Source organism: Vitis vinifera, chromosome 1, assembly GCF_030704535.1.
Source record: "Vitis vinifera cultivar Pinot Noir 40024 chromosome 1, ASM3070453v1".
In the NCBI taxonomy this organism is placed as follows: domain Eukaryota; kingdom Viridiplantae; phylum Streptophyta; class Magnoliopsida; order Vitales; family Vitaceae; genus Vitis; species Vitis vinifera.
The window spans coordinates 12,373,235-12,431,960 of NC_081805.1; the positions used below are offsets into that span (position 1 = coordinate 12,373,235).

The window sequence follows — 58,726 nt, forward strand, 5'->3', positions numbered from 1 at the left end:
TGCTCTTCTGCCATGGTATGGAAATACTATAGTAACATTCTCCTGCTCTGAGACTTCTGTGTCTGTTGAAACAAACAGAATATTAATTGCATCAGGTTTCTTGCTGAATTCACTCCTAAATTAAAGTTTAGTTCCTCCTTGCAATCTGTGACTAGTTTTTCTGGCAGACTAGCATCTTTTCTTTCTGGGGTTTTTACATACTATTAACTATCCTTGCCACAAATTGCAAAAAAATATGGAGAAGTTGGGCACCTATTGTTTTGTCCTCTTTCTTCCTTTGTCATCCTTTGGCTGATCCCTTCCACTAATCTGCAAGAAACTAGTTAGAAAAAAGGGCTGACCCTGCTTCAATGATCAATTCAGCCATGATTATGAACTTAGAGGACATAACACATAAGAAAGTGATAGTTTACCGGCTTTGCTTCCTTCTATTACGTTTTCGAGGAGGAATATTTGCCTTTTTAGGAGTGCCCATTACTAGGAGAGCAGTAATGGTGAAGGACATCATTTTTATGGGAAGCCATTGAGCCTTTAGGGTGGCATCCATTACTAGTTGGGGATATTCACTGGGTATTAATTGAATTGGCCATTTCATTATTAATGAGGGGCCGTTCGTTGGGGATTTTGATGATGGGTCATCCTCTTATGGGGATGACCTTTGCTAGATGGATGTGTACTACAGATTGCTGTGGCGAATGTCTTATCAATGTAACGATTGTGGTGGTCAACTTATAATTAATATGTTGTAATGAAGTGGTCAATGGGTATCTCAGATTAATGCGCTGCCCTAGCTTGTTCCATATGTCAATGGATTATCTTGCCCCTATACGTATTATTCATTGCATCTAACCTAGATGAATGATATCATCCAGATAGCTAATTCAATTTTTGGGCCAGTTGCTCATAGGGGGTTCTCCAAGTTATGCCATTAGAATTGGGAGAGTACGGAAGAAGTAGATTGTATAGCTTCGATTGACATCATGCTTTGGGATAGTTAGTTCTCTTGTTAAATTTTGGGGTTGAGGTAGACTGAATCAGCAAATTACTTAACTTACAGTATTTTAGTACTACTCAGTTTGAAGCTTAATATTACACTATCCAGAAACTTTTCAATGGATCTTGCTTCCTTTAGCTTCTACCGCTCTGCCCTGCTCCCCTCCTTCAATCTGATATCTTACTTTCCGAAAATATGCCTTCAGAATAACCTTATTATTTAATTTGCTAAAGATGTTATCTTTATCTTGCTCCTATCATTTCCGTACAGTTATGTATCTTCTGATTTTATTCATGTTTCATTCAGGAGACATTTACTGAGAGTTTTATGGTTTTGTGACAGAGAAAAGGATGTTTACTTTTTAGTGGAAGCTTCTGTTGGAAAACATTTGAAAGGGATGTTTTGCCCAATCATGCATGAATACTTCTGGAAACAACTCCTGAAGATCACTTTTTTCATGCCAACAGGGGCCACTGACCCTGTGATGCTCAACAATGGAATTGAACTTCCATCAAGGATATGTTGGTCTGCTTCTATTCTATGTCTTTCTACATGGCTTTGTTCCAGAAATTAGACTACATGGAAGAGATTATTCATGACAACTATACCAAAACTGAGAAAGATTACAGATATTCAGCATCAATTTGCATCCATATCCATCTGGTGCATTGGTTGAGGTAATCTGGTAAGCTAGTTTCTTTTCAAGCATCTTCCATATGCTGTCTGCTCAGTGGAAAAGGATTTTCTAATCCCAGCTCTTGAGAAAGAGCAAAATGACAGATAGTTACACACATCCACCACCAAAAACAAAAGAATGTTACCACCCAAAAGAATACACACATGTATAGATAATTTAGGTATAAGGCATTTAGTATATGCATTTTGAATGACAATAATGACACATTGTTTGGATTTGAATCTTTTAGCATACATTTGTTCATGTTTGTTGAGGGAAAAGAATAAGTTCTCTTTTTTTAAGTTAGAGGAAATTGAAGTATGTTAATTGGCTCTTTTATGTGTTAAAAGAAAAATAAAATTAAGTAGGCTCCCTTACATAGGACAAACTCTTATTAGAGATGGAGGGATACAAAAGAATTTCCTATGACCTGCAAGAAACTATAATAAGAAATCCAAGCATAGAAATTTTTCTTCAAAGAAAACTTAAGAGTCACAACTATGTATATGTCATTTTTTTTCTTTTTTCTTTTCTTTGTTTTTTTTTTTTTTTTTGAGAGAGAGAGCCAATATCATCATCCATACTGTACTTTGTCCTTGGTCATTGATAATGATCTCAACTTACAACATAGAGATGATGCTGGCTTACTGAATACCTTCAAGCACTATCCTCTAAGTAGCTTGGCTATACATATCTCTCTATAAAAAACCTCTTAAAACAAAATAGGGAAAATGAACCAAGTCAACCAACCAAACCTTATAAAAACTCCTAAAGAAAGCTAAATAACCCACCACCTTCTAGTTTTCACTGTATTGCTACAAGGCATTTCTCTCCTTTATGTCACCTTCTTTGCTGTTCACTTGGTTGAGGAGATTTCAAGATCTATTGTGGATAGGATCTGATCCTCTTCGAACTCTTCTTTTGCTTGATTGATTCAGGTCAAATTTCTTGTTCACAGGTGCTGCATTTTCCTCTCTGTTCAGGTCCTCCACGACGACTGCCTTAAGAATACGTTGATTCTTTGGTGCTAGCATATGATCTTCTTGGCTCTGTCTGAGGACAAGATCTATACTTCTCAGTCCAGAGACTTTATCTGGTTCTACTGCTAAGACCCCAATGCAAATAAGAAAGACAAGCACTCTTTGAGCACTAAAAACCATGGTTTCTACACCAAAGAAACAAGAAGATAGAAGTATTTTCTTTCTCTTTAGAGTAATAAGAGAATAAGAAGGTCTGAGATTGTGATCCTTCTATTCTTATAAAACATTCCTGTAGATATATGCATGTAATTTCTCTTATGGGATCTGGAGGAGGCTTTAAAGCATAAAGCAGGGAGGGCCCCAAAACACCTAGAGGAGTTTTAGATTCATCCCAATCATAAGCCTGCAATCTAAGCAAATTAAGGCTGTTATAGAAGAATCTTGTAATGATGGATAAAGGGGTTGGAACAAGACCCTTGAGAAGCTAAGTATCTTTTTCATCAGTTCCCTACGTCCCTATCATATGTGCTGCTTTTGTCTATTTAACACTTGCCCAATCCAGTTCTTGTAATCCTAACCATCTTGCCATGTCACCAGACCATGCTTATGTGTGCATGCAGGGGAGAATGATGTATATTTGCCTAGGGAATATTATGGGTAACTTGAAATTATTTGTTTTAGTTTTCTTTTGGTTTTATAAAACTAAAATTCTTCATGCTTCTTTGTGCATATGTGATTTATTTTATTACAAATATCATCTGTGGTCACATGTGTGAAAAAAACCAATATGAAGTCACAAACATCCCAAAACCCTTGACAAATTGAAGTCTTAGATATGTTGTCACATGTGAAAAAAAACCAATTTAGTCACAAAAATCCTAAAACCCTTGACAAATTGAAGTCTCATAAAAAAAAAAACTATGAAGATTCAATTATATAGGAATGCTTCATGAAAAATTGTGCTCAACATGTAGTTAAAAACACTGTTTAATTATTATGCTCACTATAAGTTCAACTAATGGTCATTAAATTACTCATTTAGCTTAATATTCATTATAACAAAACCAAGAGACTTTATACAAATTTATTTTAGTGAAGTGGATACGAGTTTAATTTATACTCAAATAAGCTGGGGTATCTTGGTAAATTACTATTCCTTTGCTATTAAGGAAAGGAAGTTTTTCTTTCTCTTGGGGGTGACTCACCAGACACAAGCCATGAGGCAGCCAAAGCTACAGTGGCTAGCAAGTCATATAAAGAATGCAAGGGAGGGAAAGTATGGGGAATACAACACCCCCTATAAAAACCAAACACTTGCTTTATACCATTCTAAGATCTCCTCCTCACTTTAGACTTCCAAGCTCTCTTCTCTATGCAATAAAAAACAGTTCTTGGTTTCTTGTGCTAAATGTGTTTCTTTATGCTTTTCTTTGCTCTTTCTTTGGGTACCCAAGCTCTGAATCATCCATTCAATGATTCAAAAAAGACCCCCTTCTCTCTCTCTCTCTCTCTCATATACACATAATTGCTAGTTTGTTTTCTTGCCCCGTTTATCCATGTAGACCATCTTTACCTTTATTTCCCTCTCTTTCTCGCTCTCATATTGCATACAAAATCACATGTATCTAGGAATATTCTAAAGCATAAGTTCTTATACTTTATCAAACTTGGGTGATGAGTTTCTATAGTATGTTATGAATTGGGTGGAGTGGTCTTTGTCCAGCCAATACAACTCCAGCTTAGATATGCTATTGATGGGCTCATTCTCTGCTTTTTATCTTCCAATTAAAGTAAAAGAATGATTGATTTATTGCTTTATACTCATAATCCTTCTCCACAAGGTTCATAATCTCTTTTAGGGAGCTTGCTGTAGCATGCAAGATAGATAATAACTTGTTTCATGGGTTAATTGACCCATTGATATAATCATACATCCCAATTTCTTTGCATAGAAACTCAAATCTGCATGAACAGGGACCAGACCTTAGACCCAAAAGATTGAAGGATCCGTTTTGATACATGCATGCATGAGTGACATGTAGAGAACTATTCACTTAATATTTCATTGCTAGGCATCTTTAAATGTACATTTCTTAAAAATGCCTACGAAAATTCACTGGCATGGTAGGTACAATAATGTTAACGTGCATTTGGGAATAGGATTGATTAAGCTGTTTTGAATACCAAGTTTTTAACAACTCATTTAGTATGTTCTTAAACATTTTGCATATGTAACTGTTGGTTAACTCTCAGCACCATTTCAGTGTGCTCATGGAATGTTGGGTCAACTTCACTAGACTATGAAGATAAAATAGGGTAGAAACACAAGGATTGTAGTAAAAATAGATTCAGTCTTATTTTTCCAAATGCTAGCGGCAATGGCATCCATAAAAGAAAATGGGAATGTCCCGCCTGAGATTAAAAGTTTATGCTGTGTATGTTGTGAATAAACGAGAGAATAACGGCCATGTGCTTAGTGTAGATTGTTAGTTTGTTTTAGCATCGCTTCTATTGGTTTTGGATAAATGAAAAGCACAAAGATGGTCCTACAGTTGAAGCCAATGCCAAATAAGGAAATAGAAAGTGGTGGATGGGACCTTTTACTTTGATTGTGTGGTACTTGGTAGGTACTTACTACCATATTATATATTTGTTTAAAGGTTAATCTACTGCTTATTAGATACTCACTCTTGCATTAAAGTTTGTTACTAGTGGAATCTCAAGAGAACAGTACCTGGAAAAGAATAGTGAAATTTACAAATAGTTCATAGATTTATTAAGAAGAAAAGAAGTGTTGTTGGGTGTAACTTTGTAGATTCTCGAGGTTGGTCTCAAAGCTATAGCTTTCTATAACTTTTTCTTTTAAGCGCCATTAGGATTCAGCCTCCAGCCTTAACAGTCATTAACTCTGTACTGATAGTGGAATTGCTGCATGACCTGCCTCCATTCTCCCAACTGAGGCACCCCACTGAAACAAAATTTAAAAAATAAAAAGCAAGCGTTACACAAAGAAAAGAAAAAAATAAAGCAAAGAGGAGTTGGTTTCAGTATCTTTGAACCATTCTCCATTATTGCCCTTTTTCTTTCCTCCCACTTTATGTTATATGATACTCGAGATGTAAAAATTATGATAATATTTAAAACTGTACCAATCTGCAGCTTGTGTTCAAATTGCAGGAATCAAAATCTTCAGAAGGGTTGTTTGTTGGTACTATTATGTGGGTGGCATGCTGAAGGTTCAACCAATTATTAAAGGGATTCAATGACCTAGACTGGCAGCAGGTAAGTTTCTCTATCAACTTGTTGCTTTGGCGCAAGTTGATCTAAAGGGAAGACAAAACTGTGAGCTACAATCAGAATGTCCCCAAAACATATGTTTGAAAGGAGATGCTTCCTTGTTCTGCTTTAAGGTTGTTCTCTTAGATCATACTCTTAATTAAAAAGAAAAAGATCAAAGAATAAATCATACCATGTGTACTGAGAATATATGCTTCTTACTTTATCAGATATCTTAAATTACTCAACTTGATTCACTCCCACCATTCTTACGGATTATTAAAAAAAATTTAGGAATGGGGAACTTAAAATTTTGAGGAGAGATAGCATGTGTCAGATCGAATTTAAGTTTAATAAAAAAAAAATTTATGGCTGCAGGGATTTAATGAACATACACCTTGTATACACGTTGGAGAAAGCTGACGTTACTTTTCTTTTTCCATATTCTAAATACAACATGTAGTTATCAAATTCTAAATCTTTACATTTCATTTCATTTTTCATGAAACAAAACTCGAGAAACCGAAGTGACGTAAAGTGTAGTAAATAAAATAAAAAAATAAAAAAAATGGAAGCTTAAACAAGGGAACAGTACTATTCCAGTGGTAGAAGTGAAATACTTATTGAGGTGAAACATAAGAGCTTCATTTTTAAAACGAGAAAACTGTTTTTTACATTCCAAAATGTGTCTGATAATTTTTTTAATAGAAAATAGTTTTTTTTAACAGTTTTTTAATGAGATTATAATTTAATAGTTTTTAGTTGTTTTATTTTATTTTATGGGATTTGTTTAAAAATTAATTATGCAGACTGGAAGAATAATTAAAAATAAAAAATGATATGTGAAAGTTATTTTAAAAATATTTTAAAATGTATAAAAACAGGTTGAGAATATTTTAAAATTTTAAATATATTTTTTGTTATAAAAAAAATCAAAAAATTAATTTTAAAAATTATTCCTAATTACTTTTTTTATATATATAATTATTTAAAAACCCTTCTCAAACCCTAATATTTACTTTTTCCTGTTCTTTTTTCTTTTTCCTAACTTGCTTCTAATGCATTTTGTGATCAATGGAGGCTTGAAGAAAATTAAATAATTGGAAAAATGGTATTTACTTGTATATTTCCGCTTTTGTAGTTATAACTCAAAGTGAGGTGTGCCAAACGTTCAAGCATTGTTTGGAGGTGGTCATGGTAGAAGTGCCTCTACCCTAGCATTTTTTTTTTTTTAAATATATATATTTTCATGAAAAATTAGGTAGTGTATGGATAATAAATAAAAGGCGTTTTTAATAAATTATCAAAACAAAAATATAATTTTTAGGGAAATAATACTTGCATTTGTTTAGTGGCCAGTTCATTGTGTGAGCATACCATGGCATTTGACTCACTGCTAGTAGATGTTCGTCCGAAAAGTGCTCATTTGTGGATGGGGATTCTGGAATGCAATCTTTTGTGATTCTGGATAGATGATCGGATGCAACATTCTCAACTCCCTTCTTGCCTTTGTCCACCCAAAAAGACATATTGAAGTCCCTTAGGCAGAGGTTTAAGTTCTACTTGCCCTAGCACCAATGCCTACCTTGTACTAGTAACCAGAAAGATGCCTCTTTCTCTACTACTATTTCATGGATTACTTCCTCAATCTAAGTGCTCCTGCATTGAGGCTTCCAATTTACATAATTTCTCCACACCATCCTTGATTGGCTGCTTGATTAGGTTGAAAATGATTAAATCAAGGATCATGTTTCTAAAAGTTAATTGCATTAAATCGTTACTACAATCAATCAAAGCATTGCATGTGGCCAACAATGGTCTTCTAAGGATGCTGGGAATATGGTGTGTCTAGGATCAAAAAGTCTACTGGATGGTAAAACTACCTGCACCAAAGCATCTTCAACCACTTCCCTATGTATCTTAATAGACCTGTTTGCTAAACACAAGATAGTGTATATAGGTTTTAACTCTCTCAAATTCATTTCTTCATAGAAATAATATGATAAAAGGTTCACACTTGCTCCTATGAGACTTATTCTCCTATTATGTACCAAGCAACACAATTATGGTGGGACATTCGAGGTTTTTATATTTGAATGAGAACTTTGTGTTGAATGGTAGTGGAAGATCGTTATGCTAAAAATGTCTTTTTATGTACACTCATTTTCCTTTTGACCATACACATTTGTTTAAGGAATTTGGCTTAAAATGGAACCGTCAAATGGCATCAAGAGAGGCAAATTGATCTTTTCTTTGAATTGGGCTTAAGGATAATAGGGAAAGGTGTAAGGTTCTTTTGGGGTTACCTAATGGATTCCTATCATCCTCAGGTTTTATCTCTTTGACTGATTTAGGTTCCTCATTCTTATCTTTCTTAGGATTTCTTAAAAGTTTTTGAACTCCTCAATTTGATCATCACATTTATGTTCCCTTCCTCTTAACTATTTTCAAATACTAAGAATTATTCTTTACAATTCAATTACGGCTAAGTAGGAAGTTTCCTTTTCTCATGTGTGCTTAAGCTTATGGTTAGTGTTAAGAAATTGAGTCTTGTTTGTATGTTGTAAATTTTGTTCCAAGTTATTTTTTGTCTTAGAAATCTTTTGAGATGGTGACTTACTCTCCATTGAAAACCTAGGGTTATTATTTGTCCAACTAGAAAGTCACAGGTACGTCTAAGAAGATTTCACTTGTGCCAAGTTAGGCTCCTGCAAGGTATAAAGAGGAACGATACATTTTTTTTAGAATTAAAATGAGTTTTTGTTTAATTTTGTAATATGGTAGGGCTGCTTGAGTGGGCAACAATGCTTAAGGGTTGGGACCGCTAAAGAGCTTAACATTGTTCAAGTGCCTAAGGCACTTAAGTGATGGTTAAGTGCACTTATGTTGAAGATTAGCACAATGTTTTCAAAGATTTCATGCAAATCCTATTTAGAACCCTTAAGATATTAAGCCTCTTCGGCCTCTAGCCCTATATATACCCCATTATAACCTTTCTATCATTAAAGAGATTTTTATTATTATTAGGATTGAGAAATAGTCTCCTTAAGAGAAAACTTAACCATAGATCCACATTTTTCACTTGTGTCCTTACTTGATGGTGAGACTCACTTTTTAAGTGAAAAAAACTGTATTTTATAAAAAACCAGGAGTTGCCACTTATTTTTAGTTTTTTAAAGAGAATAAAATAAGAAACTAAACCCTAAGAAAAATGACTCCTTAAACTTTTGGAAAAACAAGTCTTTGAAAAACCTGAATCTAAGTTTGTGGATTAAGTTACCTATTGGGAAAGTGTTCAAGTGTGCCTAGGTGAGCCAAGATATGTATAAATGGGTTAGGGTGTGCCTAAATGACCTAAAAAGGTCAGGACATGCCAAGATGGGTCACGTGTGCCTAAATAGGCCAAGGCGTGCCTAGATGAGCCTAAGGGACCTAAACGGGTCAAGGTGTGTCTAAATGGGCCCAAATGACCTAAATGGGTCAAATTGATGACAAATAAAAAAATAAAAAAAAAATAAAAAAATAAAAAAAGTCCCTAAGTGACCTAGGGTGATGAAAAATGTGCCTAAGTGACCTAAATGAGTCAAGGTATGTCTAAATGGTCTTAGGATGTCTAAATGGGTTAGGTGTGCCTAAATGGGTTAAGGTATGCCTAGATGGGCCTAAATGACCTAAATGAGTTAGGGTGTGTCTAAATGGGCTTAAGTGACCTAAAATGGTCAAGGTGTGCCTAGATGAGTTAGGTGTGCCTAAATGGGGTAAGGCGTACCTAGATGAGCCTAAGTGGTCGAAATGGGCCCTAGTGTGTCTAAATGGACCTAAGTAACCTAAATGGGTCGGATGCGCCTAGATGGGCCAGAACATGTTTAAATGGGTTTGGGAATGTCTAAATGGGTCAAGTGTGCTTAAATGAGTTTAGGTGTGTCTAAATAGGCCAAGTGTGCGTAGATGGGCCAATGTATGTCTAAATGGGTCTGAATGTGTCTAAATGAGTGGGTTAAGTGTGCTAGATGGACCAATGTATGTCTAAATGGGCTTGGATGTGTCTAAATGAGTCAAGTGTGTCTAAATGGGCCTAAGTGACCTAAATGGACTAGGATATGTCTAAATAGGCCAGAGTGTGTCTAAATGGACCAAGGTAAGTCTAAATAGAACAAAGTATGCCTAAATGAGCCAAGGTAAGTCTAAATGGGTTAGGGTATGTCTAATGGGCTAGATGTGCCTAAATGAGCTAGGGCGTGCCTAGATGGGCTAGGTATGCCTAAATAAGGCAAGGTGTGTCGAAATAGGTCAAGTGTGCCTAAATGGGCCAAGTGTGCCTAAATGGGCCAAGTGTCCTAAATGGGCTAGAGTATGCTTAAATGGGCCAAATATGACTAAATGACCTAAGGTGATCATAAAAGTGTCTAAGTAACCTAAGGTAATAAAAAATGTGTCTAAGTGACCTAGGGTGATCAGTAAAGTGCCCAAGTGGCCCAGAAAGTGTCTAAGCCGACAGGTGCTTAGGTGACCTAGGGAAGTGTCTAAGTGAAACTAGGTGATTTAAGATGTGCTTAGGTGACCTAAAAAGTGTACTGAATATGCTTAAGTATGTTGTCTTAAAGGTGTACCTAAATGAGTCATCCTAAAAAAGAATTAAAAAAAAAAAATTCCTAGATCTAACTTGGTGTTATCAAGGGCCACAATAAGGGGCTATATAAATCCCTCAACTAAAGTATCAAAGGTGGCTTAAAAAGGTAGGCTATATAAGTAGTAATGGGCCACCAAGGAATTACTAATATGGAGTACTGAAAGAGTACTTAATAAAGAATGTGCTAAGGGGATAAAATGGAAGGTCTATATTGACATGTCACACCATTCTTGATCTCTCATTCGAAGGATTCATTAAAAAAATCTAGGGTTGAAAACCTGCATCTCTTCAGTGTGGTTGAAGAGTATTCATTAGAGCAATTAGAGATTGTTACATCATGAACATGGATCAAGTTATAGGTATTGGAGAGTAAGTCTTTACGGTAAAACGACTAAGTAAATATGTGTAACTTGTTCTCATATAGTGGATTCAAATTAACGGTCTTAGACCTCATGGTTTTTTATCTTCACGATTAGTATGAGGGTTTTCCACGTAGAAATCTTTGTGTCCATTGCTATATTTTTTATTATCTTGAGTATCTCTTGACTATATTGATTGATTGAATAGTTTGTCCATCTCTACTATCTCGTAGGGAAAAATTAGGTATTACATATATATATATTTTTTAATTACACCCATTCACTTATCTCTAAGTGTCATCCTACTAGACTTTGGTTTTTCAATTAGATTTATGATTTGGGCTTATAGATTTGCCAAGGTTTGTGAAGTTTGGTTGTTGAAAGCTATATTACTTTGCATGAACTAGATAAGGGTGTCCTCCATGCTCTCCCTATGTAGTGGCACTATGGGGTTGAGAGGTTTGGATGGAAATTTGTTATGTTTTTCTTGGTTGACTATAACTAAGGACACAAATATTAGGATTTGTCACTAAAATATCGATGAAAAATTGTGTTTCAGTGGGGCTTATGATATTTAAGGAGGAAAGTTTAGTCCAATCATCAACCTCCATTTTATCACAATTCTTCCTTATTTGTTTTGATTTATTGTTGATATTTTAGTGATTTTTAACACGTTGCATGCTTCTCCTTGCCATGTCTAAACTTGACAAGCATGTTTACTTGACTCTTTCTATTTTTGGATGTAGTGCAAGACCTCTTACCTTTCTTAGTATTCAAAATTTTGTTTTAAAGAAAGTTGGACTCATTCACTAGTCTATTTACACGAGCCTAAAATCTATTGAAAAATTTGCTATAGCACCTACTTTTGTCATGTCCAATCTTATTGCACATAATACAAGAAGAAGTGATGTTAAAAGATGCCTTCATAGAAGGAACACTCTCCTTGGTCTTTACAAATGTTGTTTTCCCATTAATAGGAGTCTTAACTTTGCTAATTTATCCTATGTCACACTTGCCATTAGTATATTTCCCTTTACCAATTAGTACTAGCCATGTCCTTTCCCATATTTTTATTTTCAAGTGTTAATTTTTCAATTACAGAGTTAAGTTCAACCTCAAGAAACTTCACCTTACTGATTGGTGTTTTCAATTTTCAAATTATCACAAAGTTTTTAAATTTATACTGTCTTTCTATTCACTTTAACACTTTGGGCTCTTATTCTTTAAACTTTCCTCATATCGAGCATCATAGGCCATATGGATGTCATCAAACTTAAATTCACTCTCATCATTTTGATTTAATTCAATTGAAGAATCATAGTCAAAGTCAGCCATAAACGTAATAGAGTCAACAAAAGTATTATAATTTTTATTCTCGTAGAGTTCTCAAATTCACAATCATCGGACACAGAATCACTATAAGTCACATGCATAGTTTTCTTGGTATTTTTTTAAACTATGATAATTAACATGTGCCTCATTCCCCCACAATCAAAACATTCTATTTCCTTATTTTTTTTATGAAACTTTTTCTTTTTTCTTTTTCTTAAGTGTAAGATCTTTTTCTCTTTTTAGAGTCTAAATTTTGCAAGTAATCTATTATAAGGTTTCATGTTATTTAAAAAATTTTTAGACAAAAGAGAAAGTTTAGGAAAAATTAAACATAGATCATTAGGTTCTTAGACTCATTACCTTTATTCTAGAAGTTTTGAAAGTTATATCCTAATACATCTAAGAACTAGGAAGGGACATTTTATAGGTTTGAGAAGAATCCACAATTTCATCAACTTTAACAAAGTTAATGTCCTTACTTTTCCTTTGTAGTGGTTATCTTAAATCAAAATATCTCAAAAGGAGATCTAAGGATTTTTCTTGAGTTGACAAATCACTCAAGTATAAAAATTATTAAAAAGAAAACATTCATTTTATTGCACACTAATACTCTCAAAATTGGCAGTTAAAATTTGTATTTTGGGCCATTTCACAATAGAAGTGTCCTTATGAGTAACAATTACAATATCTTTTTAGCACATTTATATGTTGTTACTTATGAAACTCATTAGGATGAACACAATTAAATATACTTTTAGAGGGTCCTGTGTTTACCTCATTGCCTTCATGTTTAGGCTTTTGTTCTCCAATGAATCTACTAGTTCCACCCAAGTTTAATGGAGGTCACGGGCAAATTCAACAACATTTCAAATTTGTTCACCTTGCATTTTCAATAAAAAATTCATACAAGCTTGCCAATAAGGATAGCTATTTCCACCAAAGTATGATAGATTGTTTATCAATGATCTCACTTGTTGCAATTCCATGTATCAAGATTAAGAAGGAATTGAAAAAAAAAATTAAATTCAAAATGTTCTTATGCGAATTGAAAGTTGAATCTTGATTCTTAAAATTACCTAAAGGGGGGGTGAATAAATAGTTCTATTTTTAAGCCTAAAAATTTCATATTTTACTACTATAAATTTTTTTGATTAATAAAAGATTTAGAAATTAAAATAAAATTCAATCTTACAATAGACACATAACGTACACGGAAAACCACTTACAAAATCTATTAAAAATTTGTTAGGTGTAAAAATCATGATTCATTAATCAACTATGAAGTCAATTTACTAAATATGAAAAAACAAGTACATAGTTTTACCTTGACTAGACATTATCATCTTCTAAGTGTCTTACACTACCAACACTTACACTTATCTTTTCTTTGTGATGTAGCACCTAATGCTGTTCAGTTAACCCCACAATAACTTTAGGTATTGTAGTCAATCGCCACAACAAAGATGGAGTTGTTACGAGTGTTGGAAATGCACAAAGAAGAATGGAAATATAGCACTAAGACATAATAGAATCCAACAATATAAGGTGTATTTATAGTCTTAAAAACCCTAGTGGGCTAGGCCTATATCATGAAAAAAATCAAAATAAGAAAATGGACAAAAATGTGCAAATGAGAACTTGAACACTTACAGGAATCACTTGAGCATTTGGAGCACTCAAGCGCTCCTATGGGGTGCTCGAGCATGCCTCACGAAAATCCTTTTTTTTTTTTTTTTGCCTATTGTTATTTTTATATCATCAAATAAAAACCAAAATAAACATTTTAATGTAATTATTCACCTCCACACTTACCTAAATGGCCCCATGTTTGAACTAAGGATGATATTGAACCCTCTAAGACTAGTGTAAATTCTAGAAAGTACATCATTTTAAAGTACATAAAGTTAGATCCAAGCATGTTTGGAACAAAATAGCTATTTCTAGCCTAGCTCAGTAAAATCGCCATTTATGAGAAAACAAACAAAAGAAAATAAATTAGAGTTTTCCCTAGAAACAATGTTTGGTCTTATTTCTTTTTCTTCTATTGATTTTTTCTTTGTTAATTCTTCTAGGGTTATTTGGACAAATGCACTAGAATATACGATAGTGAAATGGAGCACTTTTTAGGGCAATGTGTTTCCTTTCCTATAAGTAAAGGGTATTAAGTAAAAAAGACATCAAGTGGTGGGGGAATTATGCTAAAACAAGGTAATCAAAGACAAGAGAAGTTGATGGGTTTGAATTTTTTAAGAGTTTTATGCAATTTTTTTAGGTTATTTGAGTTAAGGTGTATTTAATCCATAAAAAGTTAATGTATCCCAAGCCTTGAGGATAGGGGTAACCTAGTCAATTTTGTATAATCAACAAAAAGGTAAAACATGCAAAGATGACCAAAGTTACCCTTGGCCTTAGGTCTTAGGGTGTTATAGAGTGGTATATGTGAAACCAAGGTTTGATTAATCTTGGTTTTGATGATAACAAAATAAAGTTTAGAACTAATGATTATATTTCAAGTGTGATTAGGTAAGACGATTTTCAAAGTGGCAATCACAAAGACAAATCAAGTCAAAAAGAAATCACTAAGAAGAAGAAGACCTCAAAGAGAAGTGTTTTTCAAGACCCAAGTTTCATAAGATCTCTTTGTAAGGTTTTTGGTACGCAAGGATTTTCATGCATTACATTATTTACTTATGCACCAAAATCATCCAAGAGTTTTTTTCATTTTAAATCCTTTAAAATTGGATGATTTCATGTTTTCAACTAAAACCTTGTGTCAAATGTTTTCCAAACTTGTTTTAAAGGTTTTAAGTTGAAAAAGTTGGTTGTTGAGCAAACAACAACTCAATTGGTTAAATCGAATAAGGAACCGGTTGACCCCCAACTAAACTGCTCGAGGGATGCAAAAAAACTTTCTTTATCTTCTAGAACGGTTGTTCAACCAGTTAAGGTTGAACCTCAATCGGTCGACCCCCACCTCAACCGGTAGAGGTCCGGTCAAGGGGTGGTCGAGGTCCAATGGTCACTTACCAAGTATTAAATGCTAACGGCTAGTCAACCGGTTGACCCCTACCTCAACCGGTCGAACCCCTAACGGTTAATTTGACCTTTTTCTTTTATAAAAAGACTCTAATCTTCATTGTTTCGAGAGCTTAACCTTCTTAAACATTTCTTGAATATATTGAGCATTGGGAGAGTATTTTTTAGTGCACCATTATTCTAAAACTTGCATATCATTAGTGCATCATTCAATCCTAGTTTTCTTGTATCATTTGAGCCTTAAAGTTTTGTATTAGGATTTTGTGAGATTTTTTATTATCTTCATTTGTAAATCTTTGAGAGGAAGAATCTAAGTGTGAGGTATCACTTAGGGATTCTCAAGTGTGGGGTATCACTTGAGGGGTTATTCAAAAGTAAGGTATTTTTTTGAGGTTAAGGGTGCTTGGAGCCAAAAGTCCAAGAGGGTGGATTGGCACCATAATTCAATTGTATTGCTTAAAGGCTTGGTTTGGAAGTTTTAAATTAGTGGAAGTTCAAGTTTGGGATTGAAGCTAGAGGAGAGTGGATAGGATAGAGGTCGGGTTGCGTCGAATCACTATAAAAATCTTGTGTTTGCATTATTTCTTCCTTACTTTTTTACTTTATATGCAATTGTTTTTATATTATTTTATTATATATTTGCATATAATTGTTTCTTGCATTCATACAATTTAAATTTGCAAAAAGAAACCATCACCCTATTCAACCCTTCCCCCCCCCCCCCCCCCTCCCCCCCCCCCCCCCCTCCCTCTCCCCTCCCCTCCCCTCCCCTCCCTCTAGGGTGATTACCTTAGATTGGATTAACCTAATTTTTCTAACAATATCATTATCAATCTTTAATGGGAAAGCATGTGGAGTCGATTGCACCTCATGAACTATGGGCTGATGAGGATGTTGAGCTGTAAAGGAAGGTGAGTTGTGACATCCCATATTGCTTGGGGAAGAGAGTGGCTATATGGGATGAGGTCTCTAAATAGTACAATTGCATTTTAAAGTCATAAGGGTTGTCATGATAAATGTGAGCCAAAGAAGACAATATTCACACGATGTCAATAGGTCATGATAGATGGTCCCAAAGCCGATTCTTAACTTCTGTGGGACTTTGTTAGACCTATCTATTTGTTTGCCCCCTCAATCCTATATTATACAACAAGGATGTCATAACTGAAAGAGGATGATTGTAATATATCATACCAAATAGGAGGAAAAGTTCATAATATTATATATGTATAAGTTCTTCTTAACCATATAGACATGTATTAAAGTCATGCGGACTCCCTTAGCCCAAAATAAATAATATTTACACAATTGGGAAAAGGTGGTTATAATTTGTCTATGAAGTTTCTATTGGAAGGGGGCTATTTATCTAATTTTGGGATATTTTGCTCCTTTTAACCACATAACCCTTAAGAATATGATACTGGAGCAGTAACTACTCTGGGAATTGTCTGGATTTTGCCATGAATTTAGACGGCATTAGGTTAACATGGCTCATGGAAGACGTACCTCACTTTTTCAATGGTAGCCGCTAATGTTAATAATGGTGATAGATATATTTATATCCTCGCTCTGTTAGCTGTAGTAAGGGCCATATAACAGAAGGGTGGCCGTGAAAAAGAAAGCTAAGTGCAAGTGCTAGTACAGAGAGAATTCCAGATTTAAATGTATTCTTAAATTGAAGACAATGCTGTAAAATAGGTTTTAGAAGAGAAGATCTAAGCATATGTAAGGCTTAACCAGAAGCTGTAAACAGAGTTATCCAATTTCTAATCGTGAAAAGTCGAATTAATGGAAGACTCCAAATAAAATTAAGTTAAAACACAAGGTATGCTTACATTGCATTATAAATTTGTAATACGTGGAGGAAATTTGGTGACTTGTTTCACCGGGTGTGAATGAGCCAAGTTTCACAACATTTATCTATTACTTCATTTTGACTTCGTAAAAATAATTTGAAGAACTTCATGTAATATAAAATATAAATCTAACGAAAGTTTAATAAAATGTCATTAAAAAAAATTAAAAAATAAAAGAGAAAAGAAATCACTTATAAGAAATTTTTGAATTTTTTCCTTCCAAAATAAAAACACGGCATCATAGATTTTGTCCTTTTTCATTACGATATGATAGTCGTATCAAGTAGACCCAACAGACGCATGTCAGCCAAAAAGAAATCATTCAGCATAGAACCCCATCAAACATCCTGATACCAGAAATCCATACGTTGAAAAGTTGGTTACAAAAATACAGGGAATACAGCTGGAGTTTGATGTGCATCTTCAACAAGACTTGTTGATCCGGACATTAACCAGAGTTTTCTCAAGCAGCTCATGCTGAGCTATTTGAAATTGAGATATCCACACACATATCTGAAAGAAATATTTGTTATTGACAGTCGATGCTTTTTGGTCAAATGCAGCACAAGCACAGAGCAAATAAAGATACAAACCTCTTTCGGTTAACATTTACCGCTTGTTTTTGCTGAAAAACTATGACAGAATTTCATCTTGTCTTATCTGAATTAAGCAGGCTCCTGGGGTGGAGCTACTACATGTGCTGGTGCAACTGTGAACTGCAGACCCCTTCGTTGTCCTGATTGCAGCACAAAAGCAACTTGTGTTGCAGCCAATGCTGCAGCCTCCTGTTTCACCAAATCACAAGTTAAAATCTTCATTAGCTTTTGAACTCTTGTATCATCAAGTAAAAGACATACTCAACAAGTGCACTTAATTGCTTCTAAAAACCTAAATCTCTCTTTTTCAAATGACATTATATACAGATAATTAACTAGGAATATTTGATCCAATGCAGAAAGATCCAAGTACAAAGGAAGAGAAAGGGCAGATAGGAAAAGGAAGAAAAGACATGTTGATGGGAATGTATAAGAATTATGGTTAACCACAAAATATGGAGACACTAACCTGCCTCTGTCTTCGACGCTGCAAGATACTAATGGCCCAGGCCATAATGTAGCAGGGCAGTAAAAACCCAGCAGCCCGAAGCAAGAAAAGCTGCAAAGCATCAACCAGTTAGTGAAGTTGGTTCAACAATAAAATGACCCAAAATTGGCAAACTATGGAAATACACATTTCATGTGATAAAATAAAGGGTTATTTGATTTAAAGGGTCATTGAAAACCCAATTTTGAAAATCTAACCCTCCATCCTTTTTTGGTCACATTTTGATAAAAATGCTCTCATTTTTTTCTTGTAAAAATAACATTTTTTTTTTTTAAAACCTAGTAGTAAATACTTGAAATAGTTAAGGGCATTTATGTCAAAAATGGGTTACTTTAAAAAAGAAAAACATGGAAGAGGTTAAATTCACAAATATGGGGATTCTTTCATCATTTTTAACCAATTAATTCTAAAATAAAACCCAATATTTTCAAATCTCACAGAGAAAAAAGTTGATGTGTCATCATCTCCATCAGTATCTGCATCTGTAATGGTCAATGCATGGCGCAAGAGCAAAAGGGCCATCAACTGCCAAACAAAACCAGTGAACTTAAAACCAAATCTTACTTGAGAGGCATCTAAAAAAATGAATAACAAAAAGGTCAGAGGTGACAGATATGCAGAGAATACTATCAACATTCCACAAATAATACCCCAGAAATGTTGGGCTAAGCTTTGCATTATCAAAATCTAAATCAAGGGAAACAATATCCTAAAACCTGCATCAACCCATGCCAACACTTTCAATGACTACTTTTTTCCTCTTGTTTTTTTTTTTTTTTCGAAGTTTTTCCCATTAGACGTACAAGGGAGAAAATATAAACACTGAAAGATAAAAAAATGAGGGAAAACTTTGAAAACCTTTAAAGTTGAGGACTTGAAGAGTGTGGCAAAGAATTCTTTACATTCATATACTCCATATCAGAATTTGTCAAAGTACACAAACATGGAAGTCTTTTATGAATTTAGCAGTGCTCCAACACATCATTTCCACTCTGCTTGATCTTTGATATTAACACAATCAAGGCAAAGGAAATGTCTAATGGAGAATGAAGAAGATGATTTTTGGGGTCTGCAAATAATTCCTCCTTCCATCTAAATCATGATTCATTGTTTTTTGAGGACTTACAATTAGAGCAACTGAACGGCAAAATGCAGCTCCAGTGGCATTTGTAGCAGTATACTCATCATACTCAGCTTCCAAGAAATGCCGCTCTGCCTCTGCCATTGCCAAAAGGCGAGGATCACGCAAATCCAAAGGAGTGCCAGAGATTGTCCAGCCTCCACTGCAAGACAGATCAAGAATCCAGGGGAAGGAAATAAATAAATTGCTATACACATTGTGTGGAAACTTTTTATTCTAAAGGTGATGATTAAATCATTTTGGCATGCAAATTAAACAATAAATATCAGAAAATTATGCAACCAACAAAAATAAAAAGGAAAACTACTTAAGAGTTGCAAAAAATTGTACAAAATCTGTTAAACATAAAGATAAATTGAACATACCCAATATCAATAGCAGTATCTTCAGGATGAGGTGGTGGGGGAGGAGCAGTGTAGCCCGGTTGGTAAGGCTGTGCATCAGATGCAAAACAACCATTTAAGATGAAACTTTACTGTGATGTCACTTAAAGAATTTAACAACAAATAAGCAGCAGTAATACTGATTATAAATTATAACAAAGCAGAAAACCCAAATCCAATATTCACAAGCAACCTACATAACAATTACAAATATATTGAATATGGGTGCCATTCCATGCATATATGATACATGTTTATGCATGTGCCTTCTATTTTTCCTTTTGGAACAGTTACTTTTCAGTAGAACTGAAAGTACTTTCATATTACTCCGCTATAATTAGTCCACTGCATGGACTAATACAAAATATTGGACAAGAAAGAGAAGTCCTTAGGATTTTTTCACAAGTAAAAACAAAACCAGAATAAAATACATTATGATAAGATGCAATGGAAAAAAGGAAAAAGAGGAGAAAAAAAAAGAAAACTTTAGTACTATAGGCAACATCTGAGCTTCTAAATACTGTATGCTCTGACTTGCAGGTTTGGGCCCATCAAAGGAAATGTGATTTAAAAAGCACATATGCAGCCTCCTGAGGACAGAAAGTGGAAAGGAAAAAAAATAACGAGTATACCTGATGGCAGATCTCACAAATTATGTCTCCTTTCTCATTGCACCATCGTTGAACACACTTCCTATGAGCATACTGGAAAAAAAATATACAGTCAATAACAAATTTGACTGACAATGGAGTTAGAGAGAAAAATATCAAGGAGTACTAAATTTTATCTCATAATGACAATACACAAGGAATTGAAGACAAAAGAAGTGTTGGATCACTACAAGAGGGTTCAGCTGCACCATGACCAACAAATGTATTTCATTGGACATTCCACCTAAAACCCACAGAACAACTAAATAGCTGTCCCAGTGGTACTTTCATGGACTCAGTTGAATACAGTGGTCCGAAAGAAGTTTTTGTAATAATCAGATATTAAGAAACATGGAAATAATTTGACTATTGCAGTTTTTGCAACTACTCATTCATATGTGTAAAGTTTCCAGATGCATACAAATGTGCACCACTGCAGTACATGATAGTTTTAAAAATGTACCTTTTGAGGGAATTATAATATCTAAACACGTTAAGAACCCAGCATTAAATCAATGACTAAGATATTCTTTACTCAGAGAAAAGAGTCTGTGAACCACTATCCTGAGCCTAAAACTCCAGCGAACCCTAAGGGGATTGTATGAAAAATCGCTAACTTATTAGCACCCCTACCAGAAAAATTCTCATGAAAAAGAGAGGATACGTCTTTAAAGTGTCAAAATAAATTACAAAAGGCAACTCCTCTCATCAGCAGAAGAAGTGAAGATATTGGGAAGCTATTCACAATAAAAATTCTCAAGTTGGGTGCATAACAAAAACAAGAGTAAAAGGAGAAAACACTCCACAAAAAATTTCTAAACATCAATATCAAATTGGAAAGGGAGTTTTATACCTTTAGACTGCCGCTACAAGCACAAGGCGTCTCCAGATTCTCAAGGCTATCTTCCTCTTGGCAAATGCGGCATTCCATCATCTTAAGAAACGGCTCTTCTTCATTTGAACCTTCATTTTCCTCAACCCTCTTATCATCAGCGACAGAAGTAGATGGACCAGCAGTTTCCGCCCCGGCCTCTTGCACGGATTGTGAGGTCACAGGTCTTATCGGACGGTCCACATACAGTACCAGGTGATCACTCATTTTTTTTCCCTCCTCAAGCAAACAAACCCTAATTCACCACAAATATCACAAACCACCTCCGAATCACAAACAAAGCCTTACAAATTCTCCGTTAAATGGTGCAATAAACACCATAATCAAGTAATAAATTTATTGATAAAAGTAACACATAATACCCTAGGAAATATAAATTGTTGAAGGAAAATGTTTCAGAGACCCCCAATGAATCAAATTACAGAGAATCCAAACCCTGGAAACCCACAATTACAAATTGTGGAAACTGCAAAACTGACTCAATTGCAGAGAACTGAAACCCTAGAAACCGAGGATCGCGCCATTCACTGCAGCGGATCACAGGATTTCTAGGAAACGAACATTGAGCAAATTATTAAAAAAATATATATACAGAAGATGTGAGGCGCCAAAGAGAAAAATACCGGACAATGCCTGGAAACGAGGTGTTTGGCTGACCAGAAAAATCTCCCTGTGAGAAGTGTTGTTGGCTTTGTTATTGACGAGAATAAAAATTGCTGAAAATAAGACAACCATATATAGGATCTTCGGTATGACCGTAGGAGCATGTTAGCTTCGGCGTTGCCGACCCTGGTGACGTCCTTCCAACGCCTTCGAGGGCAAATTGGTGATTTTTCTGTAGATATTACCGCGTAGAAGACCGCTTCTTCTATAGCCCCACCCGCCCGGACCCATTGAAATTCTTAAGGCTCTGCTTGGGAAAAGATGTATCTTCCACAAAATTCGGAATTATTGTTCCCCTATTTATTTAAAAGGAAAAAAAAAAACAACAGAAATGTAACCTCAGAACTGAAAAGTGAAAACATAACTTAAATATATTTGAAGGTCGTGGTTAAATTTCTGAAAATAAGCAAACAACAACGCATTTTGGAACATGTCCCACCACGTCTTGATGATTTGGGAAGATAAACATATCCCCAAATATCCTCCATCTCTTTTTTGTCACTTTCATTCTTGCTTGGTGTCATCCAAAATCCACTCCATATCATTATTGGAATAGTGTTTTGGTTGCCTTTCCCAAACTCAACATAATCTTTTCTTGATAACAAAACAACTAAGGTGATTCTGATAGGCTGAGGGTTTAGTCACAATTTCTCTTTTGGTGGGTGAAGAGGATGTTGGAAATACGCCACTACGTTCAGTCTTGATTTCAATCCAATCCCATTGTTGACCATTTCAAGTAGCCCACTGCCTATCTACCCTTTCTTATTATTGCCCTCTAAAAGATAGGATAGAGTGTTACCCCATCAAAATATCTTATGTGAGATCATGGCTTAGTTTTATTTTTTCAATTAAAAAATATTTAAACATATTTTTATTTTATATTAAAAGAAGCGGCAATAAAATTTAAAAAAAAAAAAAAAGAAAAAAAAAAGGGGAAAATTTAAAGCTGGTGTGATGATCCACGCGTTGACGTCAATGTTTTCTTTGTTTTGGAAGTTTCCTTTGTCTTTAATTCCCTTCCCACCCTGTCCTTTGAAAACTTCAACCTTTCCCTTGGTCAATTTTTCTAAAAGGCAATTGAAGTCTAATTAATTGGTTGATAAATTATTCCAGCCTAGTTTTTCAAACTTCATTTATTTTTTCTTATGATTTCATGGAATTAATTATTATTATTATTATTTTTAATATTAGGCATGACCCACATATAAGACATCTGATTTATTACTTAATAAAGTTTAATTTTATGTCAATTGTATTGTTATTGTGTGTGGATTGGATTGATGGTTTACATAAAATATGATAATTTTAATAAAATATAAATAATAATATTATTATATAATCATAAATTATTTTTTATAAATATTATAAAAATATGGATATTAATATCTTATAAAAACATAACTGACTTATTTTTATTAAAAAATAATAATAATTTAAAATTAGTATTTATTAATTGTTTGCATCTCTTAATCTCTTTCTTTAGAACTTTTGACAATCTTTGAAGTTGAATTCATTTGTAATTGAGATATGTAATAATTTGTTTTTCCTCTACATTCCTCACTAGCCAAATATAGGGAGATCACTAGCATTGGAGAATTATAGTGGAGGAAAATCTTTTGGGTAATAACATTAAATTCTTCTCTCTTAAATTGTTGATTTTCTCTTGAGATTGATATAAATATGGTGATTGTATGATGAATTCGTTGAATGTTTTTTGTGGTTCACTTTAATGAAACTATATGGATTCACTTTAGGAGATGACTCGGGATGAAAAATGGAATAATTATTCAAAATTAATAATTGAGAGAATGAATTTCATCTTTAGATAATATTAATTTTAGTAGCTTTTAAGCTTCTCACCAAACTAGATGAAGAATAAATTCAAATTGAAATTGAAATCAATCTTTACTATAATGATCAAATGCTATATTGGATCAAATGATATATTAAATAATACATATATTAATATTATTCTATAATATATTTTTAAAATATTTTATTTAGTTTTTCTTTTTTTAACTATAAATTTAATTTATAATAAAAATATTTTTATTTCGTAGGACCCTAATGAAAATCTATTCAATTTTATGCATACATTCTATTCTCTCTCTTGTTTTCTTCTTTTTCTCCCATTCTATAAAATATATATATATATATATATATATATATATAATACACATATTAATATCATTCTATAATATATTTTATAAATATTTTTTTAGTTTTTATTTTTTAACCATAAATTCAATTTACAATAAAGACATTTTTATTTCGTAAAATGAGTATATAAAAAATAAAAATTAAGAAAAAAATAAATTTATGATGTATAAGATATGCATATCTCATATATCTTAGTATAAGATTAACTTATCTCATATAGAAGTGATACAAAAAAGAAAATAGAGAATATATCTTATTACTTATCTTATCCCATGTTTAATTGAACATAAGATAAAATAAGTGATGAGATAACTTTTTATTTTCCATTACCAATCAAATAATGAGATAATGTATAATATCTTCTCTCTTATCTTATCTTATACTATATCCAACCAATCAAATATGAAATAAATGAATTAATAATTTAAGGATATGGATGTGATAAAAGAGGTCTAATAATTATTTTAAAGTTTTAATTATAAATGTCACGTAGAGGGTGTATGTATAGATATTAGCAGACCGATGAACCTGATATCCATTAGTTGAGCTAAATAGCTTGTCATAATTAAGTCGTAGTATCCTATAATGCAATCTAAGGCCTTCAGTGGAATGATACATGACTAATAGCTTAAGCACGAACAATAATGAGATAAATAGTTTTAGGCTAAATTGTTGGAACTAGTAATTCATGTGTCCATTTAGACCTAAAGTTAGCTCTATTAAAACCCTGAAAAGGGTTGCAAGCCCATTATAGGCAAACATGCCTTAAGGTGTTATATGCATGTCATAATTGTGAGTCTTCTTATTCAACTCTAGGTAAATATTATAAGGAAGGAGTCGTTACAGCTAACTAGCCAACCCCACTAACACTCCATAGCTAGACCCCACAATTGCTGCTTGATATTGAATACCATTGTATAACCTTACTTGTAAAGGCCAATCACAATATTCCTTCCTATAAAACAACCTAAAATCATGTTTGTATATACAACCTGTACAACCCATTCTTGTGTATATATTAAGAGAATCATGAATAGAAAATATACTATTTTAGCTTATTATGGTATCAGAGCCTTCATTTTCAAATGAGTAGCCACCCTTTCTTTCCTTTATGCTTCAGTCTTGAACCAATGACGAAAATTGTGGACTCACATTTTTCATGATACGTCCCCACTAGAAGGCAAAACTCGCTTTTAATTAAGGTGAAAGACTGTATTTAAAAAAAAAAACAAAACTGGAGTCGCCACTTTTATTTATTTTTAAAGGGGAAATCAAGTAAGAACAAAATCCCTAAAAATGACTCCTGGCTTGGAAAAGCTGTCTACGAAAACTCGAGTTTAAGTCCAGGGATCAGGTCACTTATTGGGAAGTACCTCTAAAGAGGTAGTACCCCTTTAAACCCTAACGAGGTCTCTACTAGCTAAGTTGAGGGGAATATGACAATTAGTCAGTTGATTATGGATACCTAAATGGCTTAAGGTGATTTTGAAACACTATTGTGACTAGCATGCCAAAGAATAATTCAAAACACAATCATAAGGAATGATAGTATACGTACCTAAACTGCAACTTAAGCGCTATCACAAAATCATCAAAGTTAGTTCTATTCAATATGCATTTTATAAGAGAAAATCAATCAAACATCGAGGCACTCAAGGACAGTATCAAACACGGGCATAGTTCACATTGATATGCGTATTCATGGAATTTTGAGAGTGGAGGATAGAGGGCATACCTAAATAGCATAGATTACTCATAACATGTTCCACAAGACATAGAGGGTTAGATCAAAATTATAGTAATAAATAATAAAAGAAAGAAATTCAAGCATACTTGGTATCTAAATAACATAGAAAAAATTATCAGAGTATACAAAATCATCAATTATAACATACATCTTACATACAATTCCTAAAAAATTGATGGTTATGATTACAACAAATAGCAAAAGTGGCAACAAAGATAAGTTTTGAAAACAATATTTCATGTAGGGGTTCCATCAAATCCCCATTCAATATCCATAAGTTTAACCTGTGTATTCCCATTAGCTTGGGAGCACAAGTTCAAATCTATATGAATAAAAACAAAATTTTGAAAACCAACAAAGGAGAATGCAACTTAGATTGAAATAAGTTGCATAATTTCCAAATAAAATGTGTTCTTTGCCTAAATCTAGAATGAATGTTTTTTTTAAAAGCTTTTTATTGGTTTAAATTCTTTTGAAAACGATTTTAGAGGGAGTAAAAGAAACCAAGTGATTTGACATATCCCATTCTACACAAAATAGGTATTTTTGATTTCTTTCTTAAAAGAAATTGAAAACAAGAAAATATCAACTTAGATCACCTTTTTGGCTACCTTTCATTTGAGTTCAAGGAGCCAAATTCATGATGGAGAAAAATTCATTTTAAAACTTTTTTCAAATATGAATACCAAATAAAATTGGTTGCATGAATTTTGGAAAATTGACCTTTCTTTACCTAATTGATCTAGGATTAATTTTAAAAAAAATATTAAAACACATAGAATCTCAAACATGAACTATTAAGAAAGAGTGTAAGTGTGTATATGTGAACTCTCTAGTGTGCCAATGTGAAACTCAAGTGTCCTAAATATGAACCTAGGGTCAATTCATCCGATTACTACAGGGATGAACCCAATCCGGAATATGAACCATAAAAGAAAATGCCTATTAAACCGATCACAGGAATACCAGTTACAGTACCTATTAGCCAAAGAGGAATCCTTCCAGTAGTATCGACCATTTACTCCACTTCTCTCCACATTTCATCAAGTGGTCATGCTAGAGATATAAACAGTCATGTATAATTATGAGATGAGATCCTTCCGAATGGGATAAGAGAATTCCTACTATTATTATTTATTTTATTAGTCTCTTGGCTCGAGGCATTTTCTCTACCCCTTCTTACCCTGAAAAAGCAGGGTCACCTTGCGTCCTTGAACCGATAACCATTTTTCGGCTAACCTAGTCTCCTCCGTCCCTCGGGACCAACAAGGGGTAGTACAGGAATATTCACCTGTTGCCCATCGACTACACCTTTCGGCCTGATCTTAGGCCCTGACTCACCCTCAGCTGTATTTAAAACTACTGTGTCCAAATTTAAGTGTTAAATTATGATCCAAAAATGTCCTAAGTATAAACAGTTAATTGACCTCGATAGTCATCTATTGATATGCCATTAACCATTAATATTATTCCGTTTCCTATATTCTCATTCATTGATTTAAGAAAACACCAAGCATCATAATACATCTCCATTGATTTTTTATTTTATGCAAACATAAAAAAATACTAACATTGCTTCCATTGATTTTTTTTTTTTTTAATTGAAACAAAGCCATTAAAATCTTCCCATGCCAACAACATTATTTCATCTATGTATATTTCATAAAAATTAATCAACTCAAAGGCCACTTAATTTTTAAGCCACTAAAATAAATTCAAAGGCCAGCCGTCATTCCCCCATGCATGCGTGTTCACTTATCTTTCCTCTGAAATTCTGGTACTTCTCCCTCCCCCAAAAAAAAAATCCCGCTTTTGTGTGTAGATCTTCACCCTTATTTATATGGTAGCCCACTCCTTATATGTTGCGTGAGATCTTCCAAAATTCTCCTTTAATATTTTTCTCATATGCTGTCGGATGTGCCCCATTCAGCCGTGATCTTTCCACTTTCTATATACAACCCGGATTCTTTCTTCAAGCAAATCATATGCAGCTCAAATTCCTTCTTAAAGTCGTGATCTGTCCACTTTTTATATGCAGCTTGGATTCCCTCTTAAAGCAAATCATATGCAGCCCAGATTCGTTCTTAAAGTCGTGATATGCCCACTTTCTATATGCAGCCCGGATTCCTTCCAAGTTTCCCTATTTGGTTGTGATCTCCTCTCCTTGATGGCTCTAAGTCTCATGCAAAATTAAAAATAAAGTTGAAATAAGAAATCATGTAATTGAAAATAGAATAAAATCAAATAGAAAATCAAATCACATAGCCACAAAAATCCAAAATGTCAATTCATGGAATTAAAGAATAAATGAATAAGTGAGTAAATAAACAAATAAATTGATAAGGGTATAAAAATAAATATCAGACGTATGCAATTAGAAAAAATCAAGAAATTAAAGTAATGCAACGGATTATAATAATTTAAATGTCAAACTCAAACCCTCAAAAATAAAAAATAAAAATTCATTTCATGCAATAAATAGTCAAGCCAATACTCATCTTATCTTGGAAAAGGAAGTAACCAAAATCAAGAACACGCTTAAGTGGGCTATGTCAAAAGAAGTGTCCAAGTGACCTATTCTGAAATATTGTCTAAGTAACTTAAGGTGAATGTGTGCAAGTTAGAAGGTGTCAAGTGCATCTTAATGGGCCTAAGGTAATGCCTAATGGGCCAAGTGTATCTAAATGGGTCTAGGGTGCCTAAGTGGGCCTAAGTCTAAATTAAAGCTGCCAAGAGTCACAACGGGATTAAATAAATCTCTCAAACAAAGTCTTTAAGGTGGCTTAGAAAATATAGACTACATGAATAGTAATGGGCCATCAGGGAATTGTCATAAAGCACCGAACAAATACTTAGTAGAACATATGCTAGGTGGACAAAATTGAGGGTCTACACATGACTTGTTGCAAAAGGGTATCTCCAAACTCTTGGATTTGATTTCATAGAAACATTCTCACCTATTGTGAATATAACATCTATCAAAATTATCTTAACTATAGATATGGCTTGTGGATGGTAATTGAGGCAATTAGATGTTAACAACACATTGTAAATGGAAGTCTTCAAGATGAAGTGTATATGGACCAACCACCAAGTTTTAAGTAAGGTAAAGGTCTTATGGCCTTAAGCAGGCTCTAGGAGCTTGGTTTGAAAAATTAAAAGATTCTTTATATTCACTTGGGTTCACCTTATCCAAAGTAGGTCAATCTTTAGTTTTTTTTTTTTTTTTTTTTTTTTTTTTTTTTTTTTTTTTTAAATCACAACCAACTCATATGTCTTTATCCTAGTTTATGTAGATGATACTATCATAATAGTGAGTAACAATAAAGAGTTAGAAAAACTTATTTTTCATCTAAACCTTAAAGATCAAGGAGAGTTGAAGTACTTCAAAGTGAAGCAAGTTGTAGAAGGGTTCCACTTGTCTCAAAGGAAATATATCAATAACCTTCTTAAGAAAGCGAAAATGAACAATGCTAATCCTTTACCCACACCAATGATTAGTGGTTTCCAACTTTCTTCTCAAAAGGGTCATGATCTTATAAAGAATGCTCATGAGTATATGGGTGTGGTAGGAGGTCTTCAACACATCATTGTCACGAGGCCTAAGATTGCCTTCAATATTAACAAATTATGTCAATCTATGCAAAGACCATGGGGTATCTATTGGAAGGCCGTCAAGAGGATTTTAAGGTATTTGAAGGGAACCATAGGCCAAGGGATTATCTTTAGGAGGTCAAACACTCTCAATCTCACTTGCTTTTCTAATGAGGATTGGGGTAATGATGTTGATCACAGATCAACTATTGGTTTTTGTATTTTTCTCAGTAATAATATAGTGTTTTGGTGCTCCAAGAAGCAACAAATGGTTTCAAGATCCAACATTGAATCCGAGTATAGGAGTTTGGCTAATGCTGCTTCTAAGTTGATATGGATTCAGTCCCTTCTTATAGAGCTGAAAATTAAGCAAAACACTTCTTCTACTGTTTGGTGTGACAACCTTAGCACAATAGCTTTGTCGGAAAATCCTATTCTTCATTCAAAGACGAAATACAAGGAACTATACTTACACTTTGTTCAAGAAAAGATGTTGCAGAAGGAATTGGTTGTCAATCATATTTCCTTCTATTAACCAAGTAGTAGACATACAAAACCTTTCTTTTCTCAATTCTTTGAAAGGCTTAAAGGAAAGTTAACAGTCTCCTCCCCAACATCAATTTGGGGGAGAGAGTTAGAGAGGTTAAGCTATTATGCTGATATAGCTTTCTGTTCTGTTTTCCCTCTTTCTGTATAAAGATCAAGCATCATTTTAGCTTAAATTAATTAAATAAAAGTGCCAATTTTAACCTTAAAATAGGATCATTTAAGTCAAGTTATTAATAATAATATCTTAAATTAATTTATAAAATCATACCAAGTCTTGAATGTTCTAGAGGATGTTAAGCTCCCATTTGCTTTAGAAGTTAAAAGAATCTGGAATAAACCGATGCTAGTTAACACTCCAAGTAGAAATATTCATGCGAACTTGTGTGGAAGTTTTCATATTACACCAAGGAAAGCGCAATATCTGCTTGGTCTTTTGCTACAATTAATTCATTAGTAAGCAACGTATTGATCTCCCTTTTTCTGCACTAAAGCAAAGAACCCCTCGAACTAGAGCTTCCATTAGAGCTATGTTCTTTACCAACAAGTTGAAGCAAGTACTGAACTCCATTCCCCACATCATAAGCCATTAGACCTATTCTTCCTCCAACCCAACTCCCCATGTGGCTTCCAACAAGAGACCCAATCCACCCAAGCCTCTGCTCTCCAATGTAGCCACCGGCATGTGATCCCAACAGTGTACCACTGCCCCTAATTAACCCTTCTGTAATGGTGCCCCCAACGTACAGAGTTTCAAAAACGTCCCATCCTGAGGAAATCAAATGCCCCATGATGTGCTTGGCTTGGAGATATGCCCTCCTTGCTGCTGCATCTCCCTTTTCACATGCCTGCTTGCTGGAATCTTCATAGCTCAGTCCCTGTGAGAATCCCTCATTCAGTGCTTCCGTTTCTGCCTCTGCTCTTACTTTTCGTACATGAACCGCCCTGATATAGTGTAGATAGATCCTCACAACCTCCTTGACCACACATGCTATCGTCCCAGTGCCCACGTCAAAGCAGTTAAAGACTGTAAACTTCCCTGTCCAACTTTTTGATGAATTTTCTTCTCCAACCAGCAGTCTGGATTTTTCAGCTGTGTAGAAAAGGTTGAAGGTTTCTTATTTACTTGGAATCATTTGAAGCACTCATAACCATATTCTGGAGGTAGGAAGATTCATACTGGCAAGAGGGAATTACTAAATTAAAATGATCCATCTTAGATTTTTTTGACTGGGGGTAAATATATTTTTCTTCCTTTCATTTTTTCCAAGAACCAAACAGAAAGTATGTGAAATCCTACTACATCAGACTACTAAAATGAGTGAAAATAGTCAAGAGTAGAAATAGAGAGCTGAGGGAACATGGAAAAACAAATTCATGGAGCACATCAAGAAAGAAAATTAAGAGAATGCATTAAAGAAAATAAGAGATAATATAATTACATTTTAACAAGGGTTTGATTTTCTTCAAGCGATCATTAATAAGATTCATTATGTTGATTGCCACATAAGCATAAACATACCTGCGATACTGAGAAGAATGATACTAGCCAAGAAGAGGAGCTCAATGCTATTGTTCTTGAAAATCATGGCTTCTCTAAAGAATGAGTTGGATTCTTATCTCTAATATTTTTCCTTTTTGCATTGCTCTAAGGAGACTTTGGCATTTAATAACATGGTAAAGGGGGAAGGATCCGATTCCATGTGTGGAATGAAGGGTGAATATAGACGAAGAAGCAAAGCAAGCACCAATGCCAAACAGAATTAAATTTGTACTTCTCACCCTCAACGCAAGTACTTGATGCAGTTCGATATCATTCCCTCTCATTTTCCTTCATAATTTCTTATTTTCACAACCCAATTATTCTTTAAACTCTGAGACTTAATTCAACAGGCTGAGGGCAAAGTTAACCTTTCCAAATAATTCTCCAAATTTATAACTTTTTTTTTTTTTTTTTTCTGCAGATTCAGTTGGATCTGTTATTTCTTTTACAAGTTAAGGTCATTTCTATATTGAATCTTGTCCATGAATTAGCTTCTACTTGTAGCAAACAGTGCTCCAAAAATAGGTACACATTCTGGGAAAGCCACATCCCAAAGCATTTCTCAAGGGAATGCCCGGATAGCTATATTTTTGTTTGATTCAAAGCTGAGATAATTTTAAGCCAGAGATAGACTCAGTCATGGGGTTGAGATATTTTAAAAACTTGACCAAGTTAAAGCCTCAAAAGTGTGTTAAAATATCAAGATTTTGTTGCAAATCATGAGGTCACCCTTTGCCCTCCCACCACACAAGCAGCCACCAAACTTCAGACCTTCCACCGTACCTTTGGTAGTAACTACTGTAATTCATATTTCATTTACATGGGTCCCCTATAATATGTAAGGACTCGGCGCTAAACTGCCTCCCATGGAAAAATCAGTAGTGAACCAGTGATTCTAGAGAATTAAATACCAAGTTCAAAGGTATAAAAGAAAAAAAAAAAATTGGCTGATATGCTCGAGTTTGTTTTGATTGATCAAGATCTAATAATTGGATGTGGACCCATGACACTTGGGCATGATATATCGTGTCCAGACGTCATAGAAAAACAAACTTGGAAACATATGATATTTTTCAGTAATATCGCCAAGTTGGTATGATGTGGAAGCCTATGAGTGGTTCTTACATGATAACGAGTGTGTGTTCCTAAAGCATTACAGAAACCGCTTATATCGCTTGCATTATCATATCCTATCAACATTACCCCACTGTTGTACCGCTGCAACAAGAAGGAGAACAACAATGGCAACAATAGCTGGTGTTAGTCTCTCAACCCCAAGAGTTTTGGCTAGGGCTGCAGACTCACCAAAGTCCCAGACCATTCAATCACCATGGCTGAGCAACCCCTGGAAAAGGCCAAGCCGGTTTGGAGCTGGTCGCATGTGTGTCAGGCCAGTGGCTGCAGCACCAGATAGCATATCCGAGAAGGTGGTTGAGAGCATCAAGAATGCTGAAGAGAAGTGCTCAGACGATCCAGCTAGCGGGGAGTGTGTAGCTGCCTGGGATGAGGTAGAGGAGCTGAGCGCGGCTGCCAGCCATGCCAGGGACAAGAAGAAGGAATCCGACCCATTGGAGACTTACTGTAAGGATAATCCTGAGGACGAGGAGTGCCGCACCTATGAAGACTGATGGTCACCTTTCATGAAGTAAAATTTCTCCATATTTTCTCTCTGTGATGTTCAACTAGAGTATGATGAAACAATGGTCTTGTTCTATATTTAGCAGCATATACCATACCATCTTGAAACGTAAATTGGTTGAGTATCAGCTTTGTTTTAACCATTAGTTCATGGGTGTTGGAAACTATAGCCTTCTTCCTATAAAAGAAAGTGGTATAAGGTTTTCTTCAGTTGGGCCCTGATCTGGGGTTTTTCCTTCTCACCAGGCAATGTTTCATTATCTCTGCTTAGTTGAGCCCGAGGGGAGTTTAATATTAGAATATTCTACCCTAGATTGAAGGGAAAATAAAATATGCTGAAATTTTTTTAATTTGAACAAGTAGAAAAGGGAAATGAATAAGTTAATAGTTTCGAATTTCATCAGCCAAGTATCATGCAACATCTAGAGTAAGATTTTTATACTTATTTGCTGGGGAAAAAGAACCCCCATACGGAAAGTTCACATGTGATGACCATAATCCTGTCTTCCATGTCTCATTCAATGGTCCGGCCACCCAATATTGGGGGGAAAACTCAAGAGGAAGATATTAAAAAGCAGCAAACTCATAAACAGCCAATTCCAACTTATTATGTGATGGTGAATTCCATTCCTAAGGAAGCCCCCAAGAAGACTCCACTCCAAAATATATCGAACCAGTCCAATAAGTCCATGTCTTAAATGGACATGAGCTGTAGACAGAAATGCATCTTCCAAATGATACATCACAAGCAGACATTAATCAACTGAATAAGCCACTGAAGCTAATGCTCACAAAGATGATGTGTTTAAGCTCATACCAAGTGGTAGATACCTCAACTGGCATCCACATTAATCCCATATAAATCTATTGCATTCACAAAGTAAAATATTCATGAATGAAAATCATAACCACTAGATATTTCTCACCGTTCATCCAAAACAGAGAAGAGGGAAAACTAGATAAAATTGTTATACTAATTCAAAATAAAATTTTCAAACTAAATTCTTTTGCAGCTTTACTGTTGGAAGTCCATTGACATTTTGTCCGCCTTTTTAGTTCTATTAATTTCTTTTTGTCTCACATTATCGCCTGTATCATTGGAACAATATCCTCCATAATCCCCATATCAGTAATAATTTAAAGGTAGCCATAACTCTCCAAAATGGTGTTTAGAAAAGTAGTCAGATCCAACTTGTGCATAGTTAATTTTGACTGTGACCCATTATTCAGCTGCATAATCAGACTGGAAAGTTGGGAAAATATAGAACTGTTTAATAAGCATTCTGATAAAGACTAAGAGGATGGTTGATGAACCAACTTAGAGCGGAATTATTTTGATAAAGTTAAAAGTTAATGCTTGAAAACGATTTTTTTCTTTTTTCTTTCTTTTTTTTTTTTTATAAAAATTAGTTGTTTAACAAATCATTGAAAATAACTTTTAAGAACTATGAGAATCACTTGAAGTGATTCTTGGAAAATCAGTTCATGGGTGATTCTTCCAAAAATCATTTTTGAAAAACACCACAAACTAAATGTGTTTCAAAATCATTCCCAAATTGGCTCTTCATAGTTTAATATAACATGATAACTTAATTTAAGTTACTAAAAATATTAAATGTATTTGGTAAACTAATTAATATTACAACTTAAAGTTAAAAATGATCTTGATAAGTTAACTTAATGGCTTAATATGATTTAATTATAATTTAACTTAAAATCATTTTAAGTCATTAAATATTAAGTATTATGTTTTACCAAATACCCACTTAAGCAAATCAATAAAACAATTTCATTCTACACCATTATTAGAACCAAACCCCCAACACAAGCTTTATATAAAGGTACAATTACACTCTAGGGATAGATGGGGCTCAAAATGACACTAAAGGAGTTAAAGTTTGCATAATTATTGTGAAATCCATAAATAAATAAATAAAAGGATAAAAATGTCTTTTATTATTCACACATCTCTATTTGCATATTTTTCTTGATTCTCATAATTTGTTTTTAGTATCAAATCATTGGAATATATCTGTTACATTTTCGCACATGTACAAAAAATGTGTTCTAAATGTACAAGGTATTTGTACATACTAGATGTATAAGGCTTGTACAAGTCTACCTATCGTAAATATATTTAGGTGTTTTTCTTCATTTTTTCTGTTTATTTTTTATACCATTAGAAATATTGTTTACACACACACACACACACATATATATATATGGAAAAAAATTATATTTTGCATCTATACATGTGCGCAAATAAATTTTTTAGTAATTTGGTATAGAAAACAAACAAAGAAAATGAAATATATATATATATATATATATATATATATATATATACAAAATTCATAGTTTACAGATTTGTACATGTATTATATAGTTGTTATTTGATTAAATTTTTAAAAATTCAAATTTTCAAAATAAATAATAATAATAATTGAATGTTAAATTAATGAAAAATAAATTAAGATAAACATGTCTTATAATAGAGTTATTATTTAACCAAAACCTAGGGAGGTGAATGAAATTAACCCTAACCTCAAATTACTTTTACATCATTTTATGTTTTATGGTTAAATTTCTATCCATTTTTATTTATCATTTTATGTTTTATGATTTATTATGTAATGGTTTATTCTTCCATTAATAAAAATCTCTCATTTTTATTTTTTTGGTAAAGTTTCTCCAATATTCTTCTTTTTTTCAAGATATGGTTTGATATCATTTATACAACTAGATGGAGATGAAGGATTGTAGTCTCTCTAATATAGCTTTTGGTTTTGGGTGTGTCCCATTTTCTACGTTTTAGTTTATCCTTCCATTAATAAATATCCCTCCATTTTTTTGGTAAAGTTTCTCAAATATTCTTTGTCTTTTTAGGATATGGTATGATATATCATTCCTATAATTCAATGAAGATGAAGGTTTGTTATTTCTTTTATACAACTTTTGGTTTTGGGATTGTCTCGTTTTTTCTTTTTTTTAGGAATAAGCTTAATTGTCATGCAACTAAAAAATAGGGTTAGTAAAATAAAACCCCATACTAAACACTCCTAAAAAACCATGTTTTGCTCCTACTTTTTGCCTTCAGTACCACCTACAACACTCAAGCTCTCAAGCTCTAATCTAAGCACTCAAGCTTTGATTAAGCGCTCAAGCTCTCATTTGAGCACCCAAGCTCTAATTTGAGCACCCAAGCTCTAATTTGAGCACTCAAGTGCTAATTTAAGCACTCAAACTCTACGATTGGATTGTGAATTTGAGAGCTCTTGCTCCATGGATTTTGACTGTTTCTCCATTGGAACTCTTATCTTGAGCACTTGATTTCTCCACCATGGATGTGATTGAAGACCTAGATTGCTCCTTTATCTCTTTTAGGTTACAAAATGGAAAAAATAATCCATTTTTACATAGGAAACAAAAACCTATGCCCCATCCATCAAGAGCTTACAACCCATTTATGCAAAAGAAAAAAAATTTTACAAATAAAAGATTCCTATGCTCTGATCCCAACCACCAAGCTTACAACCCAATCTAAATAAAGAAACAATTATTCAATAGAAGCAACAATTAATTATTCAATATATGAATAATTAATAATCATTCATTCATTTATCCCTTATGCTTATAGGATGAATAAAATAACCTTATAAAACAGAGTTAGCACACCTTGTAAAGGATATAACATGTTAGAACTTATCATAAGGTTTCAATACTAGTTGTTGGGAACCCTGGATTACTCTGTTCCCGAGCCTTGGATCATGTAGGTGCATGCATCTATTTTAACGCTCTTTAGATCTAACACAATGGGAAAACATGGCGTAAAAAAACTAATATGATTAAAACTAAAGAATATTGAAATCATACCTACAATCTTTATATTCCCATATTGATTTCAATCTAATAAAGTCCTTGAAAATGTCATAGAGCTCGTTTACCTAATGTTCTTCCACTCAATTTCACCTCATATAGATCCACTCACGATAAAAGTGTGGGTTTTTATCTTCTTCTTTGAGAGAGACTAGGGTTTCTCTTTGGTGGCTTTCAGAAGACATAATGATAACAAAAACCTTAAAGCCCTAACCCTTAAGGGGGTATTTATAGGCTTCTTTGTGGACATAAGTGACCTGAACCTGAATTGGGTTTGAGTCACTTAATTCAGCTCACTTGGTATTAATTAATTAGTTAGCCCTATTAACTTTCAATTACTTAATTATCTCAATTAAGAAAGTCAATTCATAAGATCTAGTGTAGTTTTGCACTTACCAAAACCCCCTTATGCACATTTATGAACCATAAGACCAAATACCTCAAATAAAATGTGCCTCTTATTAAGATTGAGCCCTAGAACACATGACATGATGTAACATATAGAGATTCATTTTATAAATTGGTTTATTTATGTTTCTTAACTTCTCATTTATTATCCCATTTGCATAATTGGATATGAGCATACATGCGCGCATCACTTGCATTGTATATGACTTGGATACATTGCAAGTTGCACAAAAGATCCAAGTCATGGGTTCTTTACAGACCGATTAATAGTCCATAGTTGGTTCATGGATTTAGGCAATCCATTTGAGACTGTAGTGTAATACCTCCTTATTGAATGGATGACTTGTCTTGGTCATCATAATGGCTTTCTCATAATGAGTACACTAGTTTATGTTATGAACACTAGACAAGACCTATGATGAATCATAATGTAAGACTATCAGTTGTCATGATTCATACCAAGTTATTATATTGAATAAACTCTCAACCTTGAGAGGGTATTGAGTCTATACCAAAATCAATAAGAGACTTTAGCCTATAGGTGAGACCCTAAAGTGATCATATATCCTTATAGATTAGGTCACTATTAATGGAGGCTAGTGGCAATATACATTTTCAATAGAAGCACTATGATATCTCATAGAATGGACACAGTGTGTTATTTTGAGTGATCCAAAAGCATGATCTTGAAGACTATGACCATAGCATTTCACTTAGTGAAATTTGACAAATGCTCCTTAGAGTTAGAGTATGTCAATTGATCACTTAATTAGAAGGATCTGTAACTCAATGATTTGATAGATCATCATGATAGGTGATAATTCTACCTTGTTAGATTATAGATGTCAGTTCTTAAGGAGTCTTCATGAAGTAGATAGTAGGTCATGGACCTGAACTATGCTCGTTGTAATTTCATAGGATACTGGAGTACAATTATTCTCTTTAGTGAAATGTTGAATCAATTTTAGAATTGGATTTTGAGAAAGACAATATTTTCTTATGGGTTTTAATGCTTTCCACTTTAGCTCTTATTATACAGAGGCACATTTATTTTAAAGGATTTGGGTTTTTAGTTCATAAGTATGTATAAGGGTGTTTTGGTCAAAACATAAGATTAGGCTAGATCTTCTGAATTGCCTTTCTGGTATTGGCTAATTAATTAATTAGAGTCTATTAGAGCTAATTAAGTAATTAGGATCTAGTTGAGCTAGATTAGGTGACCCAAGCCTAATTTGAACTCAAGTCACTTAAACCTTACAAGAAACCCTATAAATATTCCTATTAGGGGTTAAGGTTTCAGTTTTGCTTAACATTTTCCAAATAGAACCTCCAAAGAGAAACCTTAGCCACTCTCTAGAAAGAAAATCCCACATTTTTCTCATGTCTAGCTACGCATGAGGAGAAATCGAGTGGAAGATTAATAGGTAGATGAGATCTATGACGTCTTCTATGGATTCAGATTATTCTTCAATGATTTTTAGGGACTGTAATTTATTTGGGAACACCCAAATCTAGGTATAGGTTGCTTCTTCTCTAGTTTTGTTAATCTAAATGGTTTTTTGAAGCAATGTTTCCACTTAGATTGCTTTTTAGAGAAGCCTAGGTTAGATTACATGATTCCAATATGATCAAGGGCTTGGGTACAGAGTAATCCAAAGTTCTCAACACTTCTATGAATTAGAAGCTCGAATAAGGATTATTAGGACCTATAGGAAAATATTGGCTCTCTTAAAATCCAATTCTAAAGTGGATTCAAAACTCCACTAAAGAAAATCAACTGGTTTCAGTATCCTATAAAATTACAATAAGGTGAAACTTTGATTAGTGACCTACTATCCACTACATACAAACCCCTTATAAACTGGTGTCCGTAATTTAAAAAGGAAGTACTGTCAACCTATCAAGATGACCATTTCAATCCTTGAGTTACATATTCTTCTATTATGTGATCAATTGACATACTTTAATAACTTACAGAAACATATGTCAATTTTCCACTAAAGGAAATGTTATGGCTATAGTATTCCTAATCACATGTCTTTTAGATCACCTAGGGGGACACACTATCTCAATCCCATGAAATGTCATGGTATCTCTATTGAGAAGACCTATTGCCACCATACTTCATCAATAGCAACCCAATCTGTAGGGATATATAACTGGTCTCGCCCATAGGTGAAAAGTCTCCCATTGATTTTGACATAGACTCAATATCCTCTTAAGGTTAAGAGCACATGCAATTAATAGCTTGGTGAATCATGATAATCGATAGTCTTACGTATGATTCACCATAGGTCTTATCCAATATTTGACCATACATACTAGTGCACTCATTATGGGAAACTCACCCTGATGGTTGAGACAATGCATCCCTCAAATTATGAGGTAATGCACTTTAGTCTCTATTGGATTGCCCAAATCCATGAACCAACTATGAATAACTTATCATCTTATAATTAACCCATGACTTGTATATTCTATGCAACTCCTAATGCACTCGAGTCATGTACAATGCAAGTGATATAGACATAAATGCTTAGATAACCAATTAATGCATAGGGATAGTAAAGAGAAAATAAGAAACATAAATAAATAAATTTATTAATGAATCTAAAATAGTTACATCATGTCATGTTTTCAAAGGCTCTATCCCAACATAACCTTAGGCCTAAATCTCATCATGAGAGATCTCAAGATTTTTCAACAACTTTTGATTCAAGAATTTTCTTACCATGTTTAAAACTCGAATTGATAGTATCACTTAGATTTGAATAGAAAACATAAAATTCTCATCATCTTTCATTCTTATGCTTTCAAATTTAATAATAAGCATTTGTATCTTGGATAACTTAATAGTTGAAGGGTCCTCATGTGTGACTAAGACAATGTCTCAAGCCTCTTTAGCACATTTGCGTGTAGCTATCTAATGAAATTCATTAGGACTCATTCTATTAAATATGCTATAAAAAGGCCAAGCATTTGCCTCACTACCTTTGTTTTTTACTGTGTCCTTGTTTAGGCTTGAGTTCACCAATGGATCTGATATACTAAATCCATCTAGCTTCAATGGTGGCCCCTATTGGAATACCCTAAATAAATCAAATCTAAGCCTTAGATCATAAGGATGCATGCATCTAATCTTTCTAGGGATCTTGATCAAAGTACAACAAAGGGATTTATGATCAAAATCCTTAGATTTAGGGGTTTAAAAGCATGACCTTTTATTTGAATGTTCTTATATTAATTTTAGTTAGTGAAACAGATTTTGAAAACTAATAATCTTCCACCCAATGACTCTTTTTTGGAACTTAGTACTTGAAGATGGACTTCTCTCTCCACTTGGATGGAGGCTAGGGTTCTTTCTCTAGAAGACAATAGCTAAGAGTGTCCAACCCTAACCCTTAAGGAGATTCATATCAACTTCCTTGTGGGTTTAAGTGACTTAAGTCGATCTTAGGCTTAAGTCACTTAATCTAATCCACTGGATCCTAATCAATTAATTAGCTTTACTGGAGTCTAATTAATTAATTAATTAACTAACTCAATCTAAAATGATCATTCATAAGCTTTTGTGCAACCTTACGCTTTTACCAAAATGCCTTACGCACAAATATGAATAAAAAAACTCATAAATCCTTGAAAACAACATGCCATAAAGGAGTGTGAGCTTAAGTGGGGACCATCATACCCCTAGGAAAATTCTAACTCCTTTATAATCCAATTTTAAAGTTGACTTAACATCCCATAAAATAGAATTAATTGTACTTTAGTATCCTATAAAATTGTATCAAGAAATAAGTTGATTAAATTCAATTTAATCAATTTTTTATGTTTTTGACGTACTAACCACTACATGCAAACTCCCCATATATTAGTATTAATAATCTAACAAGTAATAAGTCGTTCTCTTTTCAAGATTACCTTTATCATCCTTTAGTTTTAGATTTTTCCTATTTTGTGATCAATCGACATACTCTATCTTAAAAAAACATGTATTAAATTCCACTAGTGGAATTATTGTGACCATAAATTTCATGATTACAAGTCTTATAAAACACAAGATAGAAATCTTCTATATTTCAATACTGGTCACCCTAAAAGGTAAGATGAAATTTGAGACAACGCCCATTTTCTTATTGGGCCTTTTTATTTTTTGTTTCATTTTTTTTTTTTTTTTTTTGGACAATACCCTATTTCGATCCTTAACCCACATGGTGACTTGTTTTTCTTCTCTTTAATACCACATGGATTGGACTTTTAGATGCGGCAACACTCTCATGTGGAACTTTCATTCTATGGGTTAGAATTTCAAGGGGCTTACCCGACTTAAAGGAATATAAGAATCAATGGACGACGAGTCAATCTAGGTTGGATCCAATGATAAAATTAACATTTTGCAAAAATACCTCTTTTCTTTTTCTAAAATTTAAATCTTCAAACCAAAATGGTACTTTTGGTTCCCACACAATGCAAACGGGAATATTCTCTTTGACAAATGACAACTGGAGTCGAATCTGTATTCTGTGTTGAAACCTCATAATGTACATATACTATATTACCATAAATTTCCCCATCAGCATTGTACCCTGGAGTGGGTTTTGTTTGTACACTAGACTGAAGAAGCATTAGAAAAATAAAATAAGATGCTGCAATTACAATCCTGATCTGCAAAACCAGGGAGGAGCATTTTCTCTGGGATAAACTATGAACATCTATTGATTCGAGTGACTATATACCGTCCTTTCTCTAAATCATAGATCGTCTTCAACTGGGGCTTCTTACACTTTGATATAGACCAAACTGTAAACATCAATATGATTAAGATGACAACTAGAGAGAGCAAGGTTGGGGACTCATCACTGACAACCGTGGTGATCCAATCAGAGTGCTCTGCTTCCAAGTTGGTTGTGCTCTGCAAGATGAAAGCTCCTAAGGCCCAATCCAGTGGGATATCTCCCACCTGATTTGCGTATCCAATCCTGTTCATAAGTAGTTAACAATCATTGGCATTTCACCTACAGAAAATGCAAGCACATGCATAGTGAAAATGCACGCACATGCATACACAAAGATGGAGCAAAAGCTCCCTGCACACTAGAACACTAATCACGGTCCTTTTATGCTACAAGTCCATTTCACACAAGACTACAAAAATGAAATAAACTGCAAATAACACTGATCAAAACTTATGATACACAACCTACCCCCCCTCCAATAAAATAAATAAATAAAAATAAAAATAAAAAACAAGAGAAAAAGAGGCTTATGATACACAGTATTACCATAATCCTCATGCTACAAAAATTATACATGTTGTAACACATATAACACATACAGCTAGTTAATTATTTTTAATAGGTTTTAGGACAGACCAAATATTATTTTCTTTTACTTAAAAGGATTATTATATAATATCTAAATTGCCTGGCCAAAAAAAAAAAGAAAAAAGAAAAAACTGCAAGACATACAGGAATGATAACATATTATGGTACACATATTGCATCCAAGCCAGTTCATAGGCTTTATAGCTTGAAACCATGGGTCTCTTCATAAGCATCTTTCCGAGAACACTTAGAACTAGAAACTGGTGTCTTTACTTAATAACAGTGGATGTCAAGGATTTGATTGGGGTAGAATGCTTGCTGCAACTGTTACCCCCCTTTTTCCTAGTAACTAGGACGATAAATTGGTCCAGAAGATTGTTAAGGTCCCCTTCTCCATATAAAACAATTACTCATCTTGGGTTCCTTGTCAAGCCCCCCTTTTCCTGGCAAAGAAAATTTGGATTCAAGAACCATCCAGTTTCTTTTTTTAACCTTTTTGGTTTGGGAAGCAACTTGGGAGAAAGTTCCTACTATTAACCAACTTATGAGGGTGGAGTATGGTAAACATGCACTGCCTCTGCAATAAGGAAAATGAGTTTGCTGATCACATCCTTATCCACTGCAAATGAACTTCTAGATTATGGTCTTTAGAGTTCTCTCTAGTGTTTCCTTTTTTCTTTTTTCCATATAGAAAAAACAGCATTTTCATTAAAAAGGATTAAAGATACACAACAAGGATGAGAATCCTTGTCACAATTACATAATCTGATAAAAACAAAGGTAGAAAGCCTTCTCCAAAAATACGTTGGCAATGATCCTGTCTTGATTAATTTTACCTTTTTGATATACATATCAAAACCAATTGAGTAGAAGGATATTGAGTGGAATGCCCTTAAAAGCGGTAGCATGAGAAACCTAAAAGGAGGAATAAAAATAAATTAGATCCCATATCATCTCAAAGTCCTCCACTGATCCTCAAAGATCCTTACATTTCTTTCTCACCATACTATTCAAATCAACATAAGGCAAGCATTATACCATAGAACTTTGCCTCTATAGGAGTTCCCCAATCCCCTAAAACAGATGGTCATCATATCACCAATACTTTGAGGAGAAACTCAATCCAATCTAGCTAGTCTTAATAGCTTGTATCATAGCTCCAAAGTCAATAAACAACGTAAAATAACGTAATCAATAATCTCCACTTTTTATACACAAATTGCAATGATCGGGATTAAGGGCTTTGAAAGGTCTTCTCACTTGAAGCAAGTCGTTTATGTTAACCCTCTTATTGGCCACTAACCAAGCAAATGCCTTGACCTTTGATGGAGCTTTAATTTCCATACGAATTTTGTTGGAGAAAAAAAGGTTGGGTAATGTTAAGAAAAACAATTTGACCATGAATAAGCCTAAGGACGATGATGACCAAAACTCTCATATCTAGAGAAGATAGACAGGTGCACACAATTGAGAATGGACATACGGCTTTTGAGATCTTCAATCTCCGTATCAATGAGGTTTCGATGAAAATTAAAGTTCTAAGCAAAACGGGAAGAGAGACCAAGGATAGATGCTATAGGAGAGCTTCTAACTAACACAACTCTATAGAGATTAGGAAAGTGAGAACCCAGAGGTTGTTCCCCCTACCACAAATACCCCCAAAACGGATCTTTACCTTGTTGCCTATTAGAAACAAGGTATAATGGCTTAACGATGGTCTTCCAAGGCAATGATGCAACCACCTAATTGAAATATTGGTGTCCCAACTGCTGGGATGTATCCCATATATGCTCAATATAACCTTATGCCAAATGGCTTAACCTTCCCTAGGAAACCTCCAAAGCCACTTCCCTACGAGGGTCCTATTCCTTAAGAGAAATTCTTGCTTAGGTTTGCAAATTTGGCTCCAACTTATAAGGTGACATCTCTCTTACCCTCCCTAAACCTTGATCAAAGAAAATCCCTTTGCATTTTCTCAATCCTATATGCTATTGATGACGAGATTATGTACAACATGAGGAAGTAACTAAGAATGTCTGACAAATAGGATTGTATTAAGGTTATTCTTCCATCTAAGGACAAATGTTTTTTTCCATCTGTCCAATCTCCTCATGATTCTATCTATGACTAGGTCCTAAAAGACTTTAGCCTTAGGATTCCCCTAGAACCAAGATAGGATAAGGGCTATTGAGAAACTTTACACTCTACTCACTCTAGCATTGAAGCTAGTCTAGTAATTTGATCCCGAGCTAGGATTTATTCCTAACAACGTGATTTTGTCTAAATTGATCTTGAGCCCTAAAATGCACCCAAAAATAAAAAGATTAGCTTTAGATCTTGCAACTCTACCTCACTCATGGGAGCTAGAGAAGAAGATAATGTCATCTACAAATTGCAAATGTGACATCCTACTCCTTACTTCAAACCCTTCTAGAATAGCTCTCCTTTGCTTTTACAAGAATCCTACTTAAGACATGCGCTCCAATGATGACAAGAAAGGAGGATAGAGTATCCCCTTGCCTTAGACTTTTGGTTAATTTAAAACATCCTTTGGGACTTCCTTTGGCATTTCCATTCACCAAAACTTCTTCCCATCCTTTGGAAAAGGTATCCCCTGCCTTTTCTCTAGTGTTGCTTGGATGATCTTCCCCAATTCACCTAGAGATGTTTTCCTAGGTTGGCCAGTGATTTCATGGGAACCTTTGCAAGGAGCGATCGAGATTGATGACAATGTACTTATACTAAGACTTGGTTTATATGGTTGAATGGGATTAGGTTTTCCTTCTTTGTTCTTTTTAGACTTTGCAGCTACAATACAAATTAGTCAGCTCTATAGCGATTTTGTTTTGGGTTTTTAGTGTGCTCCTTGTATACATAGTCTGAAATGGATTATGTGTCCTTTTGCTATGTGTTTTTTATCTATTCCATCTTTATTTTTCTATAAAAAAATAAAATAAAATAAAAAAGTAGTGGAGACTAACTTCTGTCTCTTCGTTATCACAAGAGTAAAAAAGAAAACAAAGTAAAATAAAATACCAATTTCTCTCTCCTTGGTATATCAATAAACAAAATTACTTTTGCATTCTGTGCTTACTTATCAAAAAATAAACAAAATTACTAAAATAGAAAAAGAACCCTATATTTTTTAACTAAATTCCACATGTCATTTTTAAATCCAAAATAAAAGATATAATCATCAAAAGAATATTTTATATTATGATACAAAACTCTTCACCTGGGATGGCCTTTTTTTCCTGGGTGTCCATGTAGAGAACTGAATCTACAACTCTAATCATTGTCAATTATGAATTAGCAAACAAAAGACTTGTCCACACTGAACATGCATTGCACATGCCACCACCTCTAAAATGGCCTTTTCTGTCCAAATATTTAGGATAGTCTTTCTTAGCACTAAAGTAAAAATAATTGTAACTTCATTAAAATATTTTTCTTATACAGACATAAATATATGTGTGTGTGTGTGTATATATATATATATGAACTTATTCATTGATAAAAATGATTCTAAATAGCTTGATTTTGGTATCCATGGTGGAAATATTGTTGAAAGAAGTAATACCTTTCATCATCCAAAGCAATTCCAAGACTATCATGAAGAAAAGCCACAATATATGCTGAAGAGAAGCAATAGTGCAATAAATCTTCCTCATTGAATGAATAATACTTCCTTTTCAACTTTGACCAATCCTCTTCACAGAAATGTTGTCCAGCCACCGTCAGATCAGAGAGAAATGCCCGTGAACCCAACCCGAAGAACTAATTGAGTAAAAGGGAGCATAAAAAATCATACATCAGAACATATAAGCATTCACAAGTTAAAGCATGAAATCTTACAAAAACATTATATTGTTTCACTTCAAATGGATTGCTACTTAGGAAAGAAGAAATCTTTTACAAGAAGAGATGAAAAACCAATACCTTTGATGTATAAAAGAAATTTTCTGTTGCCAAAAACTTTCCTTGAAGCTTGGGCATAAAAGTTGAACCTAAGCAGTGATGATATGAACATCTCTCTACATTTCAGGTGTAGAGGATCATAGTTAGTTACTTCACGCAAAAAGCAAACAGAAACTTTGATCCACATAAAGCAAAAGTAGAGTGTTTAGAAAATATTTTAAACCTTTTCCCTTCTGTAACAAGGTTAATGCAGCAGCTCGACACTCTGAGAAGTTACCCTGGGCATGAATAGCAGATGAGTATTCATTTTTTCCATCCAAAGAATACCCTTTAGGAGTGCAAGGATCTATTAATATTCCTTTCTGAAGAGATTCAGCAGCTGCATGAAGGAAAGATAAAGTAAGAAGTTCTGAAAGAATACCAATTCCTAAGCCATGAAAGATTAAGCTCCACGCCCACCATTTGGAAGGTAGGATCCTGTAATCAACCATAAAACATCAAGGGTATTTTCAACAACCTTTTCATATAAAGGCACTGACATAAATGACCCTGATGTCAAAAGGCAAACTACCACATGAAAAAAGGGGGAGAGAACAAGGAAAGGGGTAAGAACAAAATTTTGCGCTTCATCAAGTTAAGCCAACTTCTGGCAAAGGCAGTAACAGTTATCAAAAACTGAAACATAGATTGCCTACTTAGCAACCACCAACAGGCACAGACGATTTCTCTCAAGGTGATAGCATAACACTTGCATAATGAGACAAAACTACAATTTTAACAAGATTATTTAGAGGGTATCTAATATGACTATTAAAGCTACCCAGAAATCTGACAAACATTCATATTTGCTCCAAGGGAATACAAGTACTCTAAGGCCATTTTAGGTCGTCCAAGAATGTAATTCTTATCACTAGATTCTGCAGTGAAGTGGGGAGATTTGTATTCCAGTGTTCTAGGAATAGAATTATATTAGCTTAACCCCTAAATGTAGCTTAAAAAAAAAAACCTATAACAACTCAAACCCAATATTTAAAATATATATTGATAGGAAAAAGAGAATATATATATATATAAAGCACCAATCAAGAAGAGGAGGGTGCAACCTATGGACACGGGAGGTATAGAAAGGATGCCAAAACAACAAAAAAAGAAGTCACTTCATACATGCACTCAATCACACCTTCTCACACTATCTAGCACTCAACCAATCAATAAATTCTAAAAAGGATACTAGGAGATCTTGGACATGTTGGCAAGTCCTATGGAACAAGTTACAAATATTGGAGTCCTTTAGCGCTTGATTAGAGCATTGAATGCCATCAAAGGATGTTCAGTTTAGTTCTGGCCAAATTATCCAAGACATGCAAAGAGGAGCTGCCTTCCAAATATTCCTTCTATTTTTCCTCATGAAACTCCCTTACTATCCCTTTAGCAAATCCTTCATAGAAAAAAGGAGGACCCAAGAGATGCTAAAGAGAGAAAACAAAAATGCCAAACACCCCCTTCATAGCCCACAATCATTGTCTTTTCTTATACTGATCTAAGGTCAAGATACTTTTCCACATAGCCTCCCAAGTAAAAAGTGCACTGTGAAGGCACCCAAGAGGCCCATACTACCTATGAAGGAAAAGACACTCCTCCATCCAACTCCAAATTAAAATAGAATGATTTCACTGAGAATTAACCCTCTTGCTAGACTTCCAAATCAGCTTATCTTCATCCTCGCTGCACTTCCCAAACACTTTAAGCGTCCCAAGTAACTCCCAATGCTATCTAACTCCCAATCTTGAATTGTCTTATGAAGTTTGGGTTCAAAACAACCAGCCTGCTTACAACCTCCCTAACTGTTGCCCCTCATGCCTTCTTATTTGCTAAAACAAAGAGAAGAAAGGGGAAAGAATCTTTTAAAAGAGCATCCCTGCACTAAATATATCACCAAAATTTAACCCTTCTTCCATTGCCTTCCAAATCTCTTGTTCAAGCCTCAAAAGCTCCCCAAACTCTTATCACTTTCCACAAGCCAACACCATGCCCCTCCCTCCCTACAAGAGAGCACCAATCTAACAATATTTCCCCTAACTTTCCCACTATGACCTGTTTCCAAAGGAACTCTCTCTCTCCAACACCATTTTAGAAGCAAGGCTTTATTGAGAGAGAACAAAACTCTAATTCCTAATCCTCCTAACTTTTTGTTTTGTAAATGAATGACAGGTAAGGTTTTTTCTCAAGAGCTTCTCCCCCCACAAGAAATCCCGCTGAGTTTTCTAGTCTTAAAAGTCATCCCCCTAGGAATGAGAAGAAGGGACATAAAATAAATCTGCAAACTACATAGTGTACTTTTAAGCATAGTGAGTCTACCACCCTCTAAGAGGTATTATCATTTCTAGAGACCAAGCCTACTATGAAACTTCTCCTCAACCACATCCCACACAATTGGGGATTTGAATGTAGCTCCCAAGGGCAAGCCTAACTAACTAGCTGGGAGCTTCCCCACCCTTCAACCAAACAAAGAGGCAAGCTCTTCAACATTGGATGCAATGACTTGCTCCCAACTATGTAGATACTATCCTCTTTAGGCCTAAAAGGCTAACACACCTTTAAAACACATTTATATAGTTAAGAGGAGTTCATACATATATAACGTCATAAACATTTTCCCCTATCAGATGTGGGACACAATCCCTTATTCGTCTGCATGGAGGATGATTGTGGTATCCACATTTGACAAGAAAAAGTTCCTCGCACTATATATGTAGATTCCTCTAACCTTTTAAATGTGTTTTAAAATAATGATGGTCCATTAGTCCCAAAGCAAATAATATCTACACAAGTAGAAACAGATTATTACAAATGGTATTAAAGTCAATCCTTGACCCTAATGTGGGCCTTTGTTTGTTCAATCCCGCAAAGGGCGTATGTCCGTTTGGCAATCCCATAAGACATGACAAAAACCTTGTGTCTCTCTACATGGGGGGTAATTGTGATATCTCTCATCAAATAAGAGAAAAAATTCTTAATGTTATCTACGTATGAACTCCTCTTAACCTTGTAAACACATTTTGAAGACGTGAGGGCTCAATGGACCTAAAGTGGACAAGATCGATATGGTTGGGAGTGGATCGTCACATTAGAAACATCCTTTACTGGAATTAATTCGATTTTGTCCAAATTAACTTTCAACCATGATGAAGCTTCAAACCACAGTAGAAAGCAACTCATGTAAATCAATTGGTTTTAGCAAGGCTCGTGGTATCACCAGCCAATAGGTGGGAAATCTCTACTCCCTCTCCTCTTCTGAATCCCACCTTGAAGCCTAAAATGAAGCGGCTTTCCCTACCTTTCTCAAAAGAATAGTCAAGGTCTCCATCACCAACACAAACATATAGGGGGATTGAGGATAGCCCTATCTCAATCCACTCAAATTCTTAAAGAAACCAAAAAGTGTTCCATTTACCAAAACCAAAAACTTTGTTACAATACAAAATTGAATCCAATCAACCCATTTATGCCCAAAGCCCATTTTATGCACCACTACCAATAGAAAGTTCAAGCTTACATGGTTGTAAGCTTTCTCAACATCTAACTTACAAACAACTCCACACCCCTCCCTCCCCCGGGCTTTAGTTCCTTAATCTTGAATCTAAGGCCTTGTTTGCAATTAGAGTTGCATCCAAGATCTACCTTACTTACACAAAAGCATTCTAGAAATATTTTTTCTCCTATAAAACTTTTTAGTTCCTATTTTTTGGTTTAAAAAAAAAAAATTATGTTCTAATAAAAACTATTTTTTCAAATGAATATTTTAAAACTTAAAACTTTTAAAATAGTATTTTATGACTCAAATAATAGGTAATTGACGGAGTTGAAGCAGAAGCTTAAAGTTTGGAATAGGGAGGAGTTCGGTAATCTGGAATGTAACAAGGAGGCTACGCTCCAACAAGTGGAGTATTGGGACAGGGTGGAGGATGAGAGAAGCTTGACAATGGAGGAACTAGCTAGTAAGAAGGAAGCCAAGGAGGGTTATGCCAAGTGGGTAGATCTGGAAGAAACACACTAGAGGCAGGTGTCAAGGGAATTATGGTTAAAAGCAAGGGATAGGAACACGGGATATTTCCACCATATGGCTTCTGCTTATAAAAGAGTCAACTACATGGACAGAATTAAGATTAATGGGATTAGGCTGACAGAGGAGCATGAAATTAAAGAAAGGGTAGCGAATGCCTTTCAACAGCAATTTTCATAAAGTTCGGGGTGGAAGGCGGACATTGGAAGCCTTCATTTTAATCAAATTTGCTTGCAAGAAGCAGAGATGTTGGAGCTCCCCTTCACTGAGGGAGAGGTCCAGGCAGCCCTGATGGAAATGAATGGGGATAAAGCCCCAGGCCCTGACGGGTTCTCTTTATTCTTCTGGCAAAGTTGCTGGGACTTCGTTAAGGAGGAAATTTTGGAGATGTTCAAGGAGTTTTATGACCAGAATATTTTCCTCAAGAGTCTTAACAATACATTTTTGGTGTTGATTCCTAAGAAAGGAGAGGCTGAGGATCTAGGGGACTTTAGACCCATCAGTCTTTTGGGGGGTCTCTATAAGTAATTGGCAAAGGTGCTGGCCAACAGGCTTAAGAAAGTGATAGGAAAAGTAGTCTCCCCTGATCAAAACGCGTTTGTCACGGGAAGACAGATTCTTGACGCCTCTCTAATAGCAAATGAAGTGATTGACGCATGGAGTAAGAGGGGGGGAAATGGGTTAATCTGTAAGCTAGATATAGAGAAGGCCTATGAGAGTATTAATTGGCAGTTCCTCTCGAAGGTTATGGAAAAAATGGGGTTTGGCTCTAAGTGACTGAGGTGGATGTGGTGGTGTATTTCCCACAGCTAAATTTTCAGTTATGGTGAATAGAACACCAGCTGGTTTCTTTACAAGCTCAAAGGGGTTGCGGCAAGGGGATCCCCTGTCCCCTTACCTTTTTGTAATGGGGATGGAAGTGTTGAGCGTTCTTATCAGAAGGGCTATGGAGGGGGGCTTTATCTCAGGGTGTAAAATTCAACGTGGTAGAGGGCAGGCTGTCCACGTTGCCCATCTGCTCTTTGCCGATGACACTATTGTATTTTGTGAGGCCAAGAAGGAGTACTTAACGAACTTGAGTTAGATATTGTTCTGGTTTGAAGCCGCTTCAGGGTTAAGAATTAATTTGGCTAAAAGTGATATCATTCCAGTAGGGGAGGTGGAAGAGGTGGAGGAGTTGGTTATGGAGTTAGGGTGTAGGGTGGGGCAGCTGCCGACAGTGTATTTGGGGCTGCCACTGGGGGTGCCTAATAAGGCTGCCTATGGGTGGGATGGGGTAGAAGAGAAAATGAGAAGGAGGCTTGCCCTTTGGAAGAGTCAATATATCTCAAAGGGTGGAAGAATCACACTAATTAAGAGTACAATGGTTAGCATGTCAGTGTATCTGATGTCTCTATTTCGAATGCCCATTTCTGTGGCAAGGAGATTAGAAAAATTGCAAAGAGATTTCTTGTGGGGGGGGGGGGTTCACATGGAGAGGAAAGCTCATCTTGTTAAATGGGAAGTGGTGTGTGGGGATAAGGAGAAAGGGGGGCTTGGAATAAGGAAGCTTACCCTTATGAATAAAGCGTTACTTGGTAAATGGACTTGGAGATTCGCTTCTAATAAGGAGGCTCTTTGGAAGCAAATGCTGGTGGCAAAGTATGGTCAAGAGGACTATGGTTGGAGGACTAAAAAGGCTGTGGGTGCGTGTGGGGTGGGGGTGTGGAAGGAGATTTTAAAGGAAGCTAGCTGGTGCTGGGAAAATGTGGTGTTCAAAGTGGGGAAAGGCAATAAAATCAGGTTCTGGACTGACATGTGGTGTGGGGACTCAGCGCTGTCCCAAAGGTTCCCGCACCTCTACATCTTGGCAGCCCATAGAAACGAGATAGTTGAAGACATGTGGGACCAGAATGTTGGAGAAGGAGGCTGGAATTTGAGATTTATTAGGGATTTTAATGATTGGGAGGTGGAGATGGTAGGTGAGCTACTCCAAGTGTTGAGGGGATTCAGGGTTACATGGGAGGAAGATTCGGTCTTTTGGAAGGGAGGGGGAAGTGGACAGTTTAGAGTGAAGGATGCGTACAGCTAGTTGGATAGGCCTATGGATGTCGTCTTCCCGAAAAACAAAATTTGGATGGAGAAAGTTCCAACTAAAATCATGTTTTTTGCATGGGAAGCAACTTGGGGAAAGATTTTGACTCTTGATAGGCTCCAAAAGAGAGGATGGCAGCTCCCTAATCGGTGTTTTTTGTGTGCTTGCGAAGCGGAAAGTGTGAATCAAATTCTTATTCATTGTACAGTAGCCAGAGTGCTATGGGACTTAGTGTTGGGTTTAGTTGGGGTCAAGTGGGTGTTCCCTAATACTGTAAAGGAGGTTTTATATAGTTGGGGGGGGGTGCTTTTGTGGGGAAAAAAAGGAAAAAGTTTTGGAATTCCATTCTGTTATATATTTTTTGGATGGTTTGGAAGGAAAGGAATAGACTAGCATTTAGGGGGGGGAGGGGAGTTAGCAATTCAGAGGTTTAAATATTCTTTTATATGTAATATTTGAGGTTGGGCTAAATTGTATATGGAAGAGGAGCCGCATTCCCTTTTAGGTTTCCTGGAGTGGCTTGCCTCCAGTTAAAGGGTGGTTTGTTTTTGGCCTTTTTGCTTGTAAGGCCTTAGCTGCCTTGTATACGTCCTGTATACTTCAGGGCTCTTTAGCCTTCTGTTAATGAATTCTGTGTTTGCTTATCAAAAAAAAAATAATAGGTAATTGAAAATTGTAAAATTAATTAAAAAATTTAAACACCATAAAAATGATTTCTCCAAATAATTTCAAATATTAATTTTTTTAAAAATTAATCAAACTTCAATTTATATACAAATAAAACATAAAAGTGGTAATATAAACTCTCTTTCTCTCCCTCCCTCCCAAAACATCATCCACTCTTTCTCTCCCACCCTCCCTCCCTCCCCCCCAAAACATCATCCAGTGAATTAGTGAATTATTTGATGAAATCATTAAATCCATTCAATTGACAACCTATAACATTCATCATCTAGTGAATTATTCATCAAATCATGAAATCTATTCCATAAGTGGAGATAAGTTCACATTGTTTTAATGGTTCCATTCAGGAGATATATTTGCACATGCAGCTATCATGTAAAGCACAATGGAACCACTCATTTTCCATTTGACATTAAAACGCATCCTTGCTTTATGTGTAAAATTTTTATATTTTCCATTTCTGAGAATAAAACTCAATAGACTAGTAAAAAGCAAAAACATGAACTCTCATGATTCAACCTATATGTATCATAGCCAAGCATGGTAAAGAGCGCCAAAACCTTCCCAAGAAATACAAAATTATAAACCCAGTAGCAAAATTAGAGCAATCTACTTACCCATCAGGTCTGTTGAAAAAAGTGATTTCTGCAATGACTCAAGTGCGACATTCTGTGAAATGAAACAAATTTAAAGTGAGAAGACACTCCCATCAGTACTATAACATAATTTGTGAAGCCCTCAATACTGCAAACAAATAACTGCATTATCTGAAATTATGTCAATGCTGCCAAATAAACAAGACTACTTTGAAAAAGGTAGTTACCTGACCAAAATCAAGCAAGCTGTGACTATAGAGATTGTAAGTGACATTCCCAAATCTAAGAGTATGTGAGAATTCAGGAGGCACTGGTTCACTTGAAACAAAGGTTACCTGAAAAATGAAGAGAATACTGACCATCAAAATGACAATCCCACAACTGATGCTTCTTAATTATGATCCATGTAAAATTCTTAACTCATTTTGGACAAAATGCAACATGAAACACATATAATAATGATTCATTAGATGATGAATGGCACATAGTTGCAGACTGCAGTCAGTCTACATTGTTTCTGTGTTTTGAGAATTCTTTGCATAAATTGACACATGGGACTCCTCTCCATAAACACATAGATGAGATATACATAGGAAAACAATGGTAAACGATGTTGTCCTCCAGATTTAAGATGCTTGAGCTCCGAAGGAAAATCTCTAGCCAAGGAGATATCCAGAGTTTGCTCCTTATCCGACCAGGCCAAGACATTAGGTTTTTTTTTTTTTTTTTTTTTTTTTTTTTTTTTTTTTTTTTTTTTTTTTTTTTTTTTTTTTTATGAGACAGGCCAAGACCTGAGTTGCCCACCTTCTCTAAATTAGATCCTTACTTAGATTGGTCAAAAAGCCAGCTTCCAAATTATATTCTCTAAAACCTCACATGCTCAAATAATCAGCTGCCATATTACCTTCTCTAGATTCAATAGCATGCCACAAAGGGAGGAATTATGATAGAAAAATCAAAAGAATGTTCTTACCTTATAAAACCAAATAGAGGCTCAGATGAAAATATGTCACAATAAGATACATGGAGCAGCAGTCAACAAGGACCAAGAACTTGTACACATTGACATAGGAAGGGCGAGGCACATAATGGGAAGGATTTTTATTTTTTTATTTTTTTGATAGGCAAAAGAGCAATATAGATCAAAGAGCCAAAAAAGGCTACACCAAGTACACAAGAAGTATACATGTGCATTTCAACGAAAAAAAAAAATCCCTCCTTTTATAGGCAACCTAATCAATCACAGAGAAGGACTCTTGCCTTAAACCCCCTTTAAACCATTCTAAAAAGTTACACGGAAAAGTGAACTTCAACTCTTGATCTAAAAGCTCAACATTTTCAAAAGCCCTTTTATTCCTCTCTTTACAAATAGTCCAAAACAAACAAAGAGGAGCAACATTCCATGCCTTCCTTCTCTTCTTTCCAATAGAGTAGTTGTGCCAACCAAGAAGCGTTGCATGGACACAAGTATGCAACACCCACACCACTCAGGACAAGGAGAAGACCAATTGTCATAACATATTTGCCTTAGAAAAATGAAGAAGTATGTGATCGCAAAATTCCTCCTTGCCTTTGCATAGAAAACATTTGTTCACCAAAGTCCACCCTCTCCTCTTCAAAATGTCCAAAGTTAGAATCTCTTTCCACATAAGTTCCCAAACAAAACAACTCACTTTTGTTGAAGCCCAAGAATTCCAAATAGTCATTGTCGGGAAAGATTCTGAACCATCATAATGGGAAGGATTTTTATTGATAGGCATATAACCACAAGTAACTCAAGAAATCGCTTTGCATCCAGTAATCATTGGTTTGAAAAGGTTGTACTTCTTCATAGAACCATCTCTTACAACTCAATAAATAATGTGTCCAAGATTCCAACTCATGCCACAAAATTCAGTCTCTCCTATACAATAAAATGTATGCAATATATAGGAAAAGGACGAAAAAAAAAAGGAACTACTGACTCTGAAACAGTGATAACAATATCCTGAATATGTTTATATGTTACTTTTTGTCCCAGATTACAAATGAACTTATCATCCTCACCTTTTTTTTCTCAACGTGGCATGCATCTTTTTTTCCCGTCAATATCAGTCTCAAACTGTACCTCACACATTTCAAGCCTTGTACCTTTTAATGTGCTTTCCTAATCTCCTTGCAGTATATCATTGTTCCCCAAATGTTTAATGTGGTACTAAATATTCTAAATCCTGCAGTTCATACTATGATGCCATGCTAACCAGGTTTCTGCAATCAGGCAGAACTAAGTTATTTTGAATTGTGTAGGAGTCACCAGAATTATTTGTCCATCGTTTAATTAGAAGGAGAACAAAGAAGAACACCATATAACATAAGCAAACAGGATAAAAATGCCCTCACAATTTAGCATAAAATTTGTAACACCTTGTCAATTTACAGATAGGGAAAATGAAACAACCTGAGCCGAAGCCCCACCAAGCTCAATAATCCCAGTTGTTTCCCGAGGATCACCTCCAAGACTGCCAAGTGCATGATTTGCAACAACCCAAGCATATATTCCTTCATCCGACCCTATAAGACAAACATAGGAAAACCATCAAAATTCAATGAAAATGTACAAGCAAGAGAGATAAATGTTACCAATGCCAATGTAATCAATCCAATACCAGTAATAACAGAAGCCCAACTGTCCCGAAATTGAAAACTTGATACCCGAAGAACCCGTCTACAAGACTCCAGAATCGCTTCCTGGACACGCAATTCCAGCCTCCTCAACCCCGCAGTGGCCATCAGCCTAATTTCAGTGTCTCCCCAGTGCTCCTTGGGAACCCTACTCTTACCAAACTCTAGAAGCTCCACCAACGATCCACCCGCTCGATTCGGATCCTCCGCATACGAAGACAAACCAGGGCTCACCCTCATTGACCCCAAACCTTTCTTACCGAAATCAAATACGGGTCTCCCGCCACCGTCCAACTCGAATCCGAACACGTGGATCCGGGTGCCGGTACTTCCACCGTCGATCACGATCCCGTACTTCTTGCCCCTCCTCATCGAATTCCGTGAATTGCAGACAAGGACCAACAAAAGGAAGAAGGCGGCAATCACGGTGGCGAGCAGGATGAGGACTACTAGGTTGCTCCTGGTGGCGTTTTTCTGGGCTCGTGCAGTGGCGTTCGGCCGCATTTGAAGCTTCAACTGTTCCATCTTCTCCGGCCTTTTAGCATTCGATCGTCGCATCAATCATACGACGGATCGAAGCGATTCGGGAATAGGAAATTTCGGGCTCTGCAGATCGGAGACCAGAGGGCTGATACCAGGTTTCGCCCTCTGTGTCTCCCTATCTCACCTGAGTCACCTCCCTCCTTGTTGCTGTCGGTTCTGGTGGTGATGTTTTTCTTGATTTTGGTATGCAGCTAGTGTTCGTCCAAACCGTTCCATACGCGGACCGGTTTGGCCCCGGGTTTAGTTGAGGCGGGTCGAACCCAATACGTGTCGTTTCGCCGTCGTACTTAAGCTGCGTGGAAAGAACGTGTTGGAAAAGTGGGCTGTTATACTTATAATTCAGACCCGGGGATTATGGGATTTCTTCCACTAATCTGGGTTATATCTTTATTCTAGATTATATATGGGAGGCAATCCAAAGCAATCGGATTTCAAATAAATTTAATTATAATTTAAGGTGAAAGTTATGGTCCATGGTTGGAATAGCAAGCAGTCTTACCAGAGCATTTCAAAATGGTAGGGAATGAGTTTGTCGGGTGGCGGATAAGAAGAAAAAGGAAAGGGGTAGCCAGTTGGAAATGAAAACAACCGGGAAAAAAATATGGTATGTTGTGCAAGTCAAGTGTCAAAAAGAAAAAGGAGAAACAAAAAGTATTTGTTCTTTCAAGCATCATAAAAGAAGATACGTCTTTGCATTTACTTACATGTACTTAAATGTAAATTAGTCTGGTTAGCCACCTCCACATCATATACAAAGGTAATTATGCTGAAGGCATGGATGAATCTAATGGTCTTAAAAGCTATATATTTTGTATAATTAATGGTAAAGATATAAAATGTGAAATACAAAAATGTTTTATCAGGAGTTACATTGAAGAGATACTCTCTCTATAGTTTTTTTTTTTTTGCCTTCTCTCCCATCTCTCTCAACACAAAAGAAGTGTCAAAATCTCACAACACGGTTGAAGCTATTGTTACTGCTATTGGAAGAGGTAAAGGACCTTCATGAACAAGTTCCTAAGAAGTTTTTAACTCCATTTTGGAAATTGAAGAAAAAGCTTGTTTGTGCCAAAAAAAAAAAAAAACACTTATCAAAAACTTGTAGTGAGGGAAGCAAGATTTTTCTCATAAGAGATTTTTTTTATTTAATATATGGGTGTTTTGTTTGGTTTTCAACAAACTTTCACAAAATAAAATGAAGTTTGTTATCAATTTATATGTTTTTTGTTTGATTTATTTTCCAAGAAAAAAAGTTTAGTAATTGACTAAAAAATAGTTAGTTATATGGAGTAGGGTTGAGTATACTCGCCCAAGGACTACTCCTTTCCAAGAAACACATTGACACATCACACACTCATTCCATGCACATCTACACTTGT

General features: G+C 35.0%; 4 protein-coding genes and 1 long non-coding RNA gene across 6 annotated transcripts in view; 2 read left to right on the top strand and 3 right to left on the bottom strand.

Annotated features, from left to right (window-relative positions):
* Window positions 1-3,365, top strand: part of LOC104879762 (uncharacterized) — a 4,182-nt gene extending 817 nt beyond the window's left edge. Inside the window, exons 2-3 of the long non-coding RNA XR_786156.3 lie at window positions 1,337-1,679; window positions 2,629-3,365. This is a non-coding gene — a long non-coding RNA (uncharacterized LOC104879762). The remainder of the gene's footprint in view (window positions 1-1,336; window positions 1,680-2,628) is intronic.
* A 14,077-nt stretch (window positions 3,366-17,442) lies between these two features.
* On the bottom strand, window positions 17,443-22,243 carry LOC100256824 (uncharacterized). Its single transcript, XM_002273796.5, has 8 exons — window positions 21,933-22,243; window positions 21,271-21,544; window positions 20,400-20,471; window positions 19,750-19,817; window positions 19,370-19,526; window positions 18,682-18,768; window positions 18,205-18,294; window positions 17,443-17,924 (listed from the first exon to the last, which is right to left on the bottom strand). Exons 2-8 carry the CDS (start codon window positions 21,514-21,516, stop codon window positions 17,805-17,807), a joined length of 840 nt encoding a protein of 279 aa, XP_002273832.1. The 5' UTR covers window positions 21,517-21,544; window positions 21,933-22,243; the 3' UTR covers window positions 17,443-17,804.
* An 8,053-nt stretch (window positions 22,244-30,296) lies between these two features.
* Window positions 30,297-32,403, bottom strand: LOC100246544 (uncharacterized). The gene is made up of 2 exons (XM_002269793.4): window positions 31,542-32,403; window positions 30,297-31,112 (listed from the first exon to the last, which is right to left on the bottom strand). Exons 1-2 carry the CDS (start codon window positions 31,606-31,608, stop codon window positions 30,508-30,510), a joined length of 672 nt encoding a protein of 223 aa, XP_002269829.1. The 5' UTR covers window positions 31,609-32,403; the 3' UTR covers window positions 30,297-30,507.
* A 102-nt stretch (window positions 32,404-32,505) lies between these two features.
* On the top strand, window positions 32,506-33,410 carry LOC100267103 (calvin cycle protein CP12-1, chloroplastic). Its single transcript, XM_002275007.4, has one exon. It carries the CDS (start codon window positions 32,804-32,806, stop codon window positions 33,188-33,190), a length of 387 nt encoding a protein of 128 aa, XP_002275043.1. The 5' UTR covers window positions 32,506-32,803; the 3' UTR covers window positions 33,191-33,410.
* An 8,561-nt stretch (window positions 33,411-41,971) lies between these two features.
* Window positions 41,972-57,720, bottom strand: LOC100244785 (probable apyrase 6). Of its 2 annotated transcripts, none has more exons than XM_002273673.5 (8): window positions 56,789-57,720; window positions 56,581-56,693; window positions 54,371-54,478; window positions 54,165-54,216; window positions 46,950-47,105; window positions 46,748-46,842; window positions 46,389-46,585; window positions 41,972-42,463 (listed from the first exon to the last, which is right to left on the bottom strand). In XM_002273673.5, the coding sequence occupies exons 1-8, from the start codon at window positions 57,360-57,362 to the stop codon at window positions 42,187-42,189; spliced, it is 1,572 nt and encodes a 523-aa protein (XP_002273709.1). In that variant the 5' UTR covers window positions 57,363-57,720; the 3' UTR covers window positions 41,972-42,186. The 2 variants fall into 2 exon arrangements, with proteins under 2 accessions (XP_002273709.1, XP_059596687.1); XM_059740704.1 differs by having other exon boundaries at window positions 41,972-42,499; window positions 56,789-57,713.
* Between the last annotated feature and the right edge of the window lie 1,006 nt (window positions 57,721-58,726).

Excerpts from the sequence above, each read along its gene's own strand:
- LOC100246544 (XM_002269793.4), bottom strand. The coding sequence starts at position 31,608 with ATGATTTTCAAGAACAATAGCATTGAGCTCCTCTTCTTGGCTAGTATC. Across the intron at positions 31,113-31,541 it reads CATTCTTCTCAGTATCGCAG|CTGAAAAATCCAGACTGCTG; the intron begins GTATGTTTATGC and ends TTTTCTACACAG.
- LOC100244785 (XM_002273673.5), bottom strand. The coding sequence starts at position 57,362 with ATGCGACGATCGAATGCTAAAAGGCCGGAGAAGATGGAACAGTTGAAG. Across the intron at positions 54,217-54,370 it reads GCTTGCTTGATTTTGGTCAG|AATGTCGCACTTGAGTCATT; the intron begins GTAACTACCTTT and ends TTCATTTCACAG. Across the intron at positions 47,106-54,164 it reads TTTTTCAACAGACCTGATGG|CTGCTGAATCTCTTCAGAAA; the intron begins GTAAGTAGATTG and ends TCCTTCATGCAG.
- LOC100256824 (XM_002273796.5), bottom strand. The coding sequence starts at position 21,516 with ATGAGTGATCACCTGGTACTGTATGTGGACCGTCCGATAAGACCTGTG. Across the intron at positions 19,818-20,399 it reads TTTGTGAGATCTGCCATCAG|CCTTACCAACCGGGCTACAC; the intron begins GTATACTCGTTA and ends TCTGATGCACAG. Across the intron at positions 18,769-19,369 it reads GCCGTTCAGTTGCTCTAATT|TTGATGGCCCTTTTGCTCTT; the intron begins GTAAGTCCTCAA and ends TTTGTTTGGCAG.
- LOC100267103 (XM_002275007.4), top strand. The coding sequence starts at position 32,804 with ATGGCAACAATAGCTGGTGTTAGTCTCTCAACCCCAAGAGTTTTGGCT.